The sequence below is a fragment of the Anser anser genome (genome assembly GCF_964211835.1).
Source record: "Anser anser genome assembly, chromosome: 2".
Classification (NCBI taxonomy): Eukaryota; Metazoa; Chordata; class Aves; order Anseriformes; family Anatidae; genus Anser; species Anser anser.
The window spans coordinates 34321866-34393954 of record NC_139721.1 but is presented as its reverse complement, the minus strand read 5'-3'; the positions used below and the strand labels follow the sequence as shown (position 1 = coordinate 34393954).

The 72089-nt window shown below is 39.9% G+C and overlaps 1 protein-coding gene and 1 long non-coding RNA gene across 2 annotated transcripts; one reads left to right on the top strand and one right to left on the bottom strand.

Annotated features, from left to right (window-relative positions):
- Nucleotides 1-32047: 32047 nt before the first annotated feature.
- MSC (musculin) lies at nt 32048-34704 on the bottom strand. Its single transcript, XM_083824143.1, has 2 exons — nt 33756-34704; nt 32048-33099 (listed from the first exon to the last, which is right to left on the bottom strand). Exons 1-2 carry the CDS (start codon nt 34272-34274, stop codon nt 33013-33015), a joined length of 606 nt encoding a protein of 201 aa, XP_083680269.1. The 5' UTR covers nt 34275-34704; the 3' UTR covers nt 32048-33012.
- A 2075-nt stretch (nt 34705-36779) lies between these two features.
- Nucleotides 36780-45444, top strand: LOC310893360. The gene is made up of 3 exons (XR_014578932.1): nt 36780-37965; nt 40611-40716; nt 45335-45444. It is a non-coding gene; the product is annotated as an uncharacterized lncRNA (long non-coding RNA).
- The last annotated feature ends 26645 nt before the right edge of the window (nt 45445-72089 follow it).

Genomic DNA, 72089 nt, shown 5'->3' with positions numbered 1-72089 from the left:
AAGCTAGGCAGACTTTGCAGCTGCTTGATATTTTCAGCTAACACATCTCACCCATATAGCCACAGGTGTATCTGTCTTAGAAGAGGACATGCATTTCTGCCTTCAGCTTTGTTGAGATGTGTATCTGCCATGGAGATTCAGAGACGTACAAGAAACAGTGCTCACATTGTATTCCCTTGTCTCTTATATGAACACTCTGCTGGTAGGATTAATTCTGTATGGGTACAAAGAGACGTGTAGAAACTCAGAACCAAGTATTTTGTCAGAATACGTGTCTACTAAAATTGAAATGTGTCATTAAAGGGTGTTCATTTTATTGTTTTCTGGTATTTTTTTTCAGGATTTTGGAATTCTATGGGGAAGAAAAAATCTGAGGTTTCTTTGAGATGAAACATTTTGGGTAACTTTTCCCACCGATTTCTAAACTTTCTGTTTGGTTTCATTTTATAACAAAAAAAAAAGGAAAAATCGACATGGAAATTGAACATTTCTATTTTTCATAGTTCTGTGTTTCTCATAACCTGTAGCAACAATCTGAACCTTCTTTCTTAACAACATACTGTTTTGAGCCAGAAATAAGCAAAATTTCGAAGCCTGTCAAAAAATGGAAATATTTTTATACATGTGCATTAAAATTACTTATATAGTATATATACATCTAAAATATATATTTATATATATACATATATATAAATTGAAATTTACATTCTCTATCTTTCAGGATTTTGAGAAGAAAGGTGTTTTCTGTCTACCTCTTAGCCAGGATCTGCCAGGTTTACCATTAAGCCAGTGTTTTAACTATTCATCTGTGAATCAATTCCCCCTTAGTTCCTAGGAGAGAAACAAAAGGTCCTCTGTGCCCATTCAGACCTACACAGTCCCCTCATAAAGTGTCCCCTGGAACTGCATATAACTTGTGGAGTGGGAAGGATCTTTTACCACCCTTGTGGAGATGGGGAGGCTGCAAGGAGGTAATAGAAAAAGCAAGATAGCCGTATGATAAACATGGTTGTGTGACTGGCGCAGGGAGGATGCGAGCAATATTTCAACAGCATAGAAAAAAAAACTTATGCCTCAGAATACGATGTGGGCTTCACACTCCCCAGTAGGTCTACCCACACAGCATATGAATACTTGGGGCCAAACATTTCCAATGGGTGAGTGCTCAAATCCTGGGCACCTGCCCAAGGCTTCATTCAGAGTGCTTTGGAGCCAGCACTGCAAATGCAGTCCCAAACCAACCTTCGCATTGTCAGTGGGAGCTACAGACCCCAGTCTGGACCATGCAGAAGTCCCAAGGAAAAAGAGAGAAGGAGAAAATATCCCTTAAAAAATGTGAACCAGCTTGCTTTGTCACAGTTGTGATGTAAATTGAAATTGCTATAAACCAGGCACATTTTGAGCTGGAATTTCAGCACCTCACTTATCTCAAGCAAAATGTAATACTGGCAGCTAAAAAATAAACATCTGCCAATTCAAATAGACTGTAGAAATAATGTTCTGAAACACAAACACCTTCTGACGGTTTAGGGAGTCTAGGCAGAGCTGGTAGCGACAACTAGAGCTGAGCTGCCCAGTGCCTACCATTATAAGACACTGTTTTGTTTATAAAACTTTGCCAAGCTTTAACTGTTTGGACTGAATTTTCCCAGACAAGGTATCTGTCTCAGGCTGACTTATTTTGGAAAGTTTCATTAAAATGATTCAATCAATTCCAAATCATTTAGAGAAAAGCATAATGTTACGTTCTTGCTAAAACATAAATAAACCTTACAATAGCTTTGCTGAGCAGTACTAAGATAGTTGTGCTTTGGAAAGGGAACTTCAGAACTGCCTCAGCATCCAGGACATGCCTGCTGCCGTTCCTGCAAAAATCCAGATAATTTTTGCCAGAACATTAACTTCTGAAAAATTTCAGTTGATTTTGTGTTCTGTAGATTCTTGCTCAAGAGTGGTGGCTGAACTCCTGTCAGATCTCATTTTCATGGAGCGCCATCCCACTCTCATCCTCTCTTCCAGCACAGCTGTGGCATACCACCATGGGGAGGCAATTTCACCTATAACTACAGCTCTGGTTAATGCAAGGTTTAGAGCTCAAAGCCAGCATTTTACAGTCAGTCTCAAGGTGGGCAGCCACTAAATTTCTGTCCCACTAAGAATACTGACCTCAATGGTCTCAAATGAAAAAAACATACAGGGCAGCTTCACAAACATTTGGATTCGGTCTACAGTCAGAAGATCCCTTCCAGGGAAAGACTACACAGACATCTGCAGATGAATCCAGGTACCTTACCTTTGCATCATGTTACTCAAGCAGTTATCAGCACTAAGGAACAGGAGCAGACTACCACAGTGCTGTGCCCAAGCTACTAAACCATCTCCATAGGTCATGTTGGCATGGGCCCAGAAAGCTTCTATTGCCAAAGCAGTTATATGGTTCCCCCATCAGAGGTTGCTTGTATATGACCAACAGAGGAATTCAAGAGTGCATTCATGCAGATGTATGTGCCTATGTTTCATATTATCTCCAACACCCCATACTGTGGGTGTGCGTGGAAGCACCAATGCAATTCTGAGTTTTACATATGCTTCAATTCAGTCACAAGTTATTGGGTGTTGATCAGATCTGCCTCGATTTGGTTCTGTGACTTACTTTACTGTTACCAAATTAGATTTTTTGTTTGTTTATTTCACATAAATTTTAAAATGAATGAGTATGAAGTTATTCTCCAGTTTTATTAAAAAAAAAAAGAAAAAAGAAAAAAAAAAAGCCTGGCAACACTGAAATATTGCCTTGCACTGCGCAAGAAAGGTTTTACTTCAGTGGTATCTTTACTCTATATACCATAAAGAACCTTAAAAGAGTTCATAAAGTTCTCTTTCTAAATACCCTATAAGGCAGAAAAGGCAGAAAAACATGATCTCTATTCCATTCTTACAGGAATAATATTCCTGGACTTCTTTGAAGATCCATGGAAAGTCAATAGGAGGTCTAGCCTCTTGGTTGCCACTGCTGTCACCACACTCCCATTCACCTGAAAAATGTAACTGCTTTAGTGATTTACAAGATGGGAAAATGTGGTTTTATTGTGTGCATCATAGCTCTCCTGTAATCGTAGTTCTCTAGTAAAAGTGTGAGGTTACTTTGATGTACCACAGCACAACATGACAGGCAATAATTTATGTCAAATGGCATTAGATGCAAGCGGTCAAAGGTAAAATTTTGTCTCTGCGGTATGTTTTGCTATTTAATTAATACCTGCTAGACTGGATGATTCAGGCATGCAAAAGTGTGGTAATGTCCTGGTCTTGTACAAAGCTAGAAATAAAATTGGTGCTGGGGGTTGGTTGTAATCAAATGACTTGGACCAGTGTTTGAAAGAGTTGTTTACAGGGATCACTGGCTTCAAAATCCAGTGGCATATGGCTTAAATAAATCATACACTGTAGCGTGCTGATGAGCCTGATTTACCTGAGTTCGTACAGTTAGAGAATTTCCTGTGCTCATTGCTGGGCTGAAGCTGGCATTCTCAGGGAGAAGAATCAGGAAAAAAAGAGGAGAAAAAGATTAGCTAACTGACTCAGAACTGAATAGAGAGCTACGTGTAAGGGGACGCAGACATCTTTACATGTTAGCTTTCCTCTAGTGACCTGAAGAGACAGAGATGTATATAAGGAATGGAAACTCTTTGTAGATCATGCCAAAGGAAACTAATATGGGAGAGAAGATCCTCAGTCTCTTCCTTAGGCGGAGCTTCAGCCAAATCCCATATGGAAGGATGTAAGCAGACTGGGACAAGGTGGAGGCATTCTGCTCCTTAAAGAAGAGAAAAACCTGGCTGTAATGCAGTGTCTGTACTGCAGTTGACTGAGGAGGACAAGATACATGCAGGTTTCAAATGAGTTGCTGGGTTCAACAGCTTCTGGGAAGTCCTTGCCCATGTCTTAAAAAGGAAATCCAATTGAGGTGCAGAGGTATGAGTTACTCTGAACTGCTTTGTGTTGTGCAGCTGGAGCCCAAGCCAAGTCTTTGAAAACAGAACTACAACCTTTGTAAAATTCAGCATCGGCGTTACAGGGAAAAGACGAAAGTATTTGCTCTGCAGGGCTTGGGAAGATCAGGACCCTGTCATCTGAAAGACAGCTTATCCCTAGATGAGAAAACATCAAGTGGTTGGCTTTTTAGCCTAAAATCCCTTCCAGAATACTGCCTTTTGACAGACTACGTACAATCACTGTTCTCTCAAAGGGGATCACAAGATTTAGCACCTCTAACAAACTTGTTTAGTTTACCCAGACATGACCACCCAACCTCTGGTTGCCCAGCCCCAAGCTAGATATAAAAGATTTAGAACATTCTTTCAAAAAAGGTATGACATTTTTCCTGGATATAGGGCAATATTGGGAAAGCCACCACTACTAACCATATTGAGTCAAACACACAGAGAGTCATATTACGAACCCACAGTAAGGACAAGCTTTTATTTTATATTTATTTTATTTATATTTATGTAGGATCTACAATGCTTGCAAATCAAATGTCATCTTCTTTCCTGAAATTCAGCACTGGCCATTTGGCTGCTCTCATCATTGCTATCAGTATTTTGAAGTCTTCTTCAGCTGCAGTTTTCAACAGACATTGAAAGGTACTATTAGAGTGTCTAATTTTGAAAAATGCTGAGGTATGTGCTCATTTGAAGCATGTTTTATCCTTCCACCCACTCATCAAAGTGCATAAGCGCTTGGAGTTTAACAGCTTCATGTTAAGCATAGGCTTCAAGATATTTGTGCAACTGAAGCCTTATAACAGGCATGGTACAAAGTTAAAACCTGTCTGATATGCAAGTAAGTGTAAGTAATATAGCTATATCAAAGAAAACTGTGCAGTAAACGCACAAGACAAGTATCAGGTTTGTCATGGTTTTGGCTGGGACATAGTTCGTTCTCTTCATAGAGGCTTGTATGATGCTGTGTTTTGGATTTTTGATGACAGTAGTGGTGATAACACACCGATGTTTTACTTGCTGCAGAGCAGTGCTTACACAGAGCCAAGGACTTTTCAGCTCCTCATGCTGCCCTGCCAGCGAGGAGGCTGGGGGTGCTGTGGTGGTTTTACTCGGGTGGGTGGCTGAGCCCCACCACAACCGCTCTCTCACTCCCCCTCCTCAAAGAGGAACAGGGAAAATACAATGAAAAGGGCTTAAGGGTTGAGATAAGGACAGGGAGACCGCGCAGTAATTATCGTGACGGGCAAAATAGACTCAGCATAGGGAGACAGTAAGATTTATTGCTTATTACTAACAATCTAGAGAAGTGAGAAACAAAGGAAAGAAACCAAAAGCACCTTCCCTCCATCCGCCCTCTTCTACCTCCTCCCCCTGAGCGGCGCAGGGGAACGGGGGAATGGGGGTTATGGTCAGCCCATAGTGCTTCTTCTCCGCCGCTCCTTCTCGGTCACTCTCGTTCCCTGTGCTATGGGGTCCCTCCCACGGGACGCAGTCCTTGCTGAACTGGTCTGGCGTGGGCTGCCCACAGGCAGCAGCTCTTCAAGAACTGCTCCCACATGGCTCCGTACCACAGGATCCATCCCTCAGGAGCAAACTGCTCCAACCTGGGTCCCCCACGGGCAGCAGCTCCTGCCAGGTCACCTGCTCCTGCATGGGCTCCTCTCCACGGGCTACAGGTCCGGCCTGGAATCTGCTCCGGCAGGGGTCTTCCACAGGCCGCAGCCTCTGTCGGTGCAGGTCCACCTGCTCCACCGTGGTCTCCTCCACGAGTTGCAGCGTGGAACCTGCTCCACCGTGGTACTCCATGGGCTGCAGGGGGACAGCCTGCTTCACCATGGTCCTCACCACAGGCCACAGGGGACTTCTGCTCCAGTGCCTGGAGCACCTCTCCCCCTCCTTCTTCACTGACCTTGGTGCCTGCAAGGCTGTTTCTCACTCCTCTCACTCTCCCAGCTGCTCTGTGGTGCAGCATTTTTTTTTTCTTTTCCCTGTCTTAAATGTGCTCTCACAGAGGTGCAAACAACATCGGTTATTGGCTCAGCTCTGGTCAACAGTGGGGCCCTTACCAAACATGGGGCAGCTTCTAGATTCTTCTTACAGAAGCCACTCCTACGGCCCCCTGCTACCAAAACCTGACCACGTAAACCCACTACGGGTGCACAGCAAGCTGGGAGGGGACGCAGCCAGGACAGGTGAGCTAATGACCAAAGGGACATCCCATACCATGTGGCATTGTTCTCAGCAACAAAAGTTGGGGTAAAGAAGGAAGAAGGGAGGCATGTTCAGAGTGACGGTGTTTGTCTTCCCAAGAAACCATTGCATGTGCTGAGCCCTGCTGTCCTGGAAGTGGCTGAACACCTGCCTGCCGATGGGAAGCAGCGAATGGATTCCTGCCTTGGCTTTGCTTGCATGCACAGCTTTTGTTTTACCAATCAAACTGTATTTATCTCAACCCATGAGTTCTCACACTTTTACCTTATAGAATCATAGAATCATAGAATCATTAAGGTTGGAAGAGACCTCCAAGATCATCTGGTCCAACCATCACCCTACTACCAATGTCACCCACTAAACTGTGTCCTTAAGCACCCAGTCCAACCTTTCCTTAAACACCCCCAAGGACGGTGACTCCACCACTTCCCTGGACAACCCATTCCAATGCCTTCCCGATTCTCTCCCTCATCCCACCTCAGGAGAGTGAGCAAGCTGCTGGTTGGTGCTCAGCTGCCCGTTGGGTCAAACCACAATAAACTTGAAACCAAGATTTTACAGATATAGATTAAAAAGATAAACGTGAAGTCATTTCTTAAAAGTTAAGCACAGTACAGTCAAGTGAGAGCTAAAAACACCAAGTTCCTAGCAGTTGACCCTTTTATTTTCCATGACTGGGTTGGCAGCAAAGAAACAAAAAGAAGAAATACACAGTTGTATTTCTACTTAAAAATAATAATAATAATAATAAAATCTGTTCCATTCCACAGAGCCCAAATTCACCTATGAGGTACTGACAATATGAAGGAACAAACACAAAATGGAAAGAGCCTGAAGACTTGTGCTAAACCGCTTCATAAGTGACTGAGCGGGTAAATTATTTATCCAAAGGTTAATATCCCATATACTAACAAAGACATTGTATTTTACAGAAAGAAAGGCAAAGTAACTATCTTAATAAAAGTATTGCGCATATAGAAAACAAGTTCACATTTAAAAAGATGAGTGTTGTATATAGACTTAAGGAACTCCAGTAAAAGGTACCTTTATACTTCATATATACCTCTTGTGATGTTCAATACTAATTTATGCATAAGGGTTTATCAGAATACTAAAGAGTAATTGTGAGAAGAAAGAAAGATAAGAGGAAAGACAGAATGTTTGGTGAGAATATAGAAAATAAAGAAGAATACAAATGTTATCTAGGTAATACGCCACCAGGGGGAAGTTATGAATAAGCATTCAACATTTTAGAATTTCCTGCCTTTAATACGCTTGATTTCTCAAACTGAGTGTGGCTGAACTACTTCTTGTTCTTTTCCCTTTCTTCCAGAAATGGGGGAGGGGGGGGGGGGGGTCAAGAAAAAAAAAATCAATTAGGTTTGTGGAGTTTGTAAATTGTTTGAAACTCTAAGTGGAGTTACTGATTGAAAACTCTTCATAAAGTTCTCAGGCAATTAGACGATTATGCAGTCTATCCTTTTCTCCTTTCATTCCCATTCAGTATATACCCACATTTTCTTACAGGATGCATAGAATTTTACCAATCAGCCATTTTGTATTACACCATATTTTCAAGACATAATTGTTAAATATTGTATTTATTTTTTGGTTTTCTACTTTTTCTTTTTTTTTTAGATCTTACTGAAACAGATCAATAAAAATGAGTAAATTATTGTTTGATTGTGAGAAAACACAAGTTCCATTACTCTTTACTAGCTTCCAATGATCATATTTCAAGACAAATACACATTTTTCCTGAATACCAGATAATGATTTGCTATATTGTCATTGATCTATACACAGTATATTTTATTATCTTTTTAAATAAATACTATTTTTGTTTTGTCCTAAATTTGAAGTTTTAGTGCAGTGGAGTCTAAATTTTAAAGTGAAATAGTGACAGCAAGAAAAAGCCATTCAGACATGAAAAATGTCAAAAATATAAAATTATAGCTTCTTCTTGCAATGGAGATGACTTATTACAGGTTCTCACTGATTTTTATGCAGCTGCTGCCAAAAGAGTCTATGACAGAAAATAGGTGGACAGGAATGATTTTTTTTTTTTAATGATGCTTTTCATTTTAGCTACCAGGTAATGATTTTCTGAAATGAATGAAGCCATTGTTCACCTGCCCTTATAATTCTGGTATGGAAGAGTGGTTTGATTTTTTAAGGGGTGTTGGTAAAGTTTGGGGAAAGAAGCAGTGTTCAGGGTGAAAACATATAGCTTTCATAAACAGAACAATCTGCTCATATACAAATAGAGTGGGTCCTCTTCTTAAGAAAAAAGCTACAATAAAATGAACAAAACAAAGAAATTGTTATTCGACTGTGAGAATGCCACCCACTGAGTCAATCAAACAGATCTCCCCAGCATAGATCTGACTCCCTTACAATCTGGCCCTGTGTCAAAAGAATAACCTTAGTAAAAAAAAAAAAATCTAAACTCTATCCTCCACGGTGCATGAACATATACAAACCACCTATTTACAGATGTTCGAGGAAGTCAGTGACAATGTCTTGAAAGGGTACGGTTTAATCTCGCCAGGTGGGATTTCTAAAGAGCTACTTGGGCAAATTCTTGAGAGCAGCCAGAGCTTGTCCACACCACCCAAGTGGCATCTGTGGTCACAAACCAACCACATATTGCTGGCTATGTGCTCCCCCCCACCCCTTCTCAACCCTGCCAGGTAATTGTTCCCCTTCCAACATGCATCCCCAGACCAGGGCAGAGCTGCTGTGGAGTCACTTAGTTCTGCTACAAGTGACTGTTTGTAGCATCGACCAGTCATAGGTCTGGAACTGACCTTTATAAAATCCTGACTGATGTACTTCCCTCATCCTGACAACTATAAATCAGGGTAGTGCTTGATGTAGAAGAAACCATGACTCACCCCACTGTCCCTTCATCATCTCTCTGCCAGAGGTAGCTGCAAAGGACCAGTCCTGGTAACACCAGTCTTACCCAGAAGAAGAAATTCTGGAGGGGTAAATGGAGTAGAAAAACAACATCCCTGTATCAGGGAAGTTTATAAGGTATGGGGATGAGTAGCAAGGGGAACCACATCATCATTTAAAAAAAACTGTTGGTACTCATATGTAATTTTACAAACAGGCAATGACATCAGTCTGGATGGTTGTGGGACAATTCTGCTCAGTGAAGTACCTATGTTGTATAAGTATCTTTGCAAATAACATGAAGTAACTCTAAATTTACAAGGGTTTACACAACTCCATCCAATTTTTTAACCCACCTATGAGCTTGAATTTTCAATATATATTGCATAGTAGAAAGCTGAGAGCACTGAGAGCAGGTACAGCTTCTTGTCATCTTTTCCCTTCCAGCTCTCAGAGGCTCTTCCACATTGGGCTTTATTGTGACATGCAATGGTAAAAATTAGTCAGAAGCAAGGCGGCCAAGCCCTGGCAATATTGACTATTGATCCAGCTGTACAGAGTCGGATTACTTGGAAAACAACCCTTCAATTTTTCACTCCAGTGACGCTGCGGGGCAGTTGCTTTTAGGATCATTACCCTTGTCTGTAAAATAGAGGAATGTGAGAATGTGTTCGAGTAATTTCTGAACGCATTTGAACTTTGTGGGTTTGAAACTTACTCCTAGAGTCAAATCATTGCTTTCCATGAACACATCACCTCCACAGCTAAGCAGGGCATTCACACCAAGACGCCATGGTTTAGCTGATCTATAAATCAACCATAAATCATCATAATGCTAAAATGAATATACAGAGAAATACCCATGTTGCCAACACCTTATCACATATGAGAGTTGCATTAAAGAAGGAAAATCCAGAAGGCACATGCTTCCTTGTTATATTAACTGGCAAAGAAATTAATGCCACTGATGTGCTAGCAAGGGATGCCAGAACCCTGTCTCTTTAGCAGGCAGTGAAGAACTTAGGCACTTACACAGTTTTTGGACAGCAGGAGCTTAAAGCTTTAGGGGCAGAAGCTGAAGAGAACACAGTCATAGGCCAAGACAAGGAAAAGTTATGTACAACTTTTCCACACTCATGAATTTCCCTTTCATTTCTGTGTCACACAGTATTCTAGACAAGGAAGACAGGACTCATGTAAGGGGAGTGTTAAAGTCAAGAGTAGCCCTAATCCATGAGGACTGCAGGGTACAAGTAGCAAGAGAGTGGGCAGATCGAACACGTAGGAATGAAAACAATCACAGAGCAAGGAAAATTGTGGGGACATTTTGACTGATGAAAGTTAGATGAGGGAGATTTTCTCCAACTATTTTTTCTTCCCTTTTTCATAACTAATTGCTGTACACTCAGCCTCTGCAATGAGACAGCCCTTTCCCCCTGTTCTTTAAAGACAATAATGAGATGCAGCATTTTTTGCCAATTAGTGCAATCTCTAAAAATTCAGTGTCCCTTATCTCCTTATCTCAGCAAACCAGATCATCAAGGTCCATTTTTTATTGGTCATTTCATTTTAAACCTTTTTTTTTTTTTTTTTGGGGTGGGGGGTAGGGAGGGAGGAGAGAACATCAACACAGAAGGGTCCTGAAATAGATATCTTGAAATGAAGAAATAAATGTTATCAAATATATTGAAATAAAAATAAAATGGATAGGGTTGGTGGAGCATAGCAGTGCACTGTAAAAGGACTGGACAGACACAAAGATAGCTAGGTATCTCATTTATAGCTAGATAACTCCAACCTGATGGAACTGAAATTTAGACAAGATCTCAATCTCAGCACCTGTGTTTACGAGGCTTATCATAGAAAGCAGGGCATGATTCTAAGATTGAGCTGGCTTAACAAAAAAGAGTTCTGAAGAAGGTAACAACAACAAGAAGACTAACAAAAAGCAAAAAGAAAGGGAAAAAATAATAATAATAAAAAAGAATGTCAAAATAAATCTTCAGAAAGACAGCAAATCAGACTTTAAAATGAAATTAAGAAAATATTTAAAATGTATTCCTGGGTCCAAGGTATAATGAGCACTTGGAATGTCCTCAGAAGAAAGAAAGAGCAGCTGTCAAGGTACAAACTCTGGCTCAAGAAGCTGCTGTTTTAGACTAGGGACTAGAGGAAGATGGGAAGGTATGTCAGACAATGATCCCCCTATATTCATCATATTTGTTATACTCCTTCTCTAAGCATTTGCTGTTAACCACTCTCAGAGACAGATTGCTAGACAATGCAGACCTTCAGTCTGACCCTGCACTGCACCTCTTAGCTTTAAGACCAAAAAGTGATGCATGAAATAAACTCAAGCAGCAAGGATTTAGACACAAGTGGCCACAGTGTCTAGATATTTGGATCTATTAAGAAGTGTGTGATCAAACGCCAAATCCCTGCTGAGGAACCAAAATTGATGAGATCAGTCCAGACACAGGGCTCTAATTCAGCTCGGCTTTCACACTAGAAGTTGTAAAGTAATTTATCACTGAAGAAACTCACATATTTGTAACACATTAGCAAAAATTTCCCATGAATAAAACAAAGGTTTTTATTTTGAAACTTTCCTTCAAACATAAGAAGTCTCAGAGTAGTCTCCCGTCCCCCATAAAATGAAGAACAAAGATTAATTTTCAATTTATGCAGTAATTTTTACAGTCAGGCACAGCAAATAAGATAACAGATTTTCCAGATGTCCGGAGATTTGAGGCATTATCAACAGGACTCGGCTGCCCTCTCTTGTACACAGGGAGATTTGCACCGGGATGTGGAGTTTGAGCCTTAAAAATACGTGAGGCTGCTGTGCTCTGTACGGAAGGAGGGGAGGTATAAAATAACCATTCTCACACCAGAATTACTCAAATGAGGCTATAATGTTATTATGTAAAGCTGACCCCATTAGCAATTAATATATTAATGACATTTTTAGAAAAATACTTTATTTTACACATTTCATCTCTGCAACTTCACCGGGCAAAATGCAGTTCCCTCCTTGCAGACTCCACAGTTCAAATCCAGAGGCTAAAATACAATACAAAGTCCTACATATTACCAGTTTAGAGGGGGACTGGAAGATCTGCTTGTTTATTGCATCAGTTGTCCTTCCTTCAGGTTTGCTCTACCTTCATACAATCATGTAGTCAGCCATGACTCCTGTTAGAAACCTGCTGAAACCTAACCCCTTATATGCAGTGCAAAGTAATGGGACTCTCTGTAAATTGAGGGATTTGCCTCTTTATTCCACAACACTCTGTTTTCACTTGCTGCACAACGGCAAATCAGTGAAAGAAAGAAAAAGAAAAGAAAAAAGGCAGTAAAGGTGTGTTGGGTCATTAACCTTTTCAACTGTCCCTGAGAAATGAAGCAAAAATAACTTTTTTCTTTCTTAGTTCAGATGAAATGTTAATTTCTATGGAGATTTCCTAGAGTTAATCTCTCTGTTCTTTAAATTGTGTCATAAAAGTGAAATTCTTCCCAGTCAGCTGGAGACACTGAATAAACAGGTTATAAGAGTATACTAAGACTTTTTAACTGCTAGTGATAATTTCTATAGCTCTTGACTAGTTTTGCCTTGGAGTGGGGGAATTCCTAGGGATCACATATAACAGACTTTCTGCTGTGGAAATGAAGTATTATTACTGCTATGTCTTTCTTTTACCTCCTCCTCAGTCAACCCCTTTTCATTTGTCTCCTGGCTATTGACCCAAGGTGCTTCTATAGTCCTTAATTTCATACAAAAAGCTGGTAGATTGATGGAATGAGCCTTCAAGTATTTTCAAAAGTTAAAATAGCCATGCCTTGGGTAAGAAGGAGCCAGAACAAACCAATAAATTGTATTCCAGAGATGGCTTTGTGCTACAGAATGAAGATCAGAAATACAGAATGCAGCTCATGTAAATTCTCTGAATAGCTTGAATATGAATGGGAGGTCCTGTTTTATTTTTTCTTCTGCTGTGATACCCAGCACAGCTTACTGAGGAATAAGGCCAGAAGGTATTCATATACAAGACATAGGTAGGTAGAGATTAGCAGGCCTAGCGCAAAGGCAATGAACCAAGCCTTGACTTCACTAAACTAAAGACCTGGCCAGCATGGCTGTGGAAACTTGGTGGTAATAGGTCATTAGCAGGCTACCTCCCACCTTGAACCAGGGGAGCCAGAAAGGAACTGTGGAATCACAGTTACCTCCTTGGTCTTCTAAGGTGGAGAATGCAGGCTAAATCTAGACCTGCTCTGGGAAAATATGAATAAAACAGAAAAAGCTGCAGTGACTTGGGCCTTCTCACTGGGAAAATAGTTTCCCCCACACACAGCCTTTCATTTTCCCCAACAACAGAGTCAATTAATGTTCTGTATGGCTAAGCATTTGCTTTAACCACACTGCTTGTAATTAGCAGTGTCTATTAATACTAGGCATCTGAGACCTGCAGGGTTTGAGTAAAAAGTGCCAGGGCTCAAGTGTTTATGAGCAGTTCATATACAGCAGGAAATTTCTTGTTTTTCTTGAACAGTTGCCCTGTCTCTACGTGCCAAAGACTGCACGGTGAATAGTCATTACCCAATTTAATAGAGATGTGGGCTAAAATTTCTGCTACCTGGTTTTACACATAGGCTGTGGTTAGAGGGGAAAACAGAGAAAAGTCTCATTACTTACATGTTGGTATGCAATTTAAGTGAAAGCAAGAAGTTTAAATAAGTCGCTCTATGTCTACCATCTTAAAGCAGGCTTTAAAATTCTTTGCACTGCTTTGGATTAGAGATAGATGGGAACAAATCCTACAGATTCTACAATCATCAATTTTTATGGCAACTCAAATACTACTCTTAAGATGAATTTTGCTTTTCATGTTTGTCTTTAATATTAACAGTGTGGATTTTTGTTCTGATACTTCCATTTTGCAACACAAACCACAAAAACAGAGGAGCTTTTTCTCCCCTTTTTCTTTGTGTTGTTTCTCTCAATAATTTGATTCCATACCATCTTATTCTCTGTATTTATGATAATTTTTAAGTTTTGGGTGATATTATGATAATTTTTAAGTATTCATGATCAGATTGAGTCGATACTAATTCACCAGGAACAAAATAAAACAAAATAACCTCATAACTATCCTGCTTACCCCTACATTTTATGTACAGGATCACAGACACATTATGAAGACAGGCACAGACAATATGCTAGCAATCTGGTATATCATAACATTTGGGTTTGCATGATTTCAAGTCTGTATTTTGAGTTTGTTCACAGCTCTGCTGAACGGAATAGGAATTAGGTGAATTAACTGAGCCAATGCACAAGGCTCAGGGCAGTTTACTACATACCCCGATGTCCCTTAGAAAAAAACAAATGACAGAAACTGAAAGGAAAGTTACCTGAAGTGCAAGACAGTCTCTATCCCACTTTTTACTAAACTCAGCTCTTCATCAAGAGATCATCTACATGGTAGAGATAAAACCCATATGGAAAAATAATTTGTTGCAGTCTTTCTAGTCTCCTTTTTATCTCACATACGGATATTTGGAGTTGGTCCATTTTGGTTTTAGGAAGGAAGGAAGGCAGGAAGGAAGGGAAGCAAAAAAAAAAAAGAAAATTTGCTCAGCTCTGCCAAAATAGAAGGTTTCAGATATCACAATCTGTTGATGCAAATTCATATTGTGTGTTTGACACTTATAAGGAAAAACTCCAATTTTCCTTTTTCTCTGCAACGAGAAATTGTGCACAACACTTCTTTTTCCTACTAAAACAAAGAAAAAAACCACCATCAACAACAACAAATAGTATTACATGAGGGAATTTTCTAGATGGCTGGCTAAGACCACTGAGGCATAGATTGCTTGTATTCATTTGCAGCTTAGACTTCCTATATGAAAGTCTTATTCCCTGCCCAAACAGGTACTAATTACCCCCCTAAATCCGGATCAGATTAAAGATTTAATGGCCATGAGGGCAACTGGTCACTGGTGCAGCTTCTCCCACATCACACGAGAAAGACTGGATCTGTATATCACTGAGGTGAGAAGGAGAAAAAAGGCACAGGATGCATCAGCATCAAATCTGTGTGTTCTCCTGATAGACCTCAGGGGACTCTCGGGATCAGCGTCTGACCAAATTAGCTGGGAAAGGACCAAATGAGGAGTGACTATAGTTTACTTTTCCTGGGAGCTGTAAAAAATCTAAACATACTTTCAACTTGTATTTCCCACCTACAAAGTTCCTGAAAAGCATATACCAGTAGGTGAAGGAAAAGCCTTGGTAGCAAGAAAAAAAAAATCTATTGAAAAAAGCTAAAATAAAAAGTCATGACTGCATGATTTGTAATAATGCATATATTTTTAATGGCTGCTGCAACGCTGCAACAACTGTAAAAGAAAGTGGTGGATTTGTCATCTCCTGCTGTAGCCAGATGGGGAAGCAAATCCTCTCTGTAAGATAGGCCTTTGTCAGGCTAATCTCTGTGGAAATGGAAGTAGGCAAGAACCTATAATTTATGCAAAGATGCTAATATGTCCTTTCAATGTAAACTGTATAAAGGTGGAAGAATGGCAAGAAAACAAAGACCGTCTAGCTACAGACTACAGATAGATGTTATTTACCCATGAGTTTGAGAAGCGGAATTGCTTTTCCTTTGGGGATTTTCCTTCTCCCTGAGCTTGAACTAATTCCAAAGGAAGAAAAAGATTGTTCCAGAGGTGAAGAAAAAGATTGTTCCAGAGGTAAAGAAAAATACTCAGAAGTTTCTTAAAATAGCAGAAATAAAACAAAACAAAACAAAACAAACAAAACAAAACAAAACAAAAAACTGCAAGCAAAAATATTGCCAATGGCAAAACTGTATACCAAAAACAAAGATTTAAATTTATAAATGATGATACAATGGCACAGGTAGCTGTGGAACAGATTTTCACTCCAGATATGACAACAAACCATTTCCATTTTACTTTTTTTGTCTTACAGTAATGTGGCAGATTTACTCCTCTTCATTCCAAAGCCTCTATTACAACTGAAGGTCATGTAAATTTCTAGCAAAGACAATACAGATAAAGTTGTATCATCCTCCCTGAAGGTGGATTTTAGATCCTTGATGTACATTAGCAGGTGTTCTGAGAATCTGAAATTGTCAAAGCTGTAATTCAACAGAGAAGTCTCAAGCATAAGAACAATACTACAAAACTTAACAAAACAAAACAAAACAAAAAAGAAAACCCAAACCTAAATCCTTAGCTTTTAAATTCTTGTAATTCTTTTTATTTTTCATTTTTTTTTTCGTAAAGTTTCTTGATACAGAAATGGAATCCCTAGGGATATCAATCTAGTTGCCTGACTATGGATTAAGACCTGGAATGTGCAAACAAAGGATTTTTTTATACCTTTGAACACTTGAAAAGCCAACTTCCCTTAAATGGCAACCTCTGGGCAGTTGAACATTTTATATACCTATACCTTCTTTTGACTTCTGTGTAATATGTTTCTAAAATGTTCTTTTATATATGCCAAACAGAAGGGTTAAATGTTTGTACATATGCCTTATTGGAAAAAGAGAGAAGATACAATATCTTTTTGTATTTAGTATCTTACTATATAATATGATATAACTACAAAAGTATCATGTGAATTTAGAAAATAATTTGGAGAAGGATTTTACTTGAAAAAGTGACGAGGATATCAGAAAAGTTTCATTATTTGCACCTATTTTTAAGTACAGCACTTTGGATTCTGAAACACCAGTGGACTATTTTTTTTTTTATTATTCCACTGCGAAATGAAATGAAATGTTTTCTCATTCCTTTGCTGCCCTTCCCGAGTATATAAGTCAGATAAAAAGGAAGGATGAAGACTGTACTAGTTCAGACTAGCAATTCAGTGTGGTGTACTAAAACAGGACATTGTACAGTGGGATTCCATATGTTTTGTTGAGATTATGCAGACACTAATAATTTCTTGTCCCAGCATTTTAAAGTACCAATTCTGAAAATGTGTTTCTTTGATTAGGGAAAAGCTGTTGAAAATTATTTTGGAGTGTTTCAATACACTCTTTTTCATTTTTTCTCTCTCCTGAATGATGGAGTAATGAAATTTAGTATCAATCAGTACTAAAACTCTAAAATAACTGCTCTTGAATAAGTGGGTCACATAAAGCAAGTTGTGGTGTGCTGTGGTGTGAGACTGCTACTGGCATGAATTCAGGCAGAACTACATTACATCAAGCAGTGAAATGCAGCTTTTGTGAGTTGCATGGTTTAGTCTAACTGAGCAAAAAGCATAGCTCTTTTTACCCTAGGTTTTATAAAATGAGAGAATATGAGCATCAGGGTGTTCAGAAATAGCCCCTTACAAAGATTATATTCTACTCCTTTTCTTTGCTTGAATTCTTCCAGACTTCATGAAATAGAAACCAAATGATTGAGCAAATTACTTCAACCTCCAGTTAAATTTCACATGCTAATATTCTGGTTGCACCATTTTCCCCACACAGCCTAAAGGCATCCTCTTGAAATATATTTGTCATCATAACAAATTCAGTCTCCTTATGAAAACACCTTTCACATTAAGTGCCCTTTGACATAAATAATGAAGTGTTGGACATAAAGGATTGCTCTAGGTACAAATGAGGGCAAAAAGTTGTTACTGGTAGGCTTTAAAAGGTCATGTAAGTACTTTATGGTTCTAGCATGGTTTGGTTTGAACATTTGTCTATGCATACTCATGCAAGTCCATATGTCTGGCACATCAGTTGCTTGGAGATAGGTACTTTCACCAAGTGTCTCCCTTTGACTCTAAGGACGTTGTTATTGCATCCCTTCTTTCCCTTGCCCCAGCAAGCCTGATGGAAGCTGAATCTCACACCTCTGCCATGGCTCTTGGACATCCATCTCTCAGACAACATATATAAGATCTTCTCCACCATCACAGTGAGATCCTTTCATGTCACCATGTTCCAGCTTGGCAGTATCACCACTTCCAACATACAAGATATAAATAGGAAAGGTGCAGTGTAACTGAACTCAAATTGCATAGCCATGATGTCTCAGCAAAATAATTTACATTAATGCCAACAACTTAGACTGCCTTATTAAATCCAAGGGTATGAGGTGATTATTGTTTGTTCAAACATGTTGCTTCAAAACCCCACCCTTTTATCCAAGTTCATCACTTTTTGTATATACCTGAAGTCAATTCCACTGCCTTCTTAAGGCTGTTTTTGAGGGCTACCAGCAGCAGCACTTTTGAGTAAAATATGGCAAGTGCCCAAGAAGTAAATGGGGCAAGCCTTTTCTAGCTTAAAGAATGAGACACCAAGGAAAAAGGAATGTCATACTACTGAAATGAAGGCATACAAATTATACACTTAAACTAGGAAGGTAACTAGGATCCTCCTATACAGTGAGTCATGAAGAGCAGGTCTGTCTGGAGGACAAATCAAGGGGCTTCAGTTTCTCTGCAAATGATCTTAGCTCCTACCTAAATTATATGTCCAAAATTAGAAGGTGTTCATACTGCCTATAGTTTTAAAAGTGAATATATCACTTGGTGTCACTTTATCAGAAACTGGAAAACGACAATGTAAATTTACAATTTTCTGTTTAAAGAGACTTTTTTTTTTTCACAGAAGCACAATTTCAGTGATGATATATATATATTACTTATTAATTATTTAAATGGGAAATACATGATTTTTTTTTTAAAAAAAAAAAGCTTCTGAAATATTCTGTAATCACTTCTCATGCTTGTTTCCTCACTCTGGTTAAACAAGTTTATATTCTGAGAACATATTGAATCCAAGGCATTTTTACCAGCTACAGTTTCAGGATGTTCTGCTCTTGAAGAAGTCAGATGAGGCTCCACAGATAAAACCTTGAATATCATACTGAACACCTTCTTACCTTTTCTTCTTTTCTTTGATTAAAAAAGAAAATAATAAACATTCAAATGAGCATTTAATCTCGCAACAGGACTTATTACAGTGGCAGAACGATTGCTTCAGGCAAACTGTAAATACCGACATATGTAAACAATATCTGCTGTGTTTAACTGATGTCTAGTTGTGAATTATAATTTATTCTGGAATAAAATGTGATTTTAGCCTGGGGTCCATTGTAAAGAATAATAAAAAACTGAGATGGAGAGAGTGATACTAGAAGGAACTATGTGTCAGAGATGTGAGACTGCAGTGACACAATGATTTGGGAGTAATACTGTCCCTACCCAGGATGAGGATTGCTCTCCCTTGTCTTTCACCAAGAGTCCACCTAAGAAAACTGGGGGAAAAAAACAACGATTCCACATTGTCTTAGACATTAGATCTAAAAGATCTAATGAGGCAGATGAGAAAAGGGGGCTTTGTACGTTCTGATTCACTTTCCAGTCAGAAAAATCCAGACTTTCACCTCCCAGTCTTTCACAGAGTCTGTGAAATGGGCTTGCCTAAAGAATTTCACTACCACCGCTGTAAGGCCTTTTCCAATCTAAGGCATTCAAGATCTTCAGTCCAAAGCTATTGTCTATCTGTATCTTAGCCTGGACAGATTTCCCCTTTCGGGGGAGACTGTTTTCCAGAAGGAGACAGCTAGCCTGCGACGCAGGATGAAATGAGTCTATAAATGAAGCTGCCAGTCTTTCCACTTCAACCTCGGAGAACCAGTGTCAGGAGATCATACATAAAAATAAATAAATAAATAAATAAAAATCAGAGAACCAGTCATCACTTCTCATATGCAGTTTTATCTGTGCTCCCACAGTGCAAAGAACATTATTTGCACCATACAGCCAATCTGTAGAAGTGGTTTACAGAGTTTCTTTTGTTCAGGAAATTGCTTCCCAGCATCAGGGACACATTCTTAATAGAGCAGGGATTGACTTCAAGTGATAAACTATCAGGGTAAGATGACTGATGAAGTGGGCCCTTCTTAAGAATGCTTGGTTGTTTAAGTCTTGAAGAAATAATAAAGGCTAAGAAGGTAGAAGTGCTTTTTCTCAGGAGCTGAACAAATGCATTTCTGATGCATTAAAATTACCTTTTATATATATATATACACCAGTCTAAGTTTTTATGCTAGATCATTACTCCTAATATAAACTTGAAGAGCAGAAACAGATAAAAGTTGGATGTACTAAATTCTTAGAATGAATCCTATCCCACTGATGTCAAAAGGAATTTTGTCAGTAAATTCTCATTCAAGTCAGTATTTCATTACTACATTTTCCAGTCAAGATAGATTTTAGCTTATCAGAGCAGAGTGAAATTGAAAAGGTGAAGGTGCAAGGAGACATCTCCAATTTCTGGAATGGCTGTGCTGTAAGCAAGAACACAGAGACACAGCAATTCTGGGCATCTTAATAGTGCTATTTCCACTTTTCCTACAGGCTGGTACCGATCTGGTATTGATAGATTTTGCTAGCTGCAGTCACTATATCTCTGTTGAATCACTCTCTGGATGCAACAGGAAGAAAACACATTTTTTTTCTTCATCTGTCAAAGACTTTCAGGCTTAAGAAATGGTATGTTCCCTTCTCTATATTCAGACTGTATCCCATGTATTGTATTTGGAAATAGAAGACTGAAAATGCTACCTAGGATGAGCTGATGTAAGATGGGATTCATTGCAAAGGAAGAAAAAAAAAAATCTTTCATTCCTGTACAAGGATGAGCAGCTGTGAGACAGGACTAGTAGTAATGGGACAAGTTTTATTTCTTTCTTTCATACCTGTGCTTAAGGCAATAATGGGAAGAAATATGAAGTGTCTTGTGCATCTGCTATGCTGGCCACTGCTGGAAGGTTGCCAGCTTCAGGTCTGCAGGAACTGAATGTATGAGGCTTCACTCCTGTTGCCTAGGCATGCAGCTGAAAATAGCCATGCTGTACAGATGGTGCAAGATTGTGTATGACTGTTCTCTCTGCTGCCCCATGCATGTTCCATTAGGGCTACTACTGCTGCATCGCTACAATTGTGATAACCCCGACCTTTTTCAATATTGACTGTCATATTGCTGGATTTGGTGATCATTTGAAATTGTCAGCTTTACTTTTCCTCCCTCACTACTTCATTTGGGTATAAAATTAGTATTTAGCAGTAAATAAATAACACTGTTCTTATTTCATTAAAAAGTTCAGAAAAATATACAAAGGAATTTATTCAAACAGGCTTCTAACATCACTGAAGCCACAGGAAAAATAATAATAATAATAATAAAAAAAATCTTTCTCTCATATTTAAGGAAAAGAGAGAGAGAGAGAGAGAGAGAGAGAGAGAGGAGAACTAAAAAAGCCACTTAATCCATGAAAACAGCAGCATAGATAGGAAGATACATAAATTATTGAAAGTCATAGTAACAAAATGCTGCCATTACTTTTATTTGTTGTTTTTAATTTCTCCTAGAAGGTCTGAATGGCCTCTAGAGTTCACGGGATATCTGAAAACTCATAGGAAAATATGGCAGAGAGAAGTTAAAAGATCCATATCACATAGCACAGGAAACAAGAGTACTCCAACTTTCATTCTAACCACAAGATGTAGCACCTCTTTCAATATATTAAAAAAAAAAAAAAAAAGTATATTATAGATTACAAGCTTTCACTACTAACCAAATAAAATATGCAATATAAATAAGAATGTCTTGGGGGAGTCTGTGCTGAAAAATTACACAGTAAGCAGGTGGCAGGGCCCCAGGGTTATGCACAGCGCAGCCTGCCCAGGGTCTTTCACCACAGGAGGACATCAAGAGCCCTGTGCCCTACTAGCCACCCTGCAGTCCTCCCTGCTCTAGGAACAACACCGAACAGGGAGTCCACGTCCCCTGTAATGGGCACGGAGAAGCAGAGTATCTCCAAAAAATTGTAGGGGTTGGAAGGGACCTCGAAAGATCATCGGGTCCAACCCCCCTGCCAAAGCAAGTTCCCTAGGGCAGGTTGCCAAGGTAGGCATCCAGATGGGCCTTGAATATCTCCAGAGAAGGAGACCCCACAGCCTCCCTGGGCAGCCTGTTCCAGTGCTCCATCACCCTCACTGTGAAGAAGTTCTTCCGCATGTTGGTGCGGAACTTCCTGTGCTCCATTTTGTGGCCATTGCCCCTTGTCCTATCCCCACAAACCACAGAAAAGAGATTGGCCAAATCCCATCGTCTCCCACACTTAAGATATTTGTCAACATTGATAAGATCCCCTCTCAGTCTTCTCTTCTCAGGCTGAACAGACCCAGGTCTCTCAGTCTTTCCTCATAAAGAGCTCCTACATGGGTAAGAAGAAAACACCACAGAAAGGAGGGTGCTCAAAATCCTCACACACCCCCCCTCCATGCTGCTCTACAGCCCGCCGGGGGTGCCAACTTTGGAGTCAGTGGCACGAGACAAAAACCTGCTCGCACTGAGGAGTGCTGCTGCCATAAGGCTGTGTGGCTATGGACCGGCCAGGGATAAGCTCTGGTGGGGTTCACACCCCAGCTTTGTAGGGCTGCATGGACAAGACAGGCCTGCACATGCAGGCTGGGCCCAGCCACCCCGAAGACTCCTTCTCCTCCCATCATCTTTCAGTGGATTTCTTTGTCTTGGTGAGGCCCTTATCCAACACTTCAGGGTGAATTTTCCAGCTGTGGTGGCGCAGGGTCTGCAGCACGCCATATTAAGCCATGTAAACACCAACCCCCCTCCCACCCAGGTGGTTGTTTTTATTATTTTTCTCCTATTTTTTTTTATTTTTATATTTCTCCTATTATTTCTTTATTGTTTCTCAAGAATTGTTAAGTTCGGGGCTCACACTCCAAAACTCATGCCCCAGACATGGACACCCATGTCCCCACTCCGCGCTCGCCTCAGGCGCACCTCAGCGCGGCGGCCACCGGGTGGCGCCCGCGCCATGCTGGGCGGGCGGCTGCGGGACGCATGAGGCGGGGCTGCCCCGGCGGCCACTACACGCCCCTTTCCGCCCCGGTTAAGCCGTCCTGGGCAGCGCTTTTTTCCCGTGCCGCGGCAGGTGGGACGCTGTCCCGCCGCCGAACGGCCTGGCGGAGAGTGGAGTTCACGGAGGGGGAGGAAGGGGGCAGTAGGGGCCCGCACAGCCTCGTCTGTCACGCCGGTGGCTGAGGCAGAGGCGACGGGTGACGGGAGTGGGGGAGCCGCCTGCTCGGGCTGGGGAGGAGGAAGGGACGCTCTCAAAAAGCCTTAAAAAGCCTCCTGCTGACGAACGCCTTGCAACAGGGATGCACAGACCAAGCGGAGGACTCATTTCATGCTGATATTTCTTTATTAAAAAAAAAAGTCGTTCTTAGAAGTTCGTGAATAAGCACGAGTAACTAAATTGTTGTTAGTGCTTTCCACAGTCGTATTTAAATACAACTACCTGGCGGGGTGGGTGCACGCTTCCCATCCCAAGTTCCTTCCAAATGTTTCCTAAGAGGCCCAACCTATCCTAGACCTTTCAAAGGCACCCACCGCCTCTGCACAAAGGCCGTTTTCCCTTTTTTCCACCTAAATTGCTTCCTTTCATATCTCCCCACCCCCACCCCCCCCAGCTGCCAATCATAGAATCACAGAATCATTAAGGTTGGAAAAGACCTCCAAGATCAGCTGGTCCAACCATCCACCTACTACCAATGTCACCCACTAAACAATGTCCCTAAGCACCAGGTCCAACCTCTCCTTCAACACCCCCAGGGACAGGGACTCCACCACCTCCCTGGGCAACCCGTTCCAATGCCTGACTGCTCTTTCTGAGAAGAAATGTCTCCTAATTTCCAACCTGAACCTCCCCTGGCCCAACTTGAGGCCATTCTCTCTAGTCCTATCACTAGTTTTCTGCAAGAAGAGGCTGAACCCCAGCTCCCCACAACTTCCTTTCAGGAAGTTTGTAGAGAGCAATAAGGTCTCCCCTGAGCCTTCTCTTCTCCAGACTAAACCCCAGTTCCCTCAGCTGCTCTTCATGGGACTTGTGTTCCAGGCCCTTCACCAGTTTTGTAGCCCTTCTCTGGACATGCTCCAGGGCCTTGATGTCCTTGTAGTGAGGGGCCCAAAGCTGAACACGGTACTCGAGGTGTGGCCTCACCAGAGCAGAGTGTATTGGGACAATCACCTTCCTGGTCCTGCTGGCTACACTATTCCTGATACAAGCCAGGATGCCGTTGGCCTTCTTGGCCACCTGGGCACACTGCTGGCTCATGTTCATCAATCAGCACCACAAGATCCTTTTCATCTGCACAACTTTCCAGCCACTCTCCCCCAAGCCTGTAGCACTGCAGTCCTTCCCCGGGAGCATCTGGGAAGAGGCAGCATGAGAGCAGAGCCGGCCAACTACAGCCATGTGTCTTGGTGGGGCAGCACCAATGCCTGTGCCGGCCACAGCTCCTGGAGGCCACCCGAGGCTCTTAGTCCCCAAGCCCACGTGGTAATTCAGAGTTAAAGGCACAAGGGAAGAGCTTTTGTGGGATTGCAAAAGATTGCATATTTGAGAAATTTAAAATAGCTTTTATTTATTGAGATAGACACTGAAAACCTGAAACTGGACACTGGGGTTGTTACATTGCTTTGATGCTTTGTGTACAGTGACATATTAGTGTTATGCTGTGGAGAGAAATACTGATCTGTCTTCTTTCAATCCACTGCTACCATGTATCTTGCCACTGTGTCTTGCACACTGAGACATATATTATTGCAAGAGGGCCAGAGATAAAACCTTTAATCACTTACCTATTCATCATCAGCAGTAGGATCTTCAAATTAATGTTAGGATTTTCATTCATTTTGCTTCTGATGTTAGTTAACGTCCTGATCAGCTGTAAGACTTCTTTGTGCTAGAAACGCAGTGAAGGGAAGTGTGGTTTCTGACTAGAAATTTTACAGGCTAATCTGAAACAAATGTAAAACACAGAAAATGCTGTGAACTAGAGACTTCAGCCAGTACACAGCTAATGTCTAAACTACTATGTAGCCTGAAGTACTGTACTTTTGATCCGAGACTGTCCTCTGGCTTTGAAACCACATGTCTTGAGGCAGCTTTTGTTCATACTACTCATGTCTATGCGTTCTCAGTCTCAAGAATAAGATGACTTCATGTAAACTGTATATTGTGAATCATCCCTACCCATTGCTGACTCACGAACCATGTCTTGGCATTGTTTGGAAGAATGGCACGTGTCCCATACCAAAACCATAAGCCATGTAGGGACCTTTCCAACAATTTAAAAATAGATACTGAAGTTGCTGTGCCCTGGAATGCTCCCTGGCACCACACTTTTAGTATTATTATTGTTGTTATTATTATTACTACTTATTATTTTTACTGGCACCATTGCCACAGGGCAGATTTAGCCTAGGCTAAGGTACAACCATAAAGTGAATATGTGAATACCGTGTTTCAATTCAGAATGAGTCTAGCTGTAGGGACTACCTTTGCACAGAGCTGAGTGTCAAGAGAATGTGGCAATGGAGCTGCTGAAGTGTCAGTCAAGTCTTTGGCATCTCTTCCAAAACCTGAAGTGGTCATCAAAGTAATGGCTATACCAGTGGTGGTAGTTTATGATAACTACTGCTCTCTTACAAACTCAGGATATCCTCAAATAATACTAGAAAAGTGTATGTGCAGTTTACAGAGGAGAGGGGTGTGCTTTTACCTACAGTGCGGGAGGGCAAAAAGCATAATTGGTTTTATCTGCACAGCTGTTCCATCCATATCAGGGCTATATCTAGTCTAGAAGGGGGAAATACTTTTTCGTATTTTTGAAGCTTGATGAACAAGGTGTTTATGACATAATTTGCATCACAGATTCAGGCAGAATATAAAGAGAGGAAAAGAAGTCAGAAATTATAGTTCCCAGAGGTAAAGGAACTGTTCTGGGCTGTATCACAGAATGAGCAAGCACCACAAACCAGGTTACGATGAGAAATAGATTGGTAGCAGGTCCTGTGCTTACAAGTGTTTTGTTATGATTAATGGCTTGAGGAATAATCTTCAAAGCATATGTATGACACACCATTATGTCTTAGCCAATATAAGACAACTCAGGCCCTTCTTTTAAGAGAGTTTGCAGTTCTTTTGTGACCTTGCTGTTTCCTTTTAGCTTTGTCTGTTAATGCTTCATTAACATCACTGTCATGCCTTTAACTATTAGACTTGTAATCTGAATATCTTTACAGAGGTTGAGACAGCTAAATTGTATATATATATCTCCATGTATCATCTGACTTTGTCATTTTTGATGGGGCCAAATTTATTCCTGTGCAGTTAATCCTTATTGTGGTCTACCTGTACATTTTGGTTTCTTAGCTCTCTCCAGTTGTTATGCACAGAACTTTGCCAATATGGCAGCTTAGCTTTAATCCAGAAAATTGTTCAATTTTCTCTGTTTTATTTTATTTCATTTTTTCCCCATGTCAAAATGTCATCTGCCCAGTCATCCCCCAAATACTGCAAATTTTACTCTGTTTCCTGTGAAACACTGCAAGAATGAGGCACAACCCAAACAGATATGATATGTGTTCCTCCTATGATGAAACCTAACTATGATTTAAGGGTTGGATAGCCACAGAGAATTATCTGCACAGAAAGAGATGGCCTTGTTAAATCTTGTTAAATCACCTACAAAGGTGTCCTGACAGGCCTTGCAAATCTCAAGCATACCCACATGAAAATGTCACATCCAGGAATATAACACATTTCCTCAGGACTGGACCTACCAAATTGCCTTCCAGTAAACAGCAACATATCTCTCATTAGCGTCCCCTGTCCACAGTCTCTCAAAGACCCAGACAGGTCCAGACCATATGCATGCCAGAGTACCACTGATATATAAAGCAGGTTAAAAGGTTTGGCATTAACCATCTTTCTAAGGCCTCCCTTTTACGTGGTGGAAAACATTTAATGTACGCGTTCATTTTGAGGGTGAGATTTCATGCCTCTACAGGAGAAAAGAGTGGGTTTGTTTTGGTTTTCCCCGTAATGACCACAGACTGTATGTCTTCTGGCAGTTATCTGCATTCTTGAAGCTTCCCAGAACATTGACCTACCCTGCTCCTCTTCAGCCTTCTTCAGAGGGCAAGAGGGACTTCCCTGAATAAATGAATCACAGGACAACTGGGATCTTTCAGCTCCTTGTTGCAAAAGACTTGTTTCACTTTGGTCTCCTTTTCCCCTAAACAACATGCCCTCGTGATGATACTAAGGACATGAACTACTTTGAACTCCACACTGCTTATATTCAAGGAATACAGTAGTTCCTTGTGCTGTAACAAACAGCCTAGATTTTCTGTGAATATTTATATTTCCTTCTTAACTTCACCCCAAGCATGAAAGGTACATTCTAGTAAATCCTGAATTTTGCCTTTCACTGACTGTGGGATTTACAATGTTAATGCTGTTGCTTCTTCCATAACAACAAATTGGAATTAAAATTGAAACTGATACATTTGTTTTCAGGATTTCTGCCCATTTATCTTATTCCTATAAGCTAAAGCTGTTGTCCATCTCCTGTGTACTCGCTGTATGTGTTCACTACGCTGGCCTTTGTAAAATCCTACAAAGTGATGCAATCCTTTGCTGTTCTTGCAACTTTTTGTTCCAGATGCTGAGCAATCTGTTTGCTTGGGTTGGGTTTGTGTCTGTTTATATCTTCAAACTTGCAGCTCCGCCTGTTGCCTGGAGCACTTTTCTTGTAACAGTCTGAAGTCTTTTTAACACTGGAACTTTGAATTCCTTTTAACACTTCCACCAGCGTAAGTAGATCAGGTGATTTGCCTTGCTTGCTAAATTCCAATCACATCGTCAATGTTAATTATAGTTCTTCTAATACTGTCACGACATGTTTCTTTTCCCAGACCCTATCAGACTGCCAGCATCCCAGCTTTATAGGAGTGATTCATCAGCCACAGGGTTTTCTCAGTTTTGCCTGCCTTGTTGAATAGATCCTACGTGAATCTTTTTAGCTGTCTTAACTTTTCTAAGAATTTTAACTCTAGAGGGATTCTTATGTGCTGTATTCCAAATAAAGTACTTTTAAAATTATTAATTTTTTACTAATTTAGGAGGTGTTCAGAACCAAGGAAGTTACAGAGACCTATTTCTTCTCAGTACCTGAGTCCTAACCAGCCTGCACTGTGGAAGCACGACTCCGCATAATGCAGCAACTGATCCCAATGAGCACTTGTCAGAATATATTAAAAATACCAATGTACATAATAAGAACATGATTAAATGGATATATTTCTCAAAAACACACAAATCATTTATGACCATACACCCATTTTCAAATTCCCGGTATGAAAATATTTAAGCTCAGTTGCTTAAATATCTGCTTAAACTTTGGAAAGAAAATCTTTTTGGGAGTCAGATTTACCTTCCCAAATATTTCAGACACTTGAAAATGGGGTGCAGATTCCTAAATAACAGTCCTTCTGAAATTGTTAGCTTCAGTTGTCAAAATGACCATTACCCAAGGATTCAAATTCCCCACAGTGTGCATTGAGTGCCACCAGCATCCATCCTCTCTGCACAGAAGGGTAAAAATCTCTCAGCTGGAGTGGAGTGTGGTAAACACTACCCAGTGATGGAGCGTAATTCTTAAACATAACTGCCATTAATTAGCATTGGTGAAAATCTGTGCTGCCACACCAGACCCAAATGTGTTATTATATAGAATTATCCACTTGTGCAGGAAGTGACTACTCTCCAGGAGAACGGATATCTTTCCATGTTATTTCATTCAAATAATATAAGTATTACTTGCTTATAATATAAGGTTACTGTAAGTTTGTATTGGTGGGTAGCTTCGAATCCTAATTCTTCCTTCTTTTTATCTCACTTGGCTCATAAGAAGTTCAGTCATTTAAACCTGGATTTATCCTACACAGTGTTGGACTGTTAATGGAAACATTAAATATTCATCTGAATCATCCAGCTGGTCACTTTAGAGTCCTTCTACAGCCAATGAAGAAAGACCAAGTGACTTTTTGGTAGTTAGTGAGATCCTAAAATGAATTTCTACAACTCCCTCTTTCAACAGGGAGACCCCTGTGGCAGCCATTCTTCTAAAACAGTCACCTTTACTGAACTGAGAAAACTGAAATTTTATTCCAAATCCCTAACATATCTGAGAGTTTTGAAAATAGTGTGTGTATAAAGTTATTACATGGGAAAGGTATGGCTTAGGTATGTCTTAAATGCAAGCTATGTTTCTTTTGCTCAGATCAGAATTAATAACATTGGGAGATGTATTTTCCTTGTGTAAGCAAACACATGTATTGGAAAGGAATGGTTTCATGTTGGAGACGTGAGCCTTCTGGCTAATGATCTGCTCTGTCAGAGTCCCACATAAAGTAGAGACAAAACAAAATTCCACACAACATTTATATAAGTTTAAAGTCATGTAAGTACTTTTGGGAGATAAATGTTCCTCCTTGTATATGGACTGTCTGAGAGGAAAGTCAGTGTAGGTATTCTGCCTTTTAGATTTCACATGAAGCAGGTCTCAGTTGAGTATAGATTGCAGATGATTGGGCATTTTATTTTTAAAACAGCTTTAGCAAAATTTGTATACCTTTATGGAATCAAGATGGGCTCACCTTGTACCTTGTGCCAAGGAACAAAGATGTCATTAATGTAACAAAGCAATCATCAAATTCATACTTGGCAAATGTCGTAAAAATGTATGTATTTCTTACCTGCCTTGTTTGTGGACTGCAGGTATAAAAGGTGGTTTTTCATTTTAAGTCTCCCCTTCATCCAGCTATATAGCTCATACCCGGTCAAACAAAAAGAAAAAGACTTTTAAAATGAAATGAATTTACTGTGTCAGGTTGGCAAAAACTTAATATAATAATAATAAAAAGGGCCAAAACGTACTATCTTCGTATGGAATCAATTCATGCTTAAAAAGCGTACTTCAGAATGCTGTGGTCACCTTGTTTATATAAAGCACAGATCCAAATTTCAGCTGTTCATGAGTTAAAAAAATGTGTGCATGTATTTTTGTGTGTCTTTATAGGTGAGGAGTGCCAGAACACATGGCCTGCCTGGCACTTCCCTGGGCAAGCCAGCAGCCTTCATCTCACGACAAATCTATAAGGAGCCTATTCACTTCACTTTTTCCTAATCATATAATGCCTCTCACTGAGAGACAAGAAAGATTATTTTACTTTTTACAAAGAATATTTATTAAGCCAAGGATTAAATTTAATAATTTGAAATATCAGAATCAGTCCTTGTTAGGAAAATTTCTTGGCAGAAATGCAAACATACCTAACTGCCATAGTAAGATAAATAAGTATACAGTAATACATGTATCTCTATAAAAGAATTGAGAGTTGTTTATATAATATTCACTATCTAAAAGCTGATTTTGACCTGAACTGTGACCATTTTATGCTTCTATTCTAAAATTAGTGATAGTCCAGTGAGGCACTGCCATCACATACATGCGGCTGTTATGGCAACAAACACAGCAACTGCATTCATTGTTTTATGAGGAAACTATTTTTATATACTATATAGCTGGAAAAAAAATAGTATTTGAGAGCATGTAGTATGATGCATGGATGGAAGCAATAATATGTTTTCCTTAGTGTCACACTCCTCACCCCTGATTTTGACCTACTGTTTTTACTTTATACAGCTACTTCATATTTGGGAATTTACCCTGAACGTTTTTTCCAACATTTCACATGGAGCTTTCTACACTGTTTAAAGTTCTCCATGCTTTCCTTGTTTTTCTGATCTCCTGCAGTCATTAACCAATTACAGCTGGGATCAAGGCCAAAAACAGCTAAGTATCACGACTCAGATTATCTCAAGTGGCACCTTAGTTAAATTGCTGAATAATCTTTTCTCTAGGGTTCAGATAAACATTGGTTGAGTTTTCTTATACCTTATGACTTCCTTTTTGATTTATATTATTTTCTTATATTGTTGAATGATTTGTTTATATTGTTTTCTTTATATATGGTTTTCTAGACAAGATTCTCCCTTCAGTTACATACCAACAAATTAGGATAGCCCCCTTCCTTCACAATCTTTGTCTAGGTAAAACTGGAAGATAAATTAAATGATGGTCTCAGTACAGCTTGCCCTTAAATCACAGAAGAAAACAATTTCAGCAGATCCTGGATGAAGCCCTCATTTTGTTGTTCAGTGGTCATGGACTGAACACTTCACAGGAAAAAAAATAAAAATAATAAAAAAAATAATCTGCAGTTCATATACTTGAAAGATACTACCAAAGCCCAGTCCTGGGCTTCTATGCAGTATCTGAAAATAGAAAACCACAATACAGGATGACCTGACAAGAAACCAGGTTAAACTAGTCCTTGTTAAGCAAAAGCCTACCCGTCCTGGCTACTTATATTAAGAAGAGGAGGCACGTTCTTCTCTAAAGCAGTTCACCCTTTTTCCTGATTGTGAATTAACCCTTGAGAAAATACTTGGAGCAAAAGAAAATCTTATATCAGGAGATTTAATGTTAAAACAGGAAAAGACTGCTTCCAACTAGGAAAACCCAGCTGATTATCCCGCCCCAAAAATACAAATAAAAACAGAACAGGCTACTGATGAAAAGGTAAAACGAGAGATCAGCAAAAGGAGCTATTACACTATATTTCATGATGTGAAGCAGAACAAATTACTAAATCAATTTCTTAATCTACATTTATTTATTTTCCTGATTCAAAGAAAAGATTATAACAATAAAATGCATAAATTGTTAAAATGTGATTTTCCCTGCTGATTGACATAGTACTGTACCTTATGTGAATAGTTTGGGATGAAAATGTCCTTATCTGACTGTTGCTGGAGATGCACCTGCTCTCAAGATATAAGGAAGAGAAGGGCATGTTTATGAAAACAGGTTTCAAGAATCTGCATTGCAAAGACGGTCCAACATCGATGCAGCCACACACTATCACAGTACCAGTAAGTCATTGTAACCAAGCTTTTAATGTAATTTATAAAAAAATAAAGTTATTTACATTTGCAACTTATTTGATGGCATCCTCCTTTTATTACAGCATTTGAATTAGTGAAGAAATGTCACTAGAACTCCTTTGAGGGTAAACTTTTCAAAGATAAGCATAACAGTACAGGAAAAATGTTTAAAATATTGCAAATTCTTGCTCTTTTGCAGCATTCATACAAGATCATTCTTTACAACACATGCACCCTGGCCTTACAGTAAACAGAATTCCTCTTCCAAATTAAGGCACAGAAACTGCCGCATTTTGGGGACAGCCCCACATTCTTACATGTGGCACTTCAAGACATAACCAAAGGAATCAGTTTAATTCCTGTGGATGGTAGTCTAAATGCAGAATTTAGCTATTTACACATCTTTAAGAAGACTCTGGTTAAAAAGACAAAAAGTATAACTATACTTATTGCATAGTTGCAGTAAACCAGATTCGTGAATACAAAAGCCATCAAAATATATTATAAATCTGAGTTTCAAAGCTACTCTAAAATACTGCTTTGCTTTAGAATACAAATAACACTGTTTGGGGTTAGTTTGTAGAATTGTATTTTGGTCCATGCTGTTAATTCTATATCATTATATTCCTCTTGCATTAGTTTAACAGCCTCAGAACAACAGGTCCTCAGGCAGTGGTAAGAATGGTGAAGCCAAAGAAGGGCTTTTCCAAATCTCAGACTTCAGCTGCTGCAGCCAGTTCATGAAAACTCTAATTTCCAATGTCTCCCTTCTTTACTGCTTTATATACACTTCCCTCAGAGCTCTAAGGGAAAGGAATGATGGGAGACACCGATTTAACACTGTTAGAGGTGGGTTTTGGTCACCATCTTCTAGTCTTGAGTCAATAAATCATAGCTCTTAAAAACATCCAGCCCGTAAAAAAAGGTCAACAACATCGAAAAAAAAATATTACTTTGTCTAAGCGGTAGTTCCACATAATCTGCTGGCAGTAGAAACTTCTTTGGTGTCAGTGTCAGGTCTTCCTGAAACCACAAATGGCCAAGTCTGTAAGGAAAAAAAAAGGAAAAAAAAGAAAAAAAAAGGATTTCATATTAGAAAGTTTATCCCAGTATGAAACTGGAGCCTTATTAGTGATAGATGTCTAAGTGTGGTTCTGTCGCAACCACGTCATCATGTTTTCGTCCCTGTGGGAAGCGCAGAGAGCGCCACGTTCCTCTAACAAATATTTTAATGAAGTTCTTCATTGAAATTAAACGCTCCACAACAGCGCTGCTACGGTCAGCAACAAATTGTTCCCATCAAATGTGCAACATTTACAACTGTTTGCATGGTTTTATAAATAAAAGGCCTAGGAACTCTTCAAACCCAACCAGTGGAGCAGCCCTTCGGCAAGCAGCGGGCATTTCGCTTCGTGCCGAGGACTTAAGGACGGCTCGTCCGTGCTCCGAGCCAGCTCGGAGCGAGTTGCTCCTTTTCGGGACGCTAAACTTGCCTAATACCCGAGGAATTTGTTTCGTTGGGATTCCTTGCCCCGACAGCCCGGAGCACACTCGCCCGCCGCCCCCCAGCCCCAAACCGGCCCCGGCTCGCCCCTGGCCGAGGGTCGCCGGGGGTCTGCGCGTTTTCCTCGACGGCTGGCACCGCCGGAGGGCTACCGGCTCTGTCCCCCCTCCTCCCATCCGAGCCCCCCGATGCCATACCAGGTTGACGGGGTGGACGTAGCCGTTCTCGTAGCGGTCCTCCTGCAGGAGCTGCCGGAGGTGGGCGATGTAGCTGGACGCCAAGCGCAGCGTGTCCAGCTTGGAGAGCTTGGTGTCGGGCGGCACCCAGGGCAGGCTGGTCTTGAGCCTGGAAAACGCCTTGCTCAGCACCCGCATCCTCGCCCGCTCCCTCGCGTTGGCCGCGTTGCGCTGCGACTGCTTCCCCTCGGCCGGCGGCCCCCGCGGCCCCGACGGCGCCTTCTTGCCCCCGGGGCCGCCGCCCCTCGCCCGCTTCCTCTTGCAGCCGCTGCCCGCCGTGCAGCTGCCCTCGCCGTCCTCCTCCTCCTCCTCCTCTTCCTCCTCCTCCTCCTCCTCCTCCGCCGCCGACGAGTTGTCCCCCGAGGGGTACAGCTCGCCGCGGGGCTGCCGCTTGCCGGGGGGCTGCGGGTAGCCCAGCTGCAACCCCCGCAGCTCCATCCCGGGCAGCTCCTCCGCCTCGCTCCCGGAGCCCGCGGACATCGGCCCGGGAGGGCGGCGGGAGGCGCTCAGCGAGCCGGGAGGGAGGCAGGGGGCGGCCCCGCCGCGGACAGGGGCTGCGGGGGGGCTGGGCGCGGAGGGGGGGATGCGCCCCTTGCCGGCCCTATATAGCGGCTGGCCGCGGGGCGAAGCGGCCGCCGGGCCGAGGGGAGGGAGCCGAGGGCTTTGGGGGGGGCAGGAGGAGGGGGTAGGAGCCGGCCGGGGGCGGCGCCTTCTCCGCGCTGCCCCGCGTAGAGCTGCGCGCTGCCCCGAGGGGGGGCCGGCCCCGCAGGCCGGGGGGAGGCGGGGGACACTGGGAGGCTCCGGGGGAGGCACGGCGAGGAAAGGCTCGGTCCTCGGGGTGGAGTGGAGCCCGCTCCTCGCCCCGCGGAACCGCACATTGCCCCCCGGGGGGGTCCCTACAGCCAGGGGGGGACGGGGCCGTCAGGGATGGGGTTGTCTCTTTTTTTTTTTTTTTTGAGGGTGGGGGGGAGGGTGGAAATGTCGCTGGGAACGTGCGCACTGCGCTTTGGTAGTGTCGGGAACCTGGGGGGAAGCTGCAGGGAATCCCCTTGCGGGTGTAACGCGTCTGAGAGCTCCGCCTGGCTGGGGGCAATTAACCAAAACCCACGGGGCCGTGTGCGGCTCTGTGTGTCCCGGAGCAAAAGAGGCAGCTTTCTGAGCCGTTCGCGGTTTGCTCTAAAAAAGTCCTGAGGTACAGCTCTTAGAGAGTCGGCTGCAGAGAGAGAGACCCAGCGCCCGCTGGAAGTGCCGATAGGCAAATCCAACAGAGACGTGCATTAGGGACCCCCGGCGTGCATCCCTCCCACACCCCAAAAAAACCTTCTTCCCCGGGTGAATAACGGACATTTGCTTGCTCTCTGGCCTTCCCGGCCCTGCCTGCATACAGTTAAGCAGAGTACCAGTTCCAGCTCGCGGGATAGAAAAGAATCTAATGACTACAACAGGTGGAAAGATCTGCTCCCGAAATTTTGCTCCCGGTTTTTTCCCTTGCATCTCCCTCCCCAGCAAGTGGAACCTTCCCCGCTGCTGCCGCCCAACTTTCCTGGCAGCGCCGGCAGGGTTTTCGCCCAGCGCCGGGCAGCAGCTCCCTGCCCGCCAGCCCCGGGCTCTTCCCAGGGCCGCTTAAATCTGTGTAAATCTCGCTTTCTCCCTCTGGGGCCGGATCCACTCCGGGGACGGGGTTAAGAGCAACCTCTGCAAGGGAAACTTGACGTTGCCTGAACCCCCGGAACACGCGGCTGGGCTTGCAACTGGAGCTCTTGAACTCCGGCTGACACCGAGATGCTCTCGCCGGGTCCCACAGGCTGTACGGTGGAAGGGAAGCACGCTGGACTTTGTTTTTTTTTTTTTTTTTTTTTTCTCTGCCTCCCCAGTTAGCCTACATTATCCGTGTAAATATATATATATATAAAGATACTGCAGGGGAAGAGATATAGGTTTACTTCCCAACCCCCCCATCTGGGTTGTTTATACAGGTGCGGGCTGAACGCTTTCCCTGCTAAAGATTAATGGGAGAAAGTGCTGAATTTCTTTAAACAAAGGAGAAAATGGTACCCAGCCTTAAAAGCCACAATGGCAAACCTCACCTTGCCCGTTTACCTCTTCCTTGGCGGATTAAAAGTGACGCGTAATGGATACTTCGTCTCGCTTAATGTCGGGATTGGGGCTGGGGGGGAGGCAGGGGGAGTAGCCCCATTCTCGGGCAGTCTTTGCCTGCTTTTTGGTTTCTGGGAATTAGAATTAGAAGAGAATTAGAATGGGAATTAGAAGGGAGTAAATCTGAAGTGAGACCCGCGTTCGAGAAAGGAGTAAATCTGGAGTGAGACCCGCGTTCGGATTTACACCCAATGAAAGCTGAGCGGAGCTGACTCAGATCCATCAAATTCCTTTAATTTCTGCCACCCTGATCAAGGTATCGCTTTCAGGATTCAGGATCACTTTCAAGTCTTTGATGGGACCGGGGCATTACCTCATGCTCCCATTTGTCCACTTTATCCTCTCCATGTGCCTAGGAGGGAAAATATCTCTGCATATCGGGGCAGTTTTACGCCCGTTATCAGGTGCAGCCCCTTGTCTCCTTTACAAGGTAAACCGAGGTCCGACCGAGGGCAGCATCGCAGGGTTTGCGGTGCCGGGGCTGCAAAGCCCAGCCTGCGGGTGGAGTGCGAGGAGCAGCAGCCAGAGCAGCTCCTGGGTGGCAGAAGCAGCAGAAAGGGCCTTCCTTGGGGAGCTCAGCCCCCGTTATTGACCCTGCGGTCACCAAAGTCATCTTCTCCCTGCTGTGGAGACACCCTTGATTTAGGGGGGATGCTGGAAGGGAGTGATTTTTTTCACACTTTCCCAGAAGGGAAAAAAAGCAACACGCCCAAGTGAAGAGGAGTCCACGAAGCTGGGCTCCTCTCTGCGCAGCAACTAGGGCTGTTTCGTGCTGCAGCCGAGGACAGGCATGGGGAGCATACCAGGCGCGTAGCTGGGATGGGGCAGAAGAGGTACAGACCTTTTATTTATTTATTTATTTATTTCCTAAAATAAAATTACGGCAAGACGAAAAAGAGAGAGAGGGAAAAAAAATGCAGAGGCCAAGTCCGTAAAAGCCAGGTTATCTCTGAGGATAGGAGGGGGAACTGCTAAAAGCCCCGTGTCTTTTGTATTCGTTCTCTGGGGTGTTGGCAGCGACAAAGCAGGGTGGAGGAGGGAGATGTGTTATCGATAAAGTGCTTTAAATAAGGCTTTCCTTTGGCATTTGTCCTTTCATCGAACTCGGCAGAGTTACCGAGTCACTTCGCTCCCACCTAAAGTGCACTCACACTTTCGGAAAGACCTCACTGTAACAAGGGCATTTTTATTCTGCTTCTCGCCGTGGTGAGAAAGGCAGGATGTCTGGAGGGGAGGAGGACAGCGTCTGGCAAACATCTCAGTCCTGATCTATCCACAAGCGTCCACAACAGGCATCCAGGCTGCGTGAAAGGCATATGGGGCTTCTGCCACGGAGGGATGCTCGGCATCGCTGGTCCTGTAGGCACAGCAGGTGGATGGATTCTAACTTTTTTTAAATGCCACCTGCAGCAAGTACACCTTTGCGGGGCTCAGATCCTTTGGTAAAAGCACCTAGAAAAGGGAGAAATGTGCCGTGACCTTCACTCCCCCACCTGGTTCTTATCCAGAAGCCTGGCACGGGTCCGGGCAGCACTGAAGGATGCTCTTTCGTACTGCCACTTCACAAAAACAAGAAAAAACAGGAAAAAAAAAAAGGAAAAAAAAAAGGGGGAAAATAAAAGGAAAAAAAAAAGGTCAAATAAAACAGACAGAGGATAGATGAAGCTCTGGAAGAGAAAAATATATATATATATATATACTAGAATTTATTTGCCCATCGGTTGCCACCCTCGCCACCGGGAACATCCTCGTGCCCCCCCGGTGGCGAGCTGCGGACCGGGGCTCCGCACCACCGGGCTCCGCAACCCCCTCCGCGCCTCCCAGCAGCAGCCCCGCGGGGCCGGGGGGAAAAAGGGCACCAAAGTGTGGGATAAAGGCCCCGGGGCTGCTCACCGATCCCGCCCCGCAGCACAGGGCGGGAGCATCCTCCCCGCTGCCCTATCCTGCCTCCTTCCCCCCTTCCCCGCCACGTCCAGAGCAGAAGGACGACGGGACGGCGTTCACTTTTGCTCAGGTATCCCCAACTTTCAGCATGGTTTTCCCTGCGGAATAGCCAGGCAAAGTCTCTAAATACCTCCTGGCGCCAGAAGAAAGTTCTCATGTAATAGATACCCGCTGGTGTGAGAACACGGATTCTGCTCACTTTGTCAATCAGCCGACGGTGGGGGGAGCTGAGGAGGGGGAGATAGGGATTTCTTTTAATTAAAAAAGAGAAAGACGGATTTTTCCCTAATTCTATTTTTTAAAGGTTGCCTGGAGATATGCAGTTGGCCTAATAGCACCAGAATTAATGGCACAGTTTAAAGTGCAGTTTATTTCTTCTTTTGGAGCAAATTAGCTGGAATAACAAGCAAACATCAGGCAGGAGGAAACGCTTTGTTACTCTCCTCCTTGTGTTTCACTCTGAGAGGGAAGCCCACCAGAGCAAGACGGAAGAGATGGGGAGAGATAACACCACCACAGCACTTCATTATACTTGAACGCTCCACCACACTCCCTCACTTTGGCTGGGCTACAGCAGAGCAGACGGAGGAGTGCGGCTTCCCTAGGAACCGCTAGGAAAGGCAGTGGGGGCTCTCAGAGGGGGCACAGGGCTGGAGAGACAGCTTCGTGGTCAGCAGGGGGAAAGGGACAGCCCAGAGATGTCCGGAATGAAAGTCATCCAGTGCTCCAGCTTATCATCCCTAGCTGAACAGAGGGAGAGCTGCAAAGACCACACTTCTCACAAGCAGATTGCAGTCACAGCAGCTTCGTGTTCAGTAAGATTATTCCTCATTTTCTCTAAGGAACAAATTCTCCATGGAAGTCACATGCTCTTGAACACTTGGCAAACAGGCAGGTCAGCATCTTGCAACACCTTACCTCATCAGCGCTCAGTCTCTGAACAAGCACAAGCCATGTCGGGATAGATGCTCTTTCCCTTACAACTGACAGCATCACTCTGGCTGTGCTCTGTTCCCCTTCATAGTATATTGCATATGCAATATTTTCAGCTATTTGAATTGGTAGGTTTGCAATGAGCCTAGATTTTAAATCAGTAAAGTTTCAAGACACCATGTCTCCCACTACTGGGTTAATTCTGGATTGGAAACATATGACAGATGACATGCTAATTTTTCTGATGTAGTAGACATGGTTATTCCAGCATGTGATCTTGACATATATAGGTATGTCTGCACGTAAAAAGGAAGAACTTAAACTTTTAGGTTAAGAATTCTGCTACAAGGTTTTAACACCAATTTTCCCACTTTCTGAATACTGTTTCCATATCCTACACACTATTAAACCAGAAATTTTTGTTCTTTGCACAGTACTTCAACAAAGTACTCCGACATCTGAAAACACTTCATTACTGCAGTAGTGCTTTAAATTTTAAGTAGCTAAAATGTTCCAGAGTCTCACAGGCTGCTTCCTGTAACCATCTTAAAATATACTCCTTGCAGATACTTCTTGATGGCTGTAGTTAAATTCTTTTGCAAGTTGCTTTGTGGCTTGCTTACCTTTTTAGTTTTTTATGTTTTGGTTGAGGCCATTTTAATGTACATGGCATTTTGTTTTATTGCCTAGGAAAAGGAATAATACCTTAAAAAGAGGATGGATGTCTGGTGCCATCTATTATGAACAGCAGTGTAATAAAGTTTTGTAGACGTGCCTGTCATAATGAGAACTCAAATAGTGAACCCTTAAAGAGAGCTGCTGTCTTTCACTTCTATCTCCAGGAGCAAATCTCCTTTTTATCAGATTTCATATAATGATGATCAGATTTGTAGGAGAGAGGTCCCAGGCGATTTAATCCTGCAGAACATCTCTATTAGCAGAATATCAGCTCTTAAACCAATGACACTGAGAAACTGAGATCTCTTTCTATTCTCCAGACTTTTAAACTCTACCTTCTTTGATGCTTCGTTGTTCATAGCATGTGTAGGTGAGGTCAAGCTTTTGTCCATAAACCTTTTCATATTTTGCCAGAGGCACTGAGTTTGAATTATGTTAGTAATTAATTATCATGCATAAACCAGGATTAGAAATGACATCTTTCTTTCTTTCATAGTAGATTTCTCTGGCTCAGCAGTTGGAAAAGAAAATGCATCTGGACTTATCTGGATTTTGCTAAACAAAACAGATATTCTATTTATAACACGGTTCTTGACAAGGTGCTAGAAAAGGAAACCCGTACGCATCATATAACAACTTCTGTAGAATTATAAAAAAATTCAGAGCACTATTGTTGCAATATTAGTGGCAAACCTTGTATGCTTCAAAAGTATGCTTCTTAAAAGACAAATGACAACAGAACTGAGCAAGGTCATCAACTAGAACAAGAAGTTGCAGATCCATCAATTTTAATGGAGCTGACACAGTGATTCAAATTGAAAACATGATTTCCAATGTCTAGGTCTTTTTCTGTGGACTCCCGTTTAAAATAGGAAATATTCTCACCAAAATACGTAAAATTAATTTTGGTCTAATTCTGAAAAAAAAAAAAGAAAAAAAGAGAACTTGACGAAGGACATTAGGGGGGTTGGAGTTAGGTGATCTTCAACATCCTTTCCAACCTAAGAAAGTTGTAGAAAAACACATTTAAAGTTGAATTACCTTGACTGTTGTTACTTTACTGGTATTACTCTTACCTTTTTTTTTTTTTTTTTTTTTTTTCAGGCTGTGATTGCATTGCCTGTGATTCTGTGATTCTGTGATTCTGCCTGACCACGAGGCAGCTGGTTCAATATTGCTTTTCTCATCAGATGTCAAGATGCCAAAAATAGTAAGCTGTTGTTTTGGTCTCATGAATCAGGACCATAGTGTATGTTACAAGGTCCTGGAGGAGAACACCTTACACACTGTCAGTGCTCCACTGCTAGTGGAGCAGGAAGGGTAATGACAGTGTGATGGACAAGGCAGAAGTTAGTGCAACCTGCTCATCTGGAAATAATGCCCCCAGAAAACTGTTTTGATTGTTATGGAAAGTGTTGATGCTCTTTGGTCTCTATACATATAGAGCAAATGCATGTATAGTCTATACAAAGCAATAATGCAGTCAGCAGAAATAAAGCTGATTGGTTATATAGGAGGAAATGCAGCTGATACATCTATTCTAGAGCATGGTCTTCTACTTATCATACAATCAATGCCCCAGTTTTCCAAGTAAAACCAGAAAAATAATACTCTTCTCACAATTAAATTAGAAAAACTTTGCTAGAAGTCTCATGCAAAGAGCAATTATAAGTTTTATGAGTTTATCTTTGCATTCTTCTTGGTCTCTGAAACTCTTGAACACACATACCTTTCAGCAGACAATCATAATATGATCTGATTCAAATTACAATTTTGGCTGAAACTGATTTGTTTCCTGTTTCAAGCTAATACCAATGGAGAGACAACAATTTTTTTTTTTTTTCTCTGTCCTGACCCAAACTTTTAACAATCTCAGGGATCTGAATTTTCATACACTCATGATTAAGTCTAACAACTTAATTAGCAGCTTTAAATGCATCTGCAGATAAATCAAAGAAGACGAGAAGTCCATTTATATGGACATTGGTATAAGTTTCTTGTTTAATTTTGGCATAAAAGTTTTCCTAACCAAATTAATCAAATTCTACATTTATTTTGAACAAACTTTAAATAGAAGGCAGAAATGAGATATATAAAGCATTTGCCCTATGTTTCTTAAAATTATGATAAGCTATCCAATCTACCAACTTCAAGATGGCCTCTGAAAAGCCTTCTTTTATTAAGTTCTTTTATTAAGGTCTCTAAAGCAAAATGATTAAGATAGTTTGAACCTGTGATAAACACATTAATCTTCAGAATGTTGGTTGAATAAGGAAAGGTGAACTGGTGAACTGGTACTCTTCCCAAGAAAACCAGAAAGTCCTAGAATAACTAAGTGCTTAAAATATGGAAATTATCTAACCTTGAAGCAGGGAAAGTCATATTTCTTGATTTAGCCATTTTTGAGTGTCTTCTTTATCAAGTTTACTGAGTCTAGGAGCAGGGTGTTCATTGTTCTTGGAGAAATTCCACAGCTGCTTAATGAGTAAGAGTCAAAGACTATTACACAAGACTACTTCCAAAAGTAAAGACAAAATGCTTCTGCCTTTTTGAGAATGCTCCTATGTTAATGTGCACATTATGTCTGTAAGCTTGTAAAAGGCTCTGAAGATAGAGAGAACTGCCTGAAATTTAACTTAGTGCTTTGGCTGGAGCTGTCCTATCTTACTGCTGTGCATTCTGCTTTCATGAGCACTTGATATACAGACCCAATATAAAATAAGGGCTGCATGATTTGGCTGCTATTTATAAAAATGAAAGAATAAGGTGAAAGATGAGTAACTCCAGCTCTATGGGGAATTGGTAGGGCATGGATACAGAAGATAGTTTATTGCTCTTCTTGGTGGAATGTTCACTGGGTTCAGTGAGTTCATCAGATTTTGAGACTTGTAGTAGAATGTAGGTAATAAAAAATCTACAGGTGCATAAAATCATTCTTTCAAGCACTGAACATCTTTGTGGGTGAAAAAGAGGCTTTTTAAAAATCTGTGATGTCACAATCTGGTAAAAAATCTGGTTTTCTCATTCCAACGAAACAGAAAAGAACAAACAGAACAACTAACAGACATTTAAAGATATAACAGTAATATCCAAGACTGCTGTTATGTATCACACTGCAGAGAGACAAGCCAAATGCAATATCCAAATGATCAACTTTCTTAGCTAAAAGGGCATATGAGGAAGAAACAGGAAGGTATTGGTATTGCTTATAACTTCAGGAAGAAAAGCTTAACAGTAGTCTTTCTGAAGCATTCATCTAAACAGAGGCAGCTTATAGATGCAAATGTTGCAGAGATTTGTGTAGCACCAAAAGATTGTTATTAGTATTTGAAAAACTTGTAATATTATGAAATAGATATGATAACACAAAGGGAAGAACTTGGATGGATTATGTATTAGTTTGTATAAAAATATATCAGTTGTACATTAATGTTGATCAACTCCTGTATCCTCAGCATGAGTAGAAACACTGAAAAGAAGGTCCAAACACACCTTCTGAGACCTTTCAGTGAAACAACAGTTCAATTTTACTAGAAAAACTTGAACAGTCTAGTAAGCTAAGATTCTATTGATGCTAAACTAAGATGTAAGTTAAGACAGATGATGACCACAATAACCATTTCTTAAGTGCTTCTGAAATTGGAAGTAGTCACTTCAGGTGAAAATGGGTAAGCTTTCCAGTGAAAAAATACATATTAAAAAAAAAACTATCCAGAGGGAACATATTCAAGAATATGGAAATTACAACTTACTCTTTGGTTTCATGATACATCTGAAAAATAATAATAATGTATAGTTGGCATCTGTCTGTAGCAAATCCAATGGCAGTGAGCAGAATAAGGTCATGTCCAAGATCCACAAGACCAATCCTTTACAAGATTTATGTAAATCGTTATGCTCATAAAATGGTAGGATGATTCAAGGGGTATATTCTACCAATATTTACCTCAAGATTAGCACTTACTTGAGATACACAGCTCATGCCTCTGTTCATAGATATGTGTAGCATTTTAAATGTACATAAATCAGCATAAATCCTGTTTAGGATGCAGTTCATTTCTCCTAATCCCAACAACCTAAATGTTTGGTATCACAATCCATCTAACTAGGAGTGGATGGTAGGAGTTACTATTAGGTTTATAGGTCATAATGTCATGTGTTAAATTTATCACATTGAGATGTCACAATGCAGGAAGCATTCACCAGGCAGCACACTGAAACAGTGCACTGACATCTATTTCTTTCTTTGTGCAGTTATCTGAGAAAAAATGCATCTATTTTTTTTGTTTGCTTTTTTGTTTTTTCTTTTGTCTCCTCTTGACTTCTATGGATGAATAAGATAACAAAGCTCAGGAACACTCCGACAGAAGCAGGCACAGGACTTGAACAGGAAGTGAAACATAGTTAGAAATACCATTCTTTTTAGGAGAACTTTGACTTTTAACAGAGGCAAAAGATCAGTGAGAGCTTAGACTTTGTAGCACGTATTTCAATTGAATGACAGAAACCTTCAAGAGATGTCCTTTGTGTCTCTAGAACTCTGTCATGAACATCAATATGGCGGTAGAACATGCTATAAAATCAATACTTACATAATGATGATAATAACAATGATACTAATATTTATAAAATATTAATAAACAATCATATAAAAAAAAACACATAAAAACACCTTTGACTTTTGTGCTTCTTTAGGTTCCTCTCCTGTTCCTTGCTATGCTGAAAAATATTGTCTGAACAAAACATCATTGACTGCCTTTTCCAGGCAGACATAGTACTCATCTTTATTGATAATATCTTTTTAAAGATAAATTCAGGAAAGATGAAGTATTCAGGAATAGGGGAGCTCTTGTTTTTAAGCACATCAAACATGAATTTAAGAAGAAAGAATAATGATATTGGGTCCTAAAGCCCATTTAATCCAGTTCTGTCTTAGTGGCTAAAAGTGTCTAGAAAAATGTAAGTAAAAGGCAAGAATATTGTGATATGCCTCAAAATACTCTCTCAACACCCAATAATTTGAGTTTTGATAATTTCCTGAGACAGATATTTTGTCGTTAAGTGTAATGGACCTTGATAATTTTTCTTCCATGAGTTGACTTTGGAATTCATGTACACTTTTACTATCCCAATGTTCTGCAGCAAGGCCTAATTAAATACAGAGGGTCACCAATCACTTTCATTAATTTAGGAGTAGAGTAAGGGTAGATTATAGTTTATAGGAGACTCAGGCTACTTCAGAACACAATAAATCATATTTTCAGTGAGGGTGGACTGTGCTGTCTGCACTGGGTATATGTCGTAAATCCTGTGTGTGATAATTTCCATGAATATGCAGTAGAGTTGGGTGGGATTGATACACTGAGTTTGTCACGTCAAGCACTGGACAGAAGATGGACTGAAAGCTGATTGCTGAGTCCTTATTCAAACTGTGAACTTAGATGAATGTAGGCTATAATCCCTTAGGTTCACACCAAACTTTGCAGCGTACATTTTGTGCCATCTGAAAAGCAAGACATGATAGCACTGTGTGCCTGGCTTGGCATTATAACTACCTCCACTTCTGGATTTCCCTAACTTTTCAAGAAGGATACGATGCCCTGAAAGCAAATTCTAGCAATTCACACTACAATCAAAGACAGTGACCCAGAACAGAGTTTCATGATCACTGTCAGTGTCAATAATTTTCCTATAGTGGCTATAACAGGAAATTACTCCATACGCTGTTTAAAAACTGTATTTTCCCTAAACAGAGTTTATATCTTGGCTCTGAAAACACATGGAAAGTCTATATGCTTTAATTTGCCTAATCCTTTTTTCCATTTTAGCTGGTATCAGCCAAGAAGTTTCTGTATGAATAGAGGATTTGCCCTCCATCATTGAAATGACTACTCATTTTCCTTCACTGTTGAAAACAGGACTGCAGTTTTCTGTGAATGGTTTTATTTTAATTTAATAAACATTCATTTACTTTACTCTTTTTGTTGTCTTCTACTGACCCCTTGTTTCTAAACAACAGATTTCAAGGATTTAGTTTATCAGTTTTCTGCTCCTGAAGACACACATAATTGAAATTTCTTTGCGAAGACTTTAGTGTCATCAATCAAACAGTGAAGTACTTTGCTGGTGTTGTTGCAGAGATTGCCAAATGAAGAGAAAATATGAAAACAGTAAATCCTTGTACTCTGTTATCTAGGCAGCTTATTGTTTATAGAGAAGTTGAAGAAGAAAAGTCTACTTCTGAATCAAGTACTTTTCTATACAATGGGAACGTGAAAGCTTCCTGATGCTGATTATTTATAGTATATACAAATCTTTATTCATTTACACAACTAATTCAATTTTCTTGTAGGAAACTATCAACCACACATATTCTATAATAAGTACCTCTCCTTTGCATAGACTGTCAAGGGATATCAGGACCAAAAATATTCCAACTGCTTTCTTTCAAATCTGTATTTCTCATACGAAAGTAAGCTGGAATAAATGAAATAAACATACTCCTGTAGACTCATCTAGAAACAAGGCAAGTAGTTACTATTCTTCATTCTGGCTCTAAGTTCATTCTGAACACCTTCAGCCATTCCTTGAGCTTGGCAAGCAACAGCACTCTCTGAGAGGCCCAGGCTGCTTGGCTGCCTCTTCACACAGTGTTGCCATCAACATGTCTGTCCCTGCAGGTAGGAGTAAGTTTTCTGTCACTGTCTGAGCTTTCCATGCTTTGCAATTCATGGATCACACACTGAGATCCAAGTCCTTTAGTGTGGATAGAGGATCATTTATATGGATTTTTTCTGTTTTGCAGGAAAAAATCTATTTCTAATTATTTTCTGTCTATGAACTAAAAATATTTTTGACTTTGCTAAAGTCAAAAAATATTTTTGTTTTTAGGAAGGAGCAAAGATAATCTATTTCATCTGTCTTCTGGTTTTTAATAGCTAGGGCTTTGTATTGCAAAACCTAAAAAAGTCCCTGACCACAACTTTTTGAGAAGAAGCCCCCTGATTTTGCATTGCTCCCTTTTATTGGATGCTCTGGAGCTGGAATCAGAGATAATTCTGTGACTTAAGGTAACCACTGGCTCCCAAACCTGGAAGAAGACCATACTGAACAAACCAAACCAAACCAAACCAAACCAAACCAAACCAAACCAAACCAAACCAAACCAAACCAAACCAAACCAAACCAAACCAAACCATGCCAAACCAAACCAAACCAAACCAAAATACAACTGCCAGAAAACAAAGGTTCTTCTCACAGCTTGCTTTACTGCAGTTAGATCTCCATCAAAGATGTTTACAGGACATTTTTTGTTGATCTAAGGGGAAAATTTGTCTTCAGAAGTAATTGCTAATTCTTGAGCAAAAGCCATTTGGGTGACAGTGTTAAATTTGCAGACCTCTGCAGTCCTACGAAAAGATTTCTTAAAAAGATTTAGGAGACTGCCATGGCAATTCAGGAGAAAAGGAGTGAATGCGGAATGAAGAGTTGTGGAACCTTCTCTACAATCATTGGAGACAACACATGGCTGAACTTCCTTTTTGTAGTCATCTTTCATAGAGTCCTGAAAAGAAGTCCACAGATCTCATTCAGATTGAGAGATGAGATTTCAGAAGTCACTACTACAGAATGCTAGTCAGTGTAGCAAACTGATGCTAATTTCTCACCTTTTTATTTCTTCAATATTTTTTCATAAGGATCATTTACAAGAAGCAACTACCAGAGTAAATGAAACCAGAAACAAAAAATCTCTGGTACTGAGGTACTAATAGAAAAATAGAAAAATTATATTTGAGGGGAAGAAGAGGGAGATATTGAAGGACAAGAGAATGTCTAATGCTGCCTTTTTCTGTAGTTAATTCCTGTATCTCTGCTGGGTGCACTTTTCTTATAAAGAACTTACCCTCACAAATCTGCTCAGGCATCGTAGACTCAATAAAATTCCCATCCAACCCAACTGATCAACCAAAGAACGGACAAATGTAGGCATAGTGTATAATTTATGGGTGTGGGGAATGGGGAAGCAAAAAAAAGATTTATGCTATCATTAAACAGTAAAAGCAATAATATTAAATCATGAAATCTTCTTGAAAGATGGACCAGACGTGAAAGGTGACTTGAATAAATACATTTCCATTGCTTCCTGGGATAAAAATTAAAAGAATACTCCCCTAAGGGAACTTCAGCTATAAAAAGTACCTTAACAGTGTTGTACTCTATGACCACCCACTTTCCCCATTTTCTCTTGGTGTTCAACTTCTTTACTGAAAGCACAAAATAAGTACCACTTATATAGATCTGCCCTAGATGTAGTTGATGTCCTAGTAATAGTTATCTAGGTTGTGCTGCCATTCAGCGAGACCTGGACCAGCTGGAGAGATGGGCAGGAATAAACCAAATGAGGTTTAATAAGAGCAAGTGTAGAGTCCTGCACCTGGGAAGGAACAACCGGATGTATCAGTACAGGCTGTGGGACGACCAGCTGGAGAGGAGCTCTGAAGAGAAGGACCTGCGGGTCCTAGTGGACCACAGGTTGAACATGAGCTGGTAGTGTGCCCTTGTGGCTAAGAGGGCCAATGGGATCCTGGCGTGCATTAAAAGCAGCGTGGCCAGCAGGTCAAGGGAGGTGATCCTCCCCCTCTACTCCACCCTGGTCAGGCCTCACCTGGAGTACTGTGTCCAGTTCTGGGCTCCCCAGTACAAAAAAGACAGGGATCTCCTGGAAGGAGTCCAATGGAGGGCCAAAAAGATGATACGGGGCCTGAAGCATCTTCCCTATGAGGAAAGGCTGCGAGACCTGGGTCTGTTCAGCCTGGAGAAGACTGAGAGGGGATCTTAATAATGTGTATAAATACCTGAGGTGTGGGAGACAGAGGGATTTGGCCAACCTCTTTTCAGTGGTTTGTGGGGATAGGACAAGGGGCAATGGCCACAAGATAGAGCACAGGAAGTTCCGCAACAGCATGCGAAAGATCTTCTTCATGGTGAGGGTGATGGAGCACTGGAACAGGCTGCCCAGGGAGGCTGTGGAGTCTCCCTCTCTGGAGATATTCAAGGCATGTCTGGATGCCTACCTTGGCAGCCTGCTCTAAGGAGCCTGCTTTGGCAGGGGGGTTGGACCCGATGATCTTGCGAGGTCCCTTCCAACCCCTTCAATTCTGTGATTCTGTGATTCTGTGATCTATTGATTAAAGTCTACAATGTAAGTTCTGGAAGAAATTAATACATTCCACCAGATATAATTTTATGAAATTGATTATATTGAATCTGAAATATGAGATACAGAAAGCTGTGATTGAACAGCTGTAAAATACATTTGCGTTTGTGTGGTCTAAACAAATGAGGGACTCAGAAGTCAATATTTCTCCTCACCTCCATCAGTTTCATAAGATGAATATTCCTCCCGTTATTTCAAAATTAAAAAATGATTTGTTGGATCGGAAAAATTTACATTTAACTTGGCTTGGCCATATAGCTGTGGTTAAAACAAATGGCTTGCCAGAAATCAATTTCCTATGTTAGGTCCAGCCAGTATGGACACCCAAAGCAGCTCTTGAGGAAATCCAAGCAGAAGTTGCTACATTTATACAGGACTCTGATATATCCTTGGGGTAAGTAATGTCTTTGAAATTGATGCAGCTTTCCTTGTGGAGATGGATCTCCTTTTTTGGCAGTATATCTGTGCATTGAACTTGGCTGAGAAGAAAGCTTTCTAAAGCCACTTTGACATATGCACCTCTGTTTGTCATTGTGATTTCATGACCTGGTTTGGACCCCAGCAGACTTATTTTTCAAAACGTTTTGTCATGAACAAAGGTTTGCAATGACACAGACAACACTTCTCAACACACAACATCTTATCTTAGTAGATTAGAATGAAATAGTACAAAACACCGAATTAAAATGACAAACCAAAGGTACAAAGCCTGCCATGTTTTTCTTTTCTCAGTTAAATAAATCCTTGGCTCATCCTGGCTTCACCAGGAATCCTGGATTGCTTGTCCCAACTGCTTGGAAGAATATTTTGAGGAGCATCCTGAAACCTCTCTAAATATCCCATTGTCTGTTTGGACAGAAAATTGGGAAAAGCATTTGAAGTGTCTCATATATCTAGGCTTGACAGCTTGTGTGACCATCTTCATCTTCTGCATTCAGATTTACAGGCTGTCCACCTGGCAGTCCTATAGACATGAGGCAGATCTGGGAGCGCACTCACTTCCCATGTTCTTGTGTGACTGTTTATTAAGAGTGGTGCAGACAGTTTCTCAGTCTGGTATCATCATTTTTTTTCTTCTATTTTCATCTCCGCTACCAAACAATTATTATTACTATTTCCAATTTGGACAAGTACTTAAATATATTATTATTATTATTATCATCATCATTATTTTCAGTCTTGACCAGGTTCTTGATGTTACCTAACACTTTCAAGAGTCCAATAGGTGTCCCTGGGGTTGTATTTCCCCACGTTCACATGTGTCTATACTTTTACAATGGTCAGGTATCTCTAGGTTAGCAAACTGGATTCTACGCCAACAGGTGTATATGTGGGAACAGCAGTTGTTTCTAATCTTGCACTAAAAAATTGATTAGTGAATTTCAAATTCCCAATAATTCAGACACCACTGCTTTTTAGATAGTACCTTAAAAAGAAGGTGACAAGAAATCTGTGTAATTTCCATCAGGCTTGTGTTTTCAATCTGTTATGCTTTCTCCTTTCATTGTGATCACTCACTCTGTCTTGCACATGCACAAACTGAATGTGTATTCATTGATTTATTTCACCCATAATGGTGGCTTAAACAATACTAGCAGTTATTCAGTGCAGTACCTAACTTTGCAAGTCCTGTTATTGCCAATAAGCATGCACATTCAGCTGTTGAATAACAGCATGTAAATAATTTATAAAATTATTTTGTTGATTTTCTGCTGAGAATTGTGATTTTTTTTTAGCATTTCATCCTCAGGACCTACCTCAGATTTTGTCTTTTTCATGTGTAACCTAAAGAAAATCACAAAATCCAGCATTATTGTCATTGGGACTGATAGCAGTTATGGTTGGTAGGGAAATGACATCGTGTTTCAAATTACAATAAAGTGTTTATCATAAAGATGAAAGAGATACACTTAGGTTCTGTGACTGAGCTGATTGACAGCTGTTGCAGTAATTAATCGTGGTAAAGGTTAATTGAACAGTATCAGCAAAAACATGTTCCCTGATAGGACATTGTTGTCTCTGTCATTGCCTCTGTTTCTTGAAAAGATCAATATAAAGCCAATGATTTTCTAATAGAGTTTGTGTCTGCCAGATTGTATGCTGACCTTTTATTTCAGTATATCTTATGTTGTTTATTGTGTCTTATGTTGCTGTCAGGACTACACCTGTTAGTGATATTCAGCATGTACCTGTTACACAACTTTTCCTGAAGGAATATGTAGTTTCCACTGGGACAAAAGACAGCAACAAAATCTGATATGTAGTTTAAATGCAATGATCCTATGATTCATAACATTAATATAATAAAAATATAGTCTTTTTTTTTTTTTTTTCCCTTGGAAGTCTCTTTTATTGGTTTCAAGAGACACCTTATCTTAGAGATAAAATTATGTGTAGTAGAATATATATTAATAATTTAAAGGAGGCAGTGCTTTGTTGCTGGTACAAAGTATTTTATTTGATTAGTGCAGGTGTAATCAAGAAGTATTTTTTTTTCCCATCTTGAAGGAACATTTTTGCAAAGTCACTTGCACACCAGGATAACAACTCTTTTTAATTCTTAGCTCATGGTTTGTCTTGCTTATTTATTACTTGACTGCTTTTGTGATATGTGAGCAACTGCACAAGGCACTTAACCACTGTTCTTTAAACAATTTCAGTATGATTTGCAATGATTCATCTATCCTCTGTGATAACTGGTAGATTTTTCAGTGTGTGCAGTAACCAGTTCTTAATCAGATGCATTTGTTTTCTCAGCAAACAAATCATCCTCATATACCTGATCATGCTTCAGATGTCAGTTTTGATATCTAATTGACTCAACAGTGTCTTAGAAAGTGCTGCTTGGAGACAATGCACACTGTTTCAATGCACCATTCTTTATAGACTGATACTGCTTCAGTCTTACTTATTATGACATCAAGTTGTTGCACGGCACTTTCTCTACTTGCTTTTCTTAAAATGGAGTTAAGTGAGATAAGAGCAGTGTAGCTTCTGTTACAGTGGCTGCTGCTGACTGCCCCACTCTGCGAGTGTTGGACCAAAGTTGTTTCAGACAAGCTGTGCTACTGTAGGAAAACACCTAAAAGACTTTTCTCCTTCTTTATTTCTGACAGTGATCAAGTCTGGCAGTTGTAGCAGGCAGACAGTTTGGGGAGGATTTCCTGTCTGTTCACACAGGATCCTTCAGCTGTTACTAGAAAATCATCCATAGTAGCTTTATAATAGATCTTATAGTGTTGACAAATTACTCATCTGTCCGTATCTTCTATTGTGGTAGTTGATATATATCTGGATTGTGATGGGTGTGAATGAATAACAAATACATAGAATCACTGAAGATACTTCTAGATCAGCTGGCCTAGTACCTCCCGCTCAGAGCAGGGACACCTGGAGCCAGTTGCTCACAGATACATCCAGTCAAGTTTCGAATATCTCCAAGGATGGAGACTCCACAGCCTCTCTGGCCCACCAGTTCCTATATTTTACTACCCCTACAGTAAAAAAGATTTTCTTATATATAAGTAGAATTTCCTGGGTTTCACTATGTGTCTGTTGCCTCTTGTCCTGCTGCTGGGCACCACTGAGAAGAGTCTGGATCAGTCTTTATCCACTCCCCCAAACAGGTAATTGTACATATTGATAAGATCCTCAATAGCCTTCTTTTCTCCAGGCTGAACAGTCCTGGGTCTCTCACCCTCTCCTCGTATGAAAGACCCTTCAATTCCTTAATCATCTTCTTGCCCCCTGCTGGACCCACTCCAGTATGTCACGTACCAGGGTGCACAGGCCTAGTCCCAGTACTCTAGATACGTCTCAGCAGTGTTAAGTAGAAGAGAAGGATCACCTTCCCCAGCCTGCTGGCAACACTTTTCTAATGCAGCCCAGATGCTTGGCCTTCTTTGCTGCAAGAGTGCATTGCTGGTTCATGGTCACCTTGTCCACAAGGAGCCACAGATCCTTTTCTGATGGTCTGTTTTCCATCCAGTTGACCCCCAGCCTGTACTCGTACATGTGGCTATTATCCCTGCCTCTGGCAAAACAGTCTTACTGTGGTGAATATTTTCTTAATTTAACTTTTTGCTAATTAACACAAACTTCTAATCTTTTATTTGGTATTGATAAAAAGAAAACATAGAGAATGAAAGAAACAAACATGTAGGTAAACATCTTTCTTCCCCCTTCCTAGCCTCAGTGTTCTCTCTATGTTTGCTGCTTTTTGGGATCATTCACACAAGAATTTCTGTTTGACACTCAGTGCTTACTTTCTTGTTTGCTCCACCTTGCTTTATACTGTTACTTATTTATTTACTCTGGCCATAGACCCTCAGGGGTGCATGCATGTATGGCTCACTTCCACCCCACCATTGTGGCTGCCGGTTTCATAAATGCACCTGCTGAGAGCCCCCCAGGATCCTCCGATTGCCGAAGGCCTTGGTGCACGCCGGGTGCTCTGGTTCAAACTGGTTGTGACTGGCACAGGGCCCACTCCTGCACCAGCCACCCCTGCAGCCTCCTGCTGCCGAGACCCTGCCGCTTGTGGTCTACACACTCCCCAGGTGCAGGGATCTGCATGTCCCTTTGATGAACTTCATGAGGTTCACGTCAGCCCATTTCTCCATCCTGTCCAGGTACGTACCTTTGAAAGGCAGCACACCCCCCTGGTTTATAAATCTCTCCTCCCAGTTCCGTAGAGGTTGTGTTCCATCCTACCCTCCAGGTCATTTACAAAGATATTAAGCAGGAGTGGCCTCACTATCAGCCCTGAAGGGTCACCAGCAGTGACTGGCCTCAGCTGGAGTATGTGTCACTAATTACAGTCCTTCTAACGTGGCAGTTCAGCCACTTTTCAGTCCACCTCAGTGTCCATTAATATAGCTGGTATTTCATTGCTCTGTCTATGTGGATGTCAGGGCCAGAAGTCTTGCCAGAGTCAAGATAAATGATATCTACTGCTCCCTCCTCATCCACCAAGCCAGTCACTTCATTGTAGAAAGCTATCAGGTTGGTCAAGCTTGATTTCTCCTTCATAAATATACGCTGACTACTCTGAATCACCTTTTAGTCCTTAATAAGTTTGGAAATGGTTTCCAGGATTATTTGCTCCATTACCATTCCATAGACCAACATAAGGCTGACTGACCTGTAGTTCACCTTATCCTCTTTCCTGGACTTCCTCAATATTAGAGTGACACTTGCATTCTTAGAGTTCACACGAACTCTCCCAGTCAAAACAACTTTTCAAAGATAAATGTGTCCTTGTGATGTCAGCTGGATACCTCACCATGCACAGGCACATCTCATCAGGTCTCAGGGACTTACTACATATGTCCAGTCTGTTTAGATGTTCCTTAATCTGAATTTCCTCCAGGTAGGGCAGGTCTTCCTTTCTCTAGACTCTTCCACTGATCTCAGGGGCCTGGCATGCCTGAAGGCCTATCTTACCAATAAAGACTGAGGGGAAGAAACCACTGAATACATTGGCCTTTTCCATGTCTTTGTCCCAGGTCTTCTGCCCCACTCAGCAGCTGGCCCACATTTTCTCTGGTCTTCCTTTGGCTTCTGATGTACCCATAGAAGCCTTTCTTGTTGTCCTTCATGTCCTTTGCCAACTTCAGTCAACTTCAGGTGGGCTTTGGCTTTCTTAGCCCCATCCCTGCATACTCAGAGAGTGCCTCCATATTCCTCTAGCTCATCTGTCCCTCCTCCACCTCTTTAGGTTTCTTTTTTATGTCTGAGTCCCTGTTATATTATCATGGTGACCCCAGATAAATGCAGATGAACACTGAAACACAATGAATTTTAACTATACATTTCTTTCACTCCTGATTTTGTGTAATCCCTAAAAAAAAAATGAAGAAAAGAAAAGAAAAGAAAAGAAAAGAAAAGAAAAGAAAAGAAAAGAAAAGAAAAGAAAAGAAAAGAAAAGAAAAGAAAAGAAAAGAAAAGAAAAGAAAAGAAAAGAAAAGAAAGAAAAGAAAAGAAAAGAAAAGAAAAGAAAAGAAAAGAAAAGAAAAGAAAAGAAAAGAAAAGAAAAGAAGAAAAGAAAATGATTCAGCTTGTGTAGTGAAATTTGTTGCACAGAACTAGCAAGACTACATTTCCTTCCTTTCTTACATCCATGAAAAACATTCAAGACTTTTTGTAAATTTATCTATTTAAGCACATGACACTAAGGAAAAAAAAATCCTACAAAACCAACATTCAGCTACTGGCCAATTACTGTGCAATGATAACATCTCAGAAAGTGGAACATCAAAGCATTCACAGGACTTATCAATACACCAGTTTGGACTGTATTTCCAGTTGGTAATACTTAGTCTCATGCAAGGACAGAAATTCTAACTACAGAAAAGGCCATCTTAAAGGGCCTGATCTTTCTGTGTAATGAATAATACTGAAACTAGAAAACAAGGCTGCCTTTATGGAGAAATGGGAAAGGACATAAAAGTAGATACTAACTTAGCACAATGGGAAAAATATATGGAAGATGGCCAAGACTGTTTTCTATTTGTGTAAATATTAAGAAAATTCATCAGCTGTATATCAGAAGACTTAAAATAGCAAAAACATTAAAAAAAAAAAAAGAGTGAGAGAGAGAGTCCAAAAGTGCTGCAGAGCATGTGACATAGTAGGTGGGAATACAGTGGGAATGGTATGGTTTACCAAAAATTTAAGGGACAATGAAAAGCAGAAGTTTAAGATAGATCCAGGACCTATCAGTCAGAGGATTCAGCTGAGTTACAGTCTCAAGAACTGGACCTGTTGAAAAAAATGACTAATAGCAGCTCATGGAGCAATAACTTGGCAAAAGAAAAGAGTAGATCCTTTTGCTATAGAGGAATAAAAATATACATACCTTTTTTAAAGGATGAAAAATTTAGGCAACTTTATCTCAAAGTTTTCCTAATGTAGCTCCCATTTGTGAAACTGAAACAAGATAATGATAAAAGATTGACCAAGCATAAACACATCTTGCAAGGGTAATACAATTTATTAATTGTTATTTGGGAAATTTGTGTTTATTAATAACAAAATTACTAGAGGTGTAGTATAAATAGGTACGACACGATTTTTATCACCAGTATTGTGCAGTACAAAGCCTGACTATGTCACTGTAGTACTGTTTGCTTCCAGATTCTGCTAGTAAGACATTTTCACTCCAATAACACTTCATTCTCTGGTAAAACTTGAATTGTTTAGTTGATGTTTAGCTCTTTGGTTAATTTGAGCCCTTGTACTGTAAACAGCTGGAAGCACTGAACTTGCTAAAGAGTATTAATGAGCTCAATTAAACTTCAAACTGTGTGTGTTTTTCACTGAGCCTCCATATGTGTGGGATTTCCACACAAACCCACTTAATTAAATTGTTGAGTTCACCGATAGATCTTCATGCAGGCAAATAATTATACGTGTACTTTTTTGATGTTTACACAGAAGTCACAGGCAAAGAGGGAATCCAATGTTTGTGTGGACAAACACTCTCATGTATATTGAGCAGCCTCTCACAGAAATAGCTATAATAACAAAGCAGGCAGTAAGCCCTACATCTAATTTTCTACATCAACACAACTGTTTTCTAGATTTATAATGATGGACCTGATTTTTTACCATACTTTGAGTTTGTCCTATGGAAACTCCAGAAATTTAAACGGTGTCAGAAGACAATTTGGCAGATTTGTGTGTGTGTGTGTGCGCGTGTGCAACCAACCAATTCCTCATATGACCACTTGCATCTACCAACATTACATACATGCTAGAAGTTGTGTCCAAATTATGAAAATCAGCAATAAAGCCACACTCTGTATTGTACCTAACATTGTTAAATGCATGAAGGTAGTAGTGGGAGAAATAAGAAGATTAAAAAGTCAATTTACAGTTAAAATTTATTATTACCGTTTAATTTACCAAATAAATGAAAACAATTGAATAATGCAGAGAGAAAAAAACTAATATGCTTGGACATCTCTAATAAATCCTATTCTAAACTTGACTTTTCCACCATCTAGTGTTTACTCTGAGGATATATTATGGATGCTGCGGGCATCAAGAAGAGACATTGCCTACGTTCAATATATTGAGCATTCTTCAAAGCTGATGTAAAAACTAAATACCAGATAATAACCATAGCATTTTGCTTTGAGGATGATATGGAGCCTGATTATACTGACAGTGATTAAATATCCTGAAAGATTGATCTGAGACATATTGGGAAAACCCAGATTTTGAGAACATACACCTGCCTGCCAGATGTGTGTTATTGCAAGAAGGATGAAGAAGGAAGACTACTGTGACAATTAAGCTTCAGGTATTATTTTCAGACTTCAAAATATGAATTACAGTTGATTCTTTGTAAATCAAACTCCTCTTCGTCAAGTTTCTCTTACTCCTTCTGAATGAACATGTAAATATATTATTATAACATGTTAATTCCAGCAACCCTAGGAAATGAGACACATACATTTTAACACTAGAACAGCTCAGAATAGTTTAAACATTTGTTGTTGTAAAGAAAGTTTCACTATTGCAGCTCCTGTGTAGTAAAGGTCAGAGCAGAAATTCCGGAATTTTATTCATGGATGCAGATCTCTGGTGGGAAACGTCTCATAACAAAATTCACCCGCAATACACTACAAGATGACCCCATTAAACTATCTTCTGTGAAGGCTTCACAGACTCCATCTGGTCTGGGACCCTCACTTTGATCTGTTGTATTGGAAAGAGATTTTGTGAATAGAATTTTCAGGAAAATTTTTGCTGCAGATTTTGAAGTCTTACCTTACACATTTTGTGTGAAGATGCATCTGTCCCGTAACACAGAGGAAATATTTTAATCCCTATGAATTACAGCAATGCTTTTTTACAAAAATCTTGTGTGATTTGTCAAATAAACTAAGTTCCTAAGCACAAGTAGATCTAGTGGTCTCCTGGAAAACATCAAGTGCTGCAAAAAGCAAGTTCTCTAGTTGTCCAGGGGGCATGAATATTACACTAACAACTCCAACCAGCTGTTTTAAAATTTTTATTCCTCTGGTACTGCTTGAACGCTTGCATATGGACAGACTGTACAAGTAGTATCCTCAGTCAGACCCAGTAACTGGTATAAGTCACTCTAGCCCAGTATTTTGTCTATGACACTGTCTAAAAAGTGTATTAGTACTAGAGAAGAGTGCAATATGAGGACAAAAATATATAAAATTTTATGATTCTCAACTGTGTAATGCATTGCAGGGTAAACTATTCAAAAAGCTTCTGTTGAGGAGAAGAAAACAAGGGCTGATCATTTCTTCTGACCTGCACTCTGATTGAAATAACAATAAAAGAAAGAAAGAAAGAGAGAGAGAGAGAGAGAAAGAAAGAAAAAAGAAAGAAAGAAAAAGAAAGAAAGAAAGAAAGAAAGAAAGAAAGAAAGAAAGAAAGAAAGAAAGAAAGAGAAAGAAAGAAAAGAAGGAAAGAAGGAAAGAAGGAAGGAAGGAAGGAAGGAAGGAAGGAAGGAAGGAAGGAAGGAAGGAAGGAAGGAAGGAAGGAAGGAAGGAAGGAAGGAAAGAAAGAAAGAAAGAAAGAAAGAAAGAAAGAAAGAAAGAAAGAAAGAAAGAAAAAGAAAGAAAGAAAAAAGAGACATTAACATATGTTTCAATGCCCTTCAAGTTTTAAGGAGCAGGGCCTTAAGACCTCTACTTTCTAGGAACTGTGTGGAGCTGAGCAGCACAGTTGCTACTCATGGAGAGAGCCATATCCTTAATACAAAGAGAAGCAGCCTATGTCCCAGTTAAGTTACCTGGTTAGTTTAAAGACATGGCTGGCAAGTGAACACAAATATATTTATCAATAATGCTTAATGGCTCTAAGCTAATCAGATTTGAAAGATTTATTTTTCTTTAATTTTGTCCAAGAACAGCTATCCAGAAAAGGCCAGACAATATTGGGAAAGTAGGGTGTGTTTTAAAATGGATCAGCAGAAATGTTTTAGCTAATGTGCAGACCGTGATCCTGTCTAAAACATTCATTTTTAGCTTGAGAAAGGACATCAAAGTGTGCATCACAGCAGTCAAGTGACCCAGTTTTCAGTGGATGAGGAATTCCTGAAAGTAACCAAAGTCACAAGGGTGCATCATGTCATTACAAATAGCATAATCTTAGAAATGCGGATGAGGAGATTTTATTTTTTTAACCTATGATACTGCAGAAGTACCAGGCCCACCAGAGTTGCTAAACTCATCTGTAAATGTGTACAAATGCAGTTTGAAGACCTGGTGAAGAAATAGAGCTCTGGGATGTGGAGGAAGTAGGAGAGAAATATATGAATATATGAATGTTTGCTATAAAGTAGGAGAGTTTTTTATTTATTTATTTATTTATTTATTTATTTATTTATTTTTAGGAGGGCTGATGGTGAAGGAATAAGTCCAGGAATTATAAAAGGAAGAGGAAAAAATCATTGGAAGAAGAAGCAAAGTGAGAACTTTTGAAGAACAGAAGTAATTTAAGGAAGGAACATTGAATTAGAAAGAAGATAGGAAATTATTTTGTTTTCAGCCTTTTCTGAAGCATAATACACCTTGCCTTGCATTTAATTTCACCTGAAAACAGATGACTAAAACAGGCAAACTGAGTGACACTTTAACAGGGCTTACTTCTCTTCATTGACTCTACAAATTGCTGATGGTGATTACATGGACGTAGTGGGTGACTGCAGAGATGACTACAACAGAGACATCTAATTTTCAGGAGAGTTGAATAGCATCCTTTTTTTAATGAACTAAGCTCAAGCTGAATCCAACCTTGCCTAGAAAATGATGTAAATCCTGCCAGACAAAGGATCTGTTTTCCTTTCAACAGGACAAAAGCCAGCTCAGAAAAGAGGGAAAAATCAAGCCAGGGGAGCCAAGTCAGACAGTGACCTGAGCAACCCATTATCTCCTATGGGAAGACAGGGAGGGAGGAGATAGGGAGGAAGGAGGCAAGGAGCTCTTCTGTAGCCACCACTCACAGTTTTCCAGGGAAATGCTAGTAATTCAGCTTTTGAGTCATAGCCACATGCTGCTCTCCTGCAGAAGGGGTGGGATTTGAAGCAGAATGGCTTTAGTCACTCTTGAAATTGGCCCAAGTGTGAACTCCCCAGGTCTGATGAAAATAAATACACTCAACTTGGGCTGCAGGACATAAATGCATGTTTTTTTATCCATGAGATTCTGTGATGCGCTTGTGGCTTCTTTGCTAGCTCCAGCCCTGATGTAGGATGAGTACTTTAATTTCCCTCTGGAAAAAAAAAATAAATAAAAATAAAAACAAAGGGGATGGGGGGGGGGAGGATGTTAAATAGTTAAATACATTCCAGCTACATCCAGGTTCTCGATGCACTGTCTCAGAGTAAAAACAACATAATAGCATTCACATTTTAATTTTGCCTCGGTCAGGACCACAGAGCCACCACAATGAGCAGCAATTTCATATTTCTATGGAGTAGGAACGTATTTACATCAGCCTAACAGGTATGAGAATCCATACAAAAACAAAGTAACTTAAAAAAAAAATAATAATAGTTAATAATAATAAGGAAGACAGTAAGATGGCTCTACAGTCATGATTATGGCAAAAACAGCAAATGGAAAAACACTCTATTTTAAACCATATAAAGCAATTTGATTAAGTTGTACCATTTCAGGCCCTCTGCTAATGCAATTCAGGTTCTGAAAGTACTGCAGCTTTATCCATTTCCTCTGCCACAGGTGAAGGTGTGGAGGTACCTCCATGTGGAGGTACAAGATAGAACAAATACATTTTATGCAATAAATAAATAAATAATAATAAACAACAAAAATTACCGTCAGTAGTTTCTCTTATAGTGCTTATAATGCCACTGATACATGTAGAAGTTATTCTGAGTTCATAGGGAAACTAGTCATATTGAAATGATTAAAGCAAGCCAGAGGGAGAATTATCTGAGAAATCCATAGTATTTTATGGATGAGCTGGCATATATAGTATTTACCATATCATAACTCATACAAGTCTTCCTTACTATCTTAATGAGTGACAATAGCATATCTGGAAAACATCTGCCCTGGAAAAGGACACATCAACTACTCTCTGTCTTCTTGAAAAATGTAGATATAGTATTACTCTATGTCAGCCATGCATATCATATGTGGTATGAAATATCTTCAGTGGTAAAAGAATAAGGAGTACATGTTTCATTTCTAAATACCCCAGACCAGGCTCTGATGTTCTTTCTCAAGATGAGTACTCCTTACTCCCTGAGAAGTCTCATGGAAAACAGGATACAAGTTTTCAACTCAGCAGGAATTCAGGTTACTCCATGAATTAAATCCCAGCAGAGCTAAAACCATTTTCTAGTAAATTAGTAAAAACTACTTTGCAATGAAATATAATTGTTTTTCATGTTCTTTTGAATAGATTATCATTAGGAAGATAAAGTAAGAAAAGCTTAAAGAAGGTGTTTCTATTGCAAATTTAAAAGAAATCATTTATGATAACATGGTCATTTATATAGCCGCTCTCTTCCTTTTCAACTGTCATGCATGTTTTGGCTGGCATGATTACAATATATTCCTAATCCCTAGAACAGCATTTTTCCCATCAGAACCAGCAGCAGCTGCAGCTTGAACTTGTTTATCAACACACCCACCTGTGTTTTTGTCATGGACCGCCAATGATGCCATAACTCCTCCTGCTCTTTCCACTATGTAGGTGTTTTTAGTGTCTTTCCAGAGAGCTGGATTTTGAGAGCTAGGATATTTAATATAATGTTTTACTAAACTGAACTTTGCTTTAAAGGGAAAATTCCAGAATGATCAAACCCATGACAATCACAAGAGATAATAAATATATCCTGCTAGTTTTAAACAAAAGTACTGTCCAGTCCTTAACTCTTTAAAAAGCCACTATTTTCTACTGAAAGACTCAGCATAAGTTTTGTGCTGCTCCTGCAGATGCTCATAAACTGCTGAAATACCAAACCCAACAGGATGTTGATGGCTTGTTTTCTGGCTCAGGATGCAGATATAGTAATGGGAAAAAGTTAGTTTTGTGGGCATCTTGAATGTTTGCAATAATTCTCTTTCTTCAGTAGTTATGCTTTGTCATTAGAGAGTGTGAACATTTTCATTCTTATTAACAGAGTGATCTTTGGCCAAGGAATTATCTAATGTAACAGCTGGGACACTTTGAACAGAACTGTGAACTTAAATTAAGTTCACAATTCAGACAGCTTTGCCATGTATTGCATTTTTAATTCTTTTTTCTTTGTGTAAATAGAGCAGAGAATTTTTTTTTTTTTTTGCTAGTCCCTGTGTTCATCAGTTATTCATATAGCAACTAAGCTATGGAACGTAAGATGGAGATAAAGATGTATGTAGCAGCTGTGATGCTAGTGTTCATTTAAACTGGAGTTCCAGTTTGTTTTCGTCACCAAATATGGGTTTTCATGACCATCTCACATGCCTTGAAATGTTATTTTTCATCTCCTTACAAAGGTCTGTTCTTAGATAGAAAAAGTTGAGGTCTAAACTAGAAATGTGAGAAGACTTATATTTATTATCTTGTTAGTTCCAGAAGAGGAATCTACCAGCACTTATAGAAGACTGAAGTAGTTTATGGGCTCTGTCTCTTAGCAGAATCATGTACTGTTTACAACTGTTTCCAAGACATGCAGGTGCATTGTGAGAAAATGAGCCACTACTGAAGTCATATTATAGACACTTAGTTACAAGTGTTTCAGTCACATAGCAAGAAATTAACAATGCTGCATTTGTTTTCTTTTTAATATTTCTCATATTTCTTATTCTCATTCTAAAGGAATGCATTCTAATCCAAGGACACATTCTCATACATTCATTAATCCTGCTGCTCTAAAATGTTTCACATGAAAACTGAAAATCAGATGGCTTTATGCGTTCCAACTGGGCTTTTGTAAAGCAGGGTCATCCTTGAACTTGTCATCTGCTGAGGTATTAAATTCCAGATTTCACTCAATTACATGATCTTAAGAATGTGGCACTTTGCCATTTCTTTCTCAACTTTGAACAAATGTTATTGCATCTAACTGTTTAATTTCAGGAATACCTCAATTATGTGACCCTTAACAGGAAGTTGTACATCTTTTAAAAATTTAACTATGAAGGGAATGTAAATTTTATTTATCTCCTACATTGTGATAAGACTAAAGGACATTATTTCTTTTCATCCAGAGTTTAGCAAGCATGATGTAACAAATTAATATCTGATTCAGAGCTATATGCAAAGTTTGTTTTTCCTCACATTGGAAGACAGCAATATGATACATGTACGCTACCTTTACAGAAATATTAATTGACCATTAAGATAATCCATTAATTAACGTTATTTTTAATTACAGGAAAAATTAGTCTAAAAATTGTTCTGATTACCAAACCAAATATTTCAAACCAAGGAGACCAAAGTTAAAGCAAAATAAAACTAAGCATGCTATGTTAAAAACACTTGTTTTAGAAAAAAAACACCAACTCTTTCGTAAACTAATTACACACAGTAAATTTCCTATTAAATAATATATATATATTTTGAACCAACTTTCTGAGATATTATTCATGTCTTCACTTCTGTAGCAGCATTCAAAAGCTGAGTTCACTGGATTTTTTGACTGAGTTCAGTGTACATGTCTGATTGTTACATAACAATATCATAGAATCTGTACTAATTATACTATAATTATTAAGCATAAAACAACTAACATAACCACAGACTTCTACTGTCTGATGGCATGTGTAATGCTGCTAAGCAAAAAGATCAGATTGCTTATTAGAGCAGAGTTTTACCAAAGATGTTTCAAACAAGCAAATCTGTCTTTTAAACATACACTTCAAATATAAATTTAATAACTTGAAAACTATTGAAAAACAGTCAGGGATGTAAGGTATATCCCTGATTACTTTTCAACGTGTTTGCTTTTCAGTGCAGAACATAACTGCCCTTTCTTTCCATTGTACTTTCTGTTGAAACAAAACACTGTGGACAAATGTGTAATAGTGGAATGGATCACGTAGTACTATTACAGGGCGCCGTCTCTGCACAGGAAGAGAGACAGCGATATTCAAAGGGTGGTGAGTGAGCTGCAAGCCCGAGACAGTGATGCCCTAGGTGGTTGTAGAGGGAAGGCAGCAAGGCTTGAGCAGCACTTACAGGAAGAATCAGAAAGAGATAAAGCAGTGTGGCTGAGGCTTGGATATCTGGGGGGTGGGAGAGACTAAGGGCAGCTGGTGAGAAGGACAAACCTCTACCCAAACCAGGGAGATCAAGAAAAGCAAACAGCTGCTGAAGCCACAGGGAGTCCAGGCAACAGTAGCTGGGAAAAGACTGACTTGAAATGGGACCTACAGGAGCTAAACCAGGAACAGCTGAGAGACTGCAGGATGAAAAGGCTTCTGGGGAATGTCCTTCTGCAGGTAGAGGGCAGCACCCGTGCTGCAAAGCAGCCAGTCCCCTTGGAACGTTAGACAGCAGTTGAAAGTGTCCTTTGAATAAGTAAGGCATGGAAAAAACTCACCAGGCCTTTCAGGTATGAATTTGTGAAGGGAAAAAGAGGTTCCTGGACAGTCAGAAGTTGGAGTCAACTCCTCAGAATAAAATGAGAAGGCCAGTAAGAGCTTGAACTTTCTCTGGCAATATATACATGCCTACATTATGCACTTCGGATGTCACAGATGGAGCAAACATGAGAGATCTGGGCTCACTTGGCACAGACCTGCTGGAGGTCCAGACCACCATTAGACCATCATCATATGAGTAACTCACATGTCTGCCAGACCAAAAAAAATCTCAGACCTTGCTTTTTGTAGTAAATTAATCCTGCCCAGAATCAGTCTCTGGGTTTGAGGCCCAGCTAGCACAGAACAGCCTGTTTCCATACTGTTAAGCTCTTTTACCTTTCAAGAAAGGCCAGTCTTATCCAGCCGCCTACCTGGGAGTGTCCACAACCTATGCCTTCCCTCAAGTGATGCCAGGGATTTGTCTGGGGTAACGCTCTTTAGTCCAGACGAGAGCCATTCCCAGAAAAACTTTCTAATGCTTTAACAATATCAGCTATTGCATTCAAGTCCTCAGGAAGATTTCCTGAAACTATTAATTTACTACAGTGTTTAATTTACTAGAATAAACATAGCTTAAGTACACTTTCCAACAAAGTTGGGTGGAACTGAGCCATTCAGCTACACTGTGACCTAATTAAAAATAATAGCTGTGGGTTGAGTGATGATACTTGGTCAATAATTGTGGGTTTACATTAATTTCAGTTGTAATAAATCTGTATCTATGAGCATATTTTCAAAAGTATGTGCAGATTATTATCTTCTTTTCCAGTCCTAGTGATGACAGAAGGTAATGTTGTTGGTGCTTTTTCATATGTTGAACAGAACAAAAATAATTTCAGATAGTGCAAGATACCTACACTTGTAATGAGTTTTTTTGTTCTGTGCCTTAACTAGTTCTGTCATGAACCTGCCAGAGAGTTAGAGAAGATTGGGTTTGTAGTGGATTTATTTTGCTGACATCATCTGCCTTTGTATCTCCACAATGCATGACTGATTGGAACAACAGTAGTAGAAAAAAAAAGACCCTGTCCTGGGTGAAAGTAGGCAAGAGTTGGCCAAATCCAATGAAAACTGAAATCTAAACAATGCAGAGGTAATGATAGCAGGTGAGAAAGGTTTGTCAGCATTACTCCAGAATGACTGGAGTCACCACTGGTACTGGTCAGAGTACTGCAGAAAGCCCATGGATGAGCTGTCACCATAGCATGCCTCCAGATTACCTCAACAAGCTTCTTCTCCAAAGTGGCCGCAGTTCTCACCACCGCAAATATCCATACAAATTTCCTCTCCAGATTTGGGTTGCTGTCAGGCACTCTAAAAATAGCACTCTCTCTACACACACACAAGAATTTCGAATATTTTAGCCTGTTTTGGTGTTGTGATTGTATTAGACTCTGGCAGCTCTTGGTAGCGTTGACTTCTCTAAAGCATCTAGGTGGAACGTGGATTTTAATTCAGAAATCCCTAAGCTGCTTCACTTGAAAGATTATATCCTGTTGATATAGTCTCATGAAATTCAGAGTCTTGAAGAGGGAGTTGCTGGTGGAGTGTTTGCTGTGAAACATCTTCCATTTTTATATTCTCTTTTCATTTATAAAACTGTTGAGGACAGCATGGACTAAGGATTTTTTTTTTTTCCTGAACAGCCCATCTTTTAAACTTCATACTGAGCTAATTGAATTCAAAATGAGAATTTTCTGCTGCCATCCAATGTGAATGGCTAAATTAAAGTAGTTCTTCTAATACTTGAGTAAATAAGAAATAAATGCCTTATTTTTATATATATTATATATTATATATATATATTGTTATGCCATACTTCTAGGAATTTAGAGGTTTGTCTAGAAGATGTGTAGTTTAGTAATTAGCATCACTGAAAATTTTACTGCCGATGTTATAAATACATGTTAAAATACACGTTAATGTATTTTATTGACTACATTGCACCTGGATGTGCAGAGGATCGTGCTTCCCTGATTGTTTAAACTGGAACAGCTCAGGGAATGTGTGGATTGTGGGGGTGAATATTGTGCTTGCTTTGAGTGAAAATGAGAGAGAAGCAAAGAAAATAGGAAATTATACTCATCTAGATTTAACAAGAAAGTTGCAGCAGGGCACTGAGGAAGAGGCTAAGCAGACCTCTTTATAACATAGTGGTCTGCATCTATGTTAGTGCATGTATTTCTGCAGAAAGACCTAGGAGTTCCTTGACTAAACAGGTACAGAACAAAATTGAGACATAATACTGAAACTTAAAAAAATAGTGCTTTTAAAATAAAGCAGTAATCCAGGCATGAAGGTTATGCACAGGGACATTTTTGAAAATACTCCATCCTAGCATCAGCCCCCTTTTTTTTTTTTTTTTAAAGGCTGAAAGCTAGTGAAGTTGTAGAAACTGGTAGAAGGAAGTTTTTTTTCAAATACTTTCTTCAAATACTAGAAACAGGTACAGACCACTTTCCTTTAAAAAAACTGTAATTTATAATAAACTGTTCCCTAATCACTCACATATTCAGCACAGCTGGTTTACTTAGTCTCTCATTCATAAGAAAGCAATATCACAGCATGGTAGCAGGAAATAAAAGGGATTTACAAAGAACTGGTCACAGAAGAGGTTAAGTACAAAATCTAATTAAAAATACTTCAAAATGTGATTTAGTCTCTGTAACAGTGTAGTGGATTTATTTTAGGGAATACTTGATGCTTCAATAATTACTGACAGAAGCATGTATTCCAAGTTTGTCTTTGCTATGGTATATAAGCTTAATACTGTCATTCATACGAAGTCTGTATTTTATTTGTAACTCTCTGAACTCTATAAGAATTTCCATAGACAGATTTTTCCTTTTAGGTTGATTATTTGTTGGATATTAGGAAGATCTTAGTTTCAATCCCCAAAAGGCCACTGACTTCCTAAGTGAAAGTGGGTAAACTGCTTGAAAAAGAATACTATGACTGCCTGAATGTAAGGCTGTCTGCTTTTATTATCTTTTAATTTTTATTTTCCATTTAAAGAACCAGCTCAGGTGTTCATGTTATAATGAAAAATATTTCTACGTCACAACTGATAAATGTAGGAACTGTAGGAACTATGGCAGATACTTTGGTCTTAGCTTTTTTAGCTTTGGTTACAAAAAAAAAAGCCCAGGTTGCATTCATAGTATTTATCTTGTACATTGCTACAAGACATGTAAATGGAAATTAGAATTTTGATTACATATATGACCCATATTTTACATATATCATTTACTTTGTTTACAAGTGACTTTCTTTTGAAGAGCCACAACTCCGTAACATGCCTCTGTCATTTTTCAAGGAATTTGTTCAGGATACTTTGCTAAGGACACAAAGCTGTTTAATAACCCTGTAACAAATCACAAACTTTCCAAAAAAAACAACAGTGGGGTGTGAAGTTTCCAGACATAACTTATAGGACAATGGGAACCTCTGCCTGGGCATGAGAAATGGACCAGGAAAAATAGAGATTAACTCATTTCCACTTGGATCTGAAGCTTTCCGTAATTGAATTCAGTAAATGTAGACTTCCATAGACTTTGTATCAGGCTCCCGTTATTTATCTAAAATGAATTATTTTCTTTAGTGGACTTCCCTGTGGCTTTTGGAAGGTTTTTGCAAACCATGCAAACATAATAAAACTCTTTCCAGTGATGCCAAAACTGAAGATATTCTCTTTTTCTATTTTTTGTAATGTCTACATGTGAAAAAAGAAGAAATCCCAGCAGGGAATATTCAAACAACACACAATGCCATATAAGGTTCACATTTGCAGGCTTTTATCAATGAAAAAGCCTCTAGGTTTTCAGTTCCAAAAGGACTGCAAAATCAGGTCCCAAGAACCTTATGGAGAGCTTTAGAAGTGCATTTAAAAAAAAAAAAAAGTTGAATATGTATTTCAGATGTACTCAATCTGCTGTTTTTTTTTTTTTAATGAGAAAAATAATGTACAAGTTTTGAGTCGTCTCATTCATCTCATTTTTGTACTTTATACCTCCCCTTACTTCTTCAGTATTTTCACAGGGAAAATGAAGAGATACCTGATTTTGCACCAGCTTCAGGGGAAGAGAGAAGAGACATGCTGTATTCCTAGATTTTAAAAGGAAATGAGGTGACAGGAAGAAATGGTGAGAAATCATAGGCTATTTCATTTTCTTCTTAGTTCTGCTTTTGAATAATCAGATGTATTATTATTTTCTTTTTTTTTTTTTAATTCATCTTATTAAACCATTTTTTTTCTCTGTACTTTTTGTTTATTTTAGTTATCAAAGACCTAAGAAATAGTTTTACTAAATGTGTAGCTCAGACACACAATACATTGGTGGAATTCAGTCACTGGGAAATAAGAAGTTGTAATCCCAGAAAATGTATGCAGGTATTAAAACTAGCTGTCAAAATTTTTCATAAATAAACGCTTCTTATTTTCATTTTAAAGCAGAAAATAAGAAGGTATGATGTTGAAAGAAAGGTGAGACTTTTTACTAAATACAGTTTGTGTGGTTATTATATTCTGCTTTGTGTAGACTTCAATATACTCATTCTTCTATTTGAATATGTCCTGCTAATACAGTGTGATCCAACCTTGGCAGCTGCAGAGACATTCAGGCTTTTTGTTTGTTTGTTTGTTTCCGTATGTAAGCAAAAATAACGAATTATGAAAATCATTTTCTTGTCTTAAATTCCCTCATTTTTCCATAACGTTAAATAGGTGAAGTAGAAATCTTCCAGGATGGTGTAGGATCAGTGTACAGACTGATGAATGGCACTGCTTATGGCTTGTTTTCTTGTCTGAACTGATAAACTTTAGAGCAATTAGACTGAAGTCCCCTGCCACAAAAGTGCTCACCCATTGCTCTGTGACCCTTAGACCACTTCCTGCTAATATTTTACCTTCTTTAAGGTTGGCTTTGATAGGAGCAAGTTTAATGTTAGCAACCGCATTTATACAAATGGGCCATCAGTAGACTAATAAGAGAAAAATTGGCAGGAATGGTGTTTTCTTCCATAGTTTTGTTTCCTTTTATTATCTTCTTCCAAGGTTTAATGACCCAATTCTTGTACCTCGCCTGGCCGAGGACTTGCCAATTAATATATATTGGTATTAACATTACCACAATTTATGTATTAAATACTGTAATACAATGAAGCAGAATTCATCAGCCATCCATAAATGCCAAACAATTTCATAATATTGCTTCTGACCCAGAATGACAGTTAAAGTCACTAAAAAAGGGAAGGTTTTCGTTGTGTACAAGATTTAAATAATAATTTCTTTTTTATAATGGAAATCAAAAACCTCACAGTTTCCCAAGGAACTAAAATATCTGAGTCTATATTGTTCTTAAATCAGTGAACATGGTATTTCAGTACCCAGTATTCACTCCAGGCCTTTCCGTTACTGAAACTGCTCATTTTATTTCTACCCAATGAAGGTAACATAAAAATTTGGACTGAGAGAAACTGGATGCAGGGTCCCACACATTACACCTTGGTGGAAAGCTTGGAAGACCCTGATCTCAGGTGGGACTGCAGGAGTCTACAGTGCTCCTGCAGCAGCTCCATGGCAGAGTGCCTGCATGCAGAAGCATGCTGCTCTGGCTCTGGACGTGCAGGTCCTGGTGTCACCAGCCCTGGGACAGTCTTGTTGAATCACCCATGGCTGCATATCTTCCTGGACACACAGTGGCTGCCTGGGCAAGGAACAGTAAGGCGCAGTGCTCCTAGTAGCCTGCTCCTCTGCCTTAGACTCTGGCTTTATAATGTTGTAGTCTTTGGGGAGATTTACCAAAAGCTGCCATCAGCAGCTGCCTGTGACTGTGCCTAATTTCATTGTAAACTCTGTGGTTTACATCTGTGTCTGTAGGTGAGTATGACCACTTGTTATACAAGAGAAACATTTAATTACTGACTGCAAGAAACAGGAAAAGAATCAGAATGAAACTGTGTGTTAGCCAAAAACAGTGGAAATGAGGCAAACAATGTGCTAACCAAATGCACTGAAGTGCACAAGAAAGCTCACAGTAAGTAACTGAAGGAAAGAAAAAGCCTCCAAATGGCCAGGGCGATTTAACAGTGAAATGAGAATTTACAGAGAATGGAGAGTACATCAGTAGATTTAAAAGAGGCCAAGGAAGGGTGAAGGTAAATCAAGTTGAACTTGTGCATCTTGGCTTGAGATAATAGTGGATCCATGAATCTTCTGATGTTCAAAAGGATGATTTCAGCAAATTGCTAAGAGGTTAAAGAAATAGACTATATAATGCACAAAGAGGGCATGGAGGAGAGTCACTAACACACAACAGGCTCTGATATTCAGTACAGTCCTGGGGGTGATTGATGAGAGAAACTGAGTCTTGGTACCAGCAAGGGAGTCAGCACATAATTAGCTGGTCTCTCCTCATGGGATTTGATTTGCATTGATGTATATTTAATAGCTGTCAGTGGATTTCCAGTCACAGAGTCAGAGTCAGTCTGGGATGAGGATGAAAGAGAAAGTAGAAGATCATACCGGGTAAGCTGGCCAAGACCCAACTAAGAAGATGTTACCAAGCAGGAAATGACAGACAAACAGGAGAAGTGTCTGTGAGAGAGGAATCCAGAGGAAAGATTCCTTCAGCAAGAACTAGAGGTATCAAATAACAGAAAGAAATCACAGGGGAACAAGGTGGATGATGTCGCTGACTTGCATATTCACATCAACCCACACAGCTATTAGAAAAAGTATCTCCAGAAAAAAATCTCCTGGATTTTTTTTTCCCTGTTTCAGAGAAGTAATGTGTATGAAAGTACCAACAAAAGTTGGGTTTTGCATGCAAAATAAGTCGAATTTAATGTATGACTCAGATAATTGCAACCCTGGGAATAAAATGGGATAGGCCAGGGTTCAGATTTAGCAAAGCAATAAGTAAATGCTTGAGAGTTTTGTTAAAAAGGTGACTGAAACCATGTAAGAGGAGCTCCTTCCACAAAGCAGTGAACATGATCAACCATCTCTAAAATCAAGATGGGTTGATATACAAACACCTCATATGACTGGCTTCTTCTTAAATATTCCTGTATCATGCATGACCTAAAAATAACTATATTTTCTCAATTTAATATTGAACCAGTCATTAAAGTGTAAGAGGGGAAGGATCCAACAGCACGTAAACTCTTGTTGTGTTAATAGTCTTTTTCAAATCTCTGTAAACAGTAAAATAATTATTGCACAGTCACTACTTCTGTCAATTCTTAAAGGAGCAACACTGAGGCTACATGTATAAATATATATGTATACACACACAAAAATTCAGTTCTTTATATCAGATCTAATGGGAACAAGTTTGCATGTAACTTATATTTTATTTTTTTTAAACTTATATTCCTGGAAATTAATCAGCATGTAAACAAAGATTTTCTCTTCATTCATGCACCATGTTGCTGATTTTTATTTTTTTGTTTTTTTCAGAGATAAACTGAAATTATGAATATGAGAATACCTAGCTTGCTTTTCTGCAGACCTGCATGCCATATAAAGCAAAGCATGTCTGTTCCTTGAGCATCATGTTGTATAACAAATTTCATCCTGAGTAATCTTTTCAAGAGTGAATTATACACTTTAAAGCAGGAACTTGCTTTCATTTCAGTCAAACAATGAAAGAAATAAACGTTATAAGAAGGAGATTTTACCTTCCTGTTCAAAGTGCAGTGCTGTATAATGTATGCTGTGACTGCAAAATGCAGTTGGGATGCAGAGACTTCTGACAAAAGTACACTGTGCTTGGA

Bases quoted from the DNA above. Each gene is read 5' to 3' on its own strand.
- MSC (XM_083824143.1), bottom strand. From the start codon at position 34,274: ATGTCCGCGGGCTCCGGGAGCGAGGCGGAGGAGCTGCCCGGGATGGAG. The intron at 33,100-33,755 runs GTATGGCATCGG...TTTTCCTTACAG, and splicing joins ACGTCCACCCCGTCAACCTG to ACTTGGCCATTTGTGGTTTC.